A 72,089-nucleotide genomic window follows, 5' to 3' on the forward strand; every position below is an offset into this window, starting at 1 on the left:
CGAGTATTATCAGGAGGGAGGTGGCGTTCCTCCCCGCTCACACTGTACAGTGCTATAGGCGCTGCTGTAGAGAAGGACATTCCTGACAGGCTGTCAGGAACGGCCTTCTGACTGTGAAGAGCTACGGTACTGGCACCAATAGCTCTTCACCTGGTGCACAGATCGGGAAAGCCGACAGTGCACTGAATTCAGCGCACTGTCGGCTTTCCAGCGGTATATAACACCGCATGTGCCCAAATCCATGGAAGGTCCTTTTTAAATATACTGCTATACAGTGCTTAAATAACGCACGCATCCAGAGAACATCTCCAAACATAACAAAGTCTAAGTAATATTGTTATACGTTTAGATTCATGACCACAAATCTTGAGTGACAGACCATCAAAGGCGCCTTCTTGACTGAAGCACCCTGTCCAATAGCGCTGGTTACTCCTACTATTGTCCCTGTATGAACAGAAGCAAGGACTCATTCACTTTGATATACTGAAAACTCATTATACATTCTCCATTCATTGTGTGGTCATAAAATTCACAGAGCTGCAGCTGGAAAACCTTGTGGAAAAGACCGCGGCAGAAGCCCATCGCGTTTTCTGTTTGTAGCATTTCTGTAAGTATAATTGTCATGGTGCGATTTGGAAAAACACTCATGCTTTTAGAATTGTGGCATTTCCACTGCAGATTTTTTTTCTGCAATGTGTCAATGGGATTAGCCAGAATCCCATTCACTTTACAGGTATTGTAAAATGGCAGCACATCATGGGGCCCTGGCTTTAGGGCACTTTCATAGTAACTGTCTGTGTGCTATCTGTGAAAAAAATCAGAAAGTACATGGACATGGAGGCGCTGAGAAAAAAATGTCGGCATGCACTATTATTTCTCTTTTCTCTACCTATCTTGGTCATGTAGTCTTTTGGCCTGAGAAAAAAATGGACAGCACAAGGACGTCATCCATATGGTGTCAGTTTTTCACAGATACATTGCTAGATGATTGCTGAAAAATGAAGACGACATCATCCTACTATTGTGGACCCCCCAAAAAACCAGATGGGACATGGATAGCACATGGATCAGACATGGATTTCACACAGAAATACAATAGGATGCACAACATCTGTGGTTCTGTAGTCCATAAAACGGATAGCTAGTGTAAAGGCAGTCATAGAATGAGGCCACAGGTTGCAGAAAAGCAGCATTTCTGTTCATTACAGAATCGCAGTGATAAAAAAGCAGTATTTTACAGTTCCAGCAAAGTGGGTGACATTTTATTTATTCTCAATGGATCGCCAGAATGTCAGTCATGTGAAAAGTCCATAATGAATCTGTGTGACCGCCATTAAAAAATGGTCCATCACACGGCCAATATTCACTGTCATCTGAATCTAGCTTTAGGCTAAGGCCCCACGGAATGACCCGCCGCAATAAAGAGCTGCTGGAAAAACATGCTGTCTTTTTAGAAAACAAATATCTGCACACGGATAACATGTTCATGGACCCTTAGACTTCAGTGTTCAAGGCAACTAGAAAACAAAATGGTTCACGTCACGATTCGCTCAGTGTCTCTCAATCTGTAAAAAAATATATGGAATTTTTTTTCTCGTAGAAGCACTTGAACAGAAAAATCATTAGTGTGAAAGTTCCCTTTGGTTGGGGACAAATGCGACAGGTTTGCAGTGGGTCAGCCGCAGCCGAATTGTTGGCAGGTAACCTGCTGCAATGTACAGCAGCAGCATAGCAAACGTGAGTTAAACAAATGCCATTCACACACTGCAGAAAAAAAAGCTGCAGCCAAAGTGTCTTTTATTGCTGCAGGTTTTACCTCATTTTTCAACCTTTACAATAAGATTTCTGCAGTGGACAGATCCTATATGGCTAGTCTCAGACGTGACAGATTATGATTCCTGCATTGGATGTGCATAGCATGGTGGCAAAGATGTAAATGTATATGTATATAAGTTATGTATTTGTTAAAGTAAATATCTGAAGCAATGCAACATCTGGATGAAGTAGTCACTCAAGACCACTTATGTCATGTATTTGCTGCCATCATTTTCTATTTTTACCTGAAAATAGATAAAACATGTCTTTAAAAAGACTTTGTCAGTAGTGTCAGAGGTTGCAGCTGCCTCCAAGGCTGGGGCTGTTGGACAGCGATTTAAAGAAGACCTTTCACCCCATCCAACAACTCAAACTATGGAAATTAGGTCCTTGACTGTCATGTGGGCTGTCCCTGACTGTTTGCTCCAGCCGAGGACCATCCCCCTGACAGTACAGAGCCTAATTAGCATTTTGCTCAGAAATGGTTGAGGGTAGTCAAAAAATTCCAACTATGCCAGAATCAGTGGAGAGGACCCTATTAAAAGGTTGTAGAGTAAAGGAGTTGGCGTTGGTCACGTTGGAGGTGGTGAAAGGCCTCCTTAATAGCAAGCAGTGGTGGCTGGTATAAAGAGGTAGTCAAGTTTAATATTACAGTGATAATATTCTTTTTAGGGCTATATGTAGGGCTCACAATCTACATTTTCCCCATCAGTATGTCTTTGGAGTGGAGGAGGAAACCCACGCAAACTCGGGGAAAATATACAAACTCCTTGCAGATGTTGTCCTTGGCAAGGATTTGAACCCAGAACTCCAGTGCAAACCACGGAGCTACCAGTGATCTTTGCCACAGAGCAGATAACATATTATTTGTTATGTTCACTAGATCTGTTTTGTCCATTTAGTCTCAGGAGCTTGAAGTTTTGTCTCTAACTAAAGGACTGGTTGTTCCATACAATAAAATCATGTCTTTAAGAAACTAACAACTTGAGATGGCCACTGCCAATGCCTTCAAGACCTTCAGCAATCGACCCGTGCATTGACTGTCTCCAACAGCCTTGAGGCATAAAAATAATTTGTAATATTGATCAGCAAGGTTGGGAATTTTCATTTGTCATCAATACTGAGCTGTAGGAGATCAAGTAACCCTAGCTAGTCAATGGTAAACATGGCATGTCTATGAGATCCACTTGTTCTGTATTTGTGTACATTTCTAGGAATGGTTTTCAGCTGACAATGAAGGATCAGACTGAATTCATGGATTGTGTTGTGGGCATTGCTGAGATTTATACACAGTAGGACCAACTGTGCACTTCCTCCATTAGGTCAGAAGAACTATTGAGGTTATGGCCTCTTGCAGTCACTGAGTCTCTTTTGTCATTCTGCTTCCAGGTTAGGGATTGGGGGGTGAAGGCCAGCAGTCTGGGAGCAGATGGGAGAGGAATGGTCTGTCCACCCCTCCAGGCTGACGCAGGGACTCGTGAGAACATTCATTGACCAGGTGGTGGCAGTCCCCTGACCAGCTGCAACGCAGGATCAATCTGACAGGCTGAGGGAAGGAAACATTGTCACACAGCACTTTGCATCTCAATGCAGCCTGCAGCAGTGCTACAAAGGGGCGAAATGAGCATTTTATTGTCTTTGAGTTCATTATCTGAGGCCGTCATAATAGAGAGAAGAAAGGGAAACTCCCATGTGACTGGTGGAGAGGACACCCAGTGGTAAATGGCTATTTATATTCACATTAACTGGGTCTCTGCTCACATGGCTCCTACTATCTTCTCCAGGTCTGTTCATATCATGGACAGGTCAAAATAACCTGGAACATTTTATCGGGTTATATAAGGGCAGCTTTGTGACAGCCATATGGAAAGAGGGCGTGTAAAGTACCGGTATACTGCAACAGATAAAGACAAAGATTTGGGGGTTTAAAAGCAATTTTCAGTTCATAAAATAATTGACAATATTACTGATGCCCATGGCACTAAGTGCATTATATGGCTATTTCTATTAATCGCTATCATATTATTCTGATACGTGTCAGAATACCTTGGTATCTAAGTATCAGCGACTATTCTGTACCTCTATGAAAAAGGTAAAGCTCATTTTAAAGAAACACTCCAAGCAAAATAGTTCTTGGTGTTATGCCTAAAGCAAGAGATAAGGGACAGTGCAGGACACAGGGGAACGCTCTTTGACCTTGTTTGTGTCCCTCTTTTATGTGCACTAGGCATAACACACTGTATACATTTTGCCTGCAATTTAGCATTAATACCTTAGATATTTATAATATAATTTTATTGGTATTATGTACATACATTTTCATGACATTTGTAAAGTATCATAAAGAAGCCCCTATAGAAAAAAATTTCACTGACCCCAAATAGTTCACTGTCATTTTAACGAATGAGCCATTTTTTTTGCAGGACAAAAATAAAAAAAAACAGCCATGCTCTATCTGTGTCCATTTTGACACACAGGCCCAACAGAAATCAGTGGATTTGTTTTTTTAAGGGATGTAAAATGGACTGACTTCTGAGTTACATCCCATTAAAAATGGAAGCAAAATGGATGACATTTGGCCATCAAAAATGGGAAAGCAGAATGTCAAAAACTGCCATTCACTACCATTTTTCAGGGACATCTGATCAATCAGAAATGACACTGATGTCTGACTAAAACTTAGGCCTCCTGCAGCGAAAGGGAGCCTTCACACGGAGTAAACGCGCGTGTATTTTTGCAAAATACACGTGTACAAAACCACATGTAAAAATAAGACTCCCATTGACTTCAATGACATTTTACAGGCGTATTTTTACAGGCGTATTTTTACACGTGTAAAAAATATCATTGAAGTCAATGGGAATCTTATTTTTACACGTGTATTTTTACACGTGTATTTTGCAAAAATACACGCAGGTTTACTTCGTGTGAAGGCTCCCAGACACGTCACATGTCACACGTCTGTTTTTAGAACAATGGAAGGCTAGGTGATATATACACATTCATTGTTTTAGCAGATTTACTATTGCTGTGCCCATTGGCGAAACTAGGAATGGCGGGGCCCCGTGGCGAACTTTTGACAAGGCCCCCCCAACCGACGCTGAAGACCTCAACCAACTGACACCCCCCCCCCCCCCGCGCGCATTTCTGCGCACACTATAATACCCCATATTGGCCCCTGCACACAGTATTATGGCCCCAGTACACAGTATTATGTCCCCATAGTGGCCCCGGTACACAGTATTATGTCCCATTGTTGCCCCTGCACACAGTATTATGTCCCCATACTGGCCCACATGAACAATTTTTATACTCTGGGGTCTTTTCAGGCCCCACAGTATAATAATCGGAGACACAGAGGGATACAAACATAACAAACTACTGTTACTTATCTCCCAACTCCCCTGCATTCTCCATTGCTATTGGCCATCTTCCGGGACGTCATGTGACCGGGGCCCTGCGTCGCGGGTCATATGTCATCACACAAGTAGGCCGAATCCTGCCCGGAGCCTGGAGACGTAAGTAACACAGCTTTTTATGTTACCGTACCTCTCCCAGGCCTCCGATCGTTATACTCGGTGGTCCGAAAAGACCCCCGAGTATAATAGTGCTTGTGGGTCCTGCGCCGTCACTTATCGATCCTGGCAGGGGCCGGGATCGATAAGTGACGGCGCAGGACCCACAAGCACTATTATACTCGGGGGTCTTTTCGGACCACCGAGTATAACGATCGGAGGCCTGGGAGAGGTACGGTAACATAAAAAGCTGTGTAAGTATAAAAAAATATAAAAAGCCAGTAAGTATATAGGGCCCGTTTCCGGCTGGAGTAACTCCAGCCGGTAACGGCCTATTAAAAAAAACAAACCAACGCAGCGGTGCTGGCTGTCGCCGGGCCCCTAACGTTCCGGGCCCTGTGGCAGCAGCTACCACCGCTACTACGGTAGTTACGCCATTGGCTGTGCCAGAATTCTGATGTTAATTGCCATAAATCAGTTGAGACATGCTTATTACTGATTTTTCCACAAAGGACAAATCCTTGCTCATTCCTAAATGCTTTTTAGGTTGAAGTCCCACATTGCAGAAACGCAGCTTCTTTTGTTGCAGATGTGTTGCGGTTTTTTGAGCCAAAGCCAGAAGTGGATTGAGCAGAAGGGAGAAGTATAAGAACTTCCTATATATTCTCCATTCCTTCTGTAGCCATTTTTGGCTTTTTCTCAAAAAAAACACAGCAAAATCTGCAATATAAGAAGCTGCGTTTCTGCAACGTGGAGCCTCAGCCTTAAATAGATTTAGAGGATATGCCTTTGTTAAGTCATAAAATGCATTAGATTTGTTAATGGTGTGCACCAATTTTTGGGTGCAAAATATTTCTGTAAAGTATACCAACGAAAATGTGGCATAAGGAAGGAAAAAGAGTCCAAGGCTGGGGGCCCAAGTGGCACAAAAGCAGCATATCAATTATACCGATGAAAACGCTAATTGAGGCAGAAAGTCCACAGAGGAAGCTATGGCAAACTTTGTGTGAAAAGTGTGGCCGGAAAAAATGTGATGTGTTTTTCCAGCAGCGCTTTTTTGCGAAAATGGTGCTTTTTTTAGTTGCAGATTTTGCTGCAGGTTTTTTAGACAAAGCCAGGAGTGGATTTAGCAGCAGGGTGAAGTATAAGAGCTTCCTATATATTTCCCATTCCTTCTGTAATCACTTTGGCTCAAAGCACTAAAATCTACAACACAAAAGCAACTTTCCTCAACGTGGGGCCGTAGCCTAACATGCACTAAAAAGTTCCAAATCTACTAAACCATATACGTCACTGTGATAGATCTGGCACATCCTCAGACACTCTCATTGACATTTCTGCTGTCTCAATGTTAGCATTAGTAAATATGGCGCACTGTGTATGAATCCACCATATAGGCAGTGGGAATTACAGTTTTAGATCAGCGCTCCCTAGTGGTCAGAGGCTGTTGTACTCCTTATATTTTACATTTCTTAGTATAATATAAACTAACCAAAAATGAAAGACTCGGGACAATTTTTTCTTCTGCTGATTTCTTGTGTTCTTTATACGGCCTTCATCTGTAGGACGGACTCAGGAACCCAGAAAGACATTTAATTACAGAGCTAATAATTGTCATGGAACGTTGCGTATCACTTCTCTGCAGCTTGTAATTGATAAACACAGGCCCGCAGCTGACGCTCCCATATATTTTGATTAGGACAGGGTGCACACAGATCCCCTATTGTCTCCCCTTTCATCCTATTTTAGAAGAAGGCCACCTCGGATGGGAGGACTCAGCTGCACCTTGCATTTTGACAGCTAGACCCTTGCCACTCCCCAGAGGATTGCAAATGTTTCCTGTCAGATCTGTGAGGGTTAATGTCTGGTCTCCAGCTACTTAATGAGAAAACTACACACACAGCAGATGAGACACAAAGATAGTTTATTTATCACTATTTGGGGAAATTCACAGAAGTGAGGGCTGAGATGTGTAGCAGTGCAAACAACGAGGCATATCGTATTCAACCAAATATTCACCACTGTAGGCTGAGGCCACACGTTATAGAAACGCAGCTTTTTTTGTTGCAGACTTTGCTGCGTTTTTTTGACCCAAAGCCAAAAATGGCTGCAAAAGGAATAAGAAATATATAGGAAGTTTTATACTTCTTCCTTCTGCTCAATCCACTCCTGGCTTTGGCTTAAAAAAAAGCAGCAACATCTGCAACAAACAATGTTGCGTTTCCACAACGTGGTAGCCAGAATCCCATACACTTTGCAGGTACTGTAAAATATTGTGGTCTTTTGTGTGTCATTTCCACTTGCCAAATCTCAGCATTTTCGCAAAGTGGGGCCCCGAACTAAAGGGGTTTTCCAGGATGAAATAGAGTTTTCATACTTATGATCAATGCACACCCAAACCCTGCACAGATCAGCTGTTCCAGCAAACTGTAAACTGGTGTGCGGAGACTAAGGGTTGGTTCACACTAGCGCTTGTATTCCGTCCGCAAGGAGTCCGCATGGACACCTCCCAGATGGAATACAATCACAATTGCAAGCGACGTGCTTTCAAAGCACACGGACCCCATATACTATAATGGGCTCCGTGTGCTTGCCGCGCACTGACCGCACAAATCATTCGAGATTCGTGGGGGCAGTGCGCGGCAAGCACACGGACCCCATGATAGTCTATGGGGTTCATGTGCTTAACTGTCCAGCGCTTGCAATTGCGCTGGTATTCCCTTCGTGGCGGTCCTCATGCGGACTCCTTCCGGACGGATGCCAAGTTCTAATGTGAACCGAGCATAAGGGTAAGTTTAGAGGGAGTTTTTACAGTGGTAAATATTTGCTTAAATACAATTGGCACTGCAGCACATTTCAGCCTTCACTTCTGTGAATTTACCCAAATAGGGCCTTAGCCTGAAGCTGGAAAACCCCTTCAGGCTAAGGCCTCGCGTTGCAGAATTGCAGCTATTTTTGTGGCAGATTTTGTTGCGGCTTTTTGAACCAAAGCCAGGAGTGGATTGAGTAAAAGGTAGAAGAATAAGTTCTTTTTATATAGTTCCCATTCTTTTTGTAACCATTCTTGGCTTTGGCTCAAAAAATGGCAACAAAATCTGCAACAAAAAAGAACTGAATTTCAGTAACGTGGAGCTTTAGCCTCAAGAGGACCATTTTGGATATTCTCTATAAAATAATAGTCATCTCCCCGATCCTTCTCTATGGCAGTGAGGTTTGGGGCCCAGCCACCTACCCAGACCAGTCAAAGTGGGATTCCAGCTCAACAGAGAAGTTCCACCTGGAGTTCTGCAAAAACCTGCTCCATGTCCATCGCAACACCACCAACATGGCCTGCAGGGCAGAGCTAGGCAGACTCCCCCTATGGCTCACCATACAGAAGAGGGCGCTAGCTTTCCAGGCACACATCCAGGGGAGCAAGCCTGACTCCTACCACCACCAAGCATGGCTAAGCCACCTGAGCAAACCAGACACTCACCAACTAAACACCAGCCAACCACCAAACCAAAAACACCAACAGACGATAACCAAGGCCGAAATAAAGGCGACCACAGAGGCAAACAGAGAGCGGTACATTGAAGAATGGAGAAACGAAATAAATAACTCCAAGAAACTCACCGTGTACCAATCCCTACAAAGGGACTACACCATGGCCACCTACCTGGAGAGAATACGCCACCCCAAACACAGACAGACCCTGAGCCGGTACAGACTGAGCGCCCACAACCTAGAGATAGAGACAGGGCGATACAGGCAGACGTACAAGCCACGGGAGAACAGACTATGCCAGCACTGTGACCAGGGGGCCCTAGAAGACGAGACCCACTTCCTGCTACACTGCACCAAATACTCAGCTGTGAGGGCCGTCTACTACCAAAGACTCTCTGCCCACATCCCAGACTTCATATCTGCAGACGAGAAGAGGAAACTCTACATCCTACTGGGAGAAGAAGAGGCCACTGTGGAGATCGCTGCCCAATACGTGTCCAGCTGTCACCAAATAAGAGGAAGATGAGACTCCACGGACTGTTATATTTATCCCAAAACACCCGCCCCACCCCACCCCACCTCCCCATATAGCAGTCACCAACGAAGAGGAAGATGAGACTCCACGGACTGTTATACCCCAAACCAACCGCCCCACCCCACCTCCCCATATAACGGTCACCAACGAAGAGGAAGATGAGACTCCATGGACTGTTATATCCCAACCCCCCCCACCCCCACCACTCACCCACCCAAGTCCAACTCCCCCCCCCCTTCCCCACTTTACTAGCTTTGGCAATGCCAAATATCTATTCGGACGTGCCAATAAAGCTTTTTTTGATTTGATTTGATTTGGGGTACATAGTGTAAGTCCTGATTCACATCTGTGTTCGGTATTCCATTCGTGGAGTTCGCTTGGGGACCCCCCAAACAGAATACCAAGCTCATTGACAAGCGGTGAGCTTATGAAAGCACACGGATCCCATAGACTATAATGGGGTCTGTGTGTTTTCTGTGCGGTGTCCGCACGAATCATGCAGAGAGGAAAGTACTTCATGAACTACTTTCTGCTCCGCATGACTCGTGCGGACACCACGTGGAAACCACATGGACTCCGTTATAGTCAATGCGTTTGGTATTCTGTTCAGAGAGTACCCAAGCGGACTCCCTGAACGAATACCGAACGCAGAAGTGAACCATGCCTTATGCCCTGTTCACATCTGCTTTTGTATTCCGTCCGGGGAGTCCGTATGACTCGTGCGTGCAATGCGCGGCAAGCACACGGACCCCGTTATGGGCTAAAGCTAAAGCGCTGCGGGAAAAACCACGGCGGGAATACATCACGGTTCTTCCCGTAGTGCTTTGAACAGAAAGGTTGCAGAGTTTTCCTCCACAGACTTTCTCTTACAATTATATCTACGGGAAAGCTGCCAGTGTTTCCGTAGATATAATCGACATGCTGCGATTTTCAAAACTGTGCGTTTTGGAAATCACAGCGTGTCCGCGCTGCAGTTTTAAACACAAAGTGGGCATGAGATTCGCATGAACCCCATCCACTTTGCAAGTATTGTAAAACGCCGCGATTTCATGCCCGTGTGGCCCCGGCTTATAGGTATAATTGAAACAGAAAGTCTGCAGAGTAAACCTCTGTGTACTTTCTGTGAATAGCACTTCGGAAGAAACCGCAATGAATTGCCACCGTGGGTTTTTCCCGCAGTGCCTTTATGCGGCGGACTGCACTTAAATCTGTTTTCAGAATGTGAAAGTTCCATCTGGTGAGCATACAAAGATTAGTCAAAAAACGTATGTGCATGCTGCTCTGCAGGGCTGCAATGGGCTGCAATATAGCAATACTATGTACCCTGGCATCCTGCAGAAATGAGGTATATGATAATATACGTGTACTGGAAATTAGGAGGCACAGAGCATAGGATAATGAAATCAACCTTGCAGCCCATAGTTACACATATGATTTTCTGTGTAGAGGTATCTTGTTTTCAATCTGTGATCCACATTTTTGCATATAGAGGTCCATATTTAGTATTTCATCCCTTGTCTGGGGACTTAGCTAGGACAGCTCATATTGCAGAGATCAGCTGATCTAAAGAAGCTATATACATTGACCAATGGAAACATGACAAGAGCACCGATCATGGATCCCAGCTGTACTACTGCTCCACACCACACGAGGGCACTGTGACTTTGACTTCGGAGAATTACCCCAATCATGACTTTCACGTAACTGAGCGTCCCAATAAAAAGGACCCAGGACATCACCTGAAAAGACAAATTCAAAAGTCAGGACAACATACGGGTCAGTCATAAAGGAAGATCTAAATGGGTGTATATTACATATATTTAAAACCAGATAGTTCACAATACCTATATATTCCATAGTATTTGGGAATGTCCCTTTATAAATGAAGCTTGGGATAGTTTATTCTAACATATAGAGGATACATGGATACATAGAGAGTGCATATGATATCTCTATTCAGCTGTCGCATGGGCATTATTTAACACCAGGGGTAGGCAACCTTTTTTGTTCGGTGTGCCCATAAAAGTTAAAAAATCAAAGATGAGGTCCTCGGAGTGCTGCACAATAGTTGTAAGGCTGAGTACCGCTATACTAAAGTCATACACCACAAGCCATAACAAAGAAGTATTGCAACAAGACACATGCATTTCCCAGTACACAGCTGTACTTATCTATAAGGTTCCATTCACACGGAGTAAACGCGCGCTCATTTTGGCAAAATACACGTGTAAAGAATACACTTGTAAAAATAAGACTCCCATTGACTTCAATGACATTTTACACGTGTATTTTGACGTGTCATTGAAGTCATTGGGAGTCTTATTTTTACACGTGCATTTTGCCAAAATGAGCGAACGTTTACTCCGTGTGAATGGACCTTTAGAAGCAATAATAGTGCCTATGCAGCCCCCAATTAGTGGTAAATGTAGGCGTCCAGGAGCACCGTATGGCAGCAGCCTTATGGTGGTGACACACTATATCTGGAAGCAGGTATAGCTACAGCTGCATCCAGTCCTAGGCCACTGGTACTTTCACCTTAATGTGAGGGTCTGTATCTGACGTGTATTCTTTACACGTGTATTTTGCCAAAATGAGTGCGCGTTTACTCCGTGTGAATGGACCCTAAAACTATGTTCAGATGGTGCATTTCTGCTGGAAAACTGCCTGTTTTTTGTACAAAAACACAATGCTATATAGGATAATGTCCCATAGTGGTATCTTCATACCCTATCTTGTCCCATTGTTGCCCCTCCACACAGTTTAATGTCCAATAGCAGCCCCTACAAACAGGTTAATGAACCATAGTGACCCATCCACATAGTATAATGTCCCATAGCGGCCCCTACAAACAGGTTAATGTACCATAGTGACCCATCCACATAGTATAATGATCCATAGTGGACCCTCCACACAGTATAGTATCCCAACAAATTTTCCAAAGATTTCGGGTTCAGCTTGTCTGCTCCACAAGGTGTAATGTCGCATAGCGGCCCCTCCACACAATATAATATCCCATAGTGGCTGATCCACGTGGTATAATGTCCCATAGTGGCCCATCCACACAGTATAATGTCCCATAGTCAGGGCCGGTTTTAGACAAACTGGCCCTGTGAAGAATTAAATTAAGCCCCAAATGCTGATATATCAGCAACGCCATCATATTTCCAGTGGCTTTGTCACCTCCCGTACGCCTCTGATCATTATACTCTGGGGTCTGAGGAGACCCTGAAGTATAATAATAGTAGTTTAGGGTCGGACATATTTGGCACAAAATAAACCATGGTATAAACGTAGACTAGATACCCTAAAATGTACCAGATAGATCATCCAGCAATATTGTGTCCAGTAGCGTAAGTAGGAATGGCGGGGCCCTGTGGCGAACTTTTGACATGGGGTCTCCTCCAAGAGGGGTACATGGATGTGCAGGCTGTTTGTGAATAAGAGGGTGACGTGGGGTGCAGGTGTGTATAAGCAAGAGGGGAAATGGGGGTGCAAGCTGTGTGCGAGCAAGAGGGTGATTGGGAGGGGGGAACCCCCCATTCCACAACACTCTTGCTCACCCACAGCCTGCACCCCCATTCCAGCACACTCTTGCTCACCCACAGCCTGCACCCCCATTCCCCCTTCTTTCTCACACACAGCCTGCACCCCCAGGTCACCCTCTTTGCTCACACACAGCCTGCATGCCCATGTACCCCTCTTGCTCACACACAGCCTACACCACCCATTCCCTCCTCTTGCTCACATAGGGCAGAATGGGGGGTGCAGAATGCGAGTAGGAGTGTACATAGGTGTGCAGGTTGTATGTGAGAAAGTAAGGAATGGGGGTGCAGACTTTCTCACACACAGCCTGCACACCCATGTACTCCTCTTCCTCACAGCCTATAACCCATTCCCCCCATTGTACACTGACCTGTACAATCCGGGTAGCTCTGCCCACAAACGACACTGAATCTATGTTAGTAGATTAAAGGACCTCATCATAACATCATGTCTCAGGTCCTTCAATCTACTAGTATAGATGCCGGCACAGGGCCTGGGGACAGCGGGCAGGAGATAGAAGTTTCTCCTGCCCGCTGTCACTATGCAAGTGCTGGGAGGCAGCAGGGGCCCGGACAGCAGGCGGCCCCTGCTTGGGTGCAGTAGTAAAGGCAGCAATTGCTGACTTTACTACTGTTAAAAGATGGACTGTGAAGGAGGCAGCTCCTCTCCATCTTCAGGCAGCCGCCGATGCTGCAGTAAATAGGGCCCGTTATGTGATGGAGTTACTCCAGCAGGTAACGGCCTATTTAAAAAAAAAATAAAAATCTGCAGCGGTAGCAGCTGTCACCGGCTCCCCTGGTGTCCCAGGCCCTGTGGTAGCTGCCTCCGCTGCCACCACGGTAGTTACGGTATTGTGTCTAAATCTTAGACATCTCATGAAGTTCACCTAACAAATACTCTCAGGGCTTCCCGGGCTAGGGAGATCATGTATGGAGCGGCGGCTGCCAGGCGCAGCAATAGACAGGGTAGTGGTATCGGGTAAGGTAGCTTGCCGGCCAAGCAGCCCATATTCAGTATCCCATTGGTTGGCTCACTAGGAATTTTCCCAGTGGTATATATTGCCATTCTGCCCCCTATCTATTGAGCTATTTTTTTTTTTTTACTACCAGTATGTCTTTGTAGAGTGGGAGGAAATCCACACAAACATGGGGAGAACGTACAAACTCCTTGCAGATGTTGTTACTGGCAGGATTCAAACCCAGGACTCCAGTGCTGCAAGGCTGCAGTGCTAACCACTGAGCCACCGTGTTGCCCCTGAACTATATATTTATCTGTTGATTTATCTATGTCCATCTATCTTGCAGTATCCCATGTGACAAGTTCCTATATAGTTTATATATATCAATGACAGTGTTGTTCACCTATGAGAATGTTTCTGTCCTAGTAATTCATGGCCTGTAGACAGAAAAGCAGGACTGTCAATTGCTGGCTCTGTGTTATAACATTTCAAAGTCCACATTTATTGCTCTCCTAAGGTGAAAAATCTGCTGTATTTTGCTCAGGGAAACATCTACAGGGCAAGACTCACAGAACAGAAATTGGAAATCAATAAGTGGTTGGGGTCTCTGATATAAGATGCCTGGAATATTAATAGCTATGCGACAGGTGTTACTGAAATGATATTGTAAGTCTGTCCACATACGATGTACTAAATTCTGTGAAAAACAAGATCTCTGCAAGAAACTGAATAGATTTACACGCATCAACCCGATCAATGTTGTCTTGTGGCTTTTACATTACAGCTTCATTTCAGTGGCAGGACATAGGTACAGATACATATGTTTCTAGTAAGAAATAAGAGCCACAGCACCACCCTGTGACTGTAGACAGCATACTGTACATTGCCTCGGATATCTAAGGGCTCATGTATAAGATCATAAAAACCGCTCCATACAAACTTTATTCGCAGAGGGTGTGTAGCCGTTTAAGAGGTAATGCTCATATCACAGGGGTGAATGGTCAAAAAAGTTCACTATAAAACTTATTTTATTACGAATCAAAATAAAACCTCCACATTAAGTATAAGCATCTGCTATTGAAAATACTGATATGCAGACTACCCGAGAAATGTTAATGTAAATGGTACTATAATCTTTCTGACAGAGTTGTGCAGTGCCCTAGTGGCTTTGTGTACAACAGAGAGAAGGTAACCCCCATGTGTTCATCCATACCTGGCGGTCATTACTCCATGTAAAATAGCCCAAAGAACCCTCAAATAGTAGGGGCTAAATCATAAGTGGCATCTGCCCGTCAGTAATTCCCAAACTGGATCAAATATTGACTGACACAGGATGGATACGAGGGGTGACATATGATGAATAATTACCACTTCCCTGTTCCCAGATTCTTTCCCAGTCAGCCCTTATAGATCCAGATATTCCCAGAGACCCTCAAAACACCTGATCTGGATGTCTTTAACAAGACAAGCTAAAATCTAGGCAGTATACTGATAAAAAAAAACAAACAAAAAAAAAACATATATGCCCCTGGTGACCGGACACAGATCACCTCTGCTAAGAGTCTATCTTATGTCAAGGAGAAATGTGCTATATCCAAGCCAGTGCTATCGTCCCACCATTAAGATAAGATAAGATAATCCTTTAATAGTCCCACAGTGGGGAAATTTCAGTATGTTACAGCAGCATAGTAATACAGATACAGGATAATACACAGTAATATATTACGGAAGTAGACACACATATGCTGAGAAGAGAAGATATACTAAGAGTCCATAGCAGCTAAGGAACAGAAGAAGAAAGAAGGAAGACTTCATAGTCATAATCATGGAATAACTAGGGTTGGGCGTTACTGACTGAATGGCGTCCCCTTCTTCTGCTTTGAACTGTGTATTCCTTCCCATAATAGGTTAATTCATAAATGGGTTAAATTCGTGCTATTACCTGTGGGGAATGTCTCATTCCTGCAGGGGTAGCCCCTCTTCTTTCTCTACACTAAGTTTGTTTAACTTTATGGTCAGAGTTCCTCTCTTCCCCTGTCAGGTTATTGGCTACTGTCTTTTGGTTTATCCCTGCTTATAAACCTTATAGTTTCCAACTGCTCGGCCTCTTATCCTGATCCCCCTGCAGAGAAGCTTTTGTGCTGCCAGTATCGTGGTTTAACTGTGGGCCTGAGGGGAGATGGCGGATCAGAGCATCGTCCAGCTGCTGCAATCCAGGTTGGATGCGGAGGGGCCGGGTTGGTTGCAGGGGCTGGTGCCCCAGCTTACCCCGGCTCCTACCCCAACTGTGCCCGGTGAGTCTTCTCGTGCGGAGCGTCGCTCCGCTCGAGTGTCGCGTCCCCCGGTTAGATTAAGCCCTAGCAGTTCCCCCCGTCCTCCTAGCAGACTTACCAGGGCTCCTGTAGCTCTCCCGGCAGCTGCTTCTTCCAGCGGAGCGCGCTGCGTCCGCTCGGAGAGTGGCCACGCCTCCGGAGGGAGTGGCCTCGGCGTCACTTCCGGTTCGCGGGCTTCATTCAGCCGCGCGGTCAGCCAGGGCTCCCCTCTCCTCTTCAGCACCTCTCCGTCCCCGGGTGGGGATTTCAATAGCATGGGTGGGCGCCATAGTTCCTCCTCAGGAGCGGAGGATGTCATTAACTCGGCTGTGAACAGTCCTCCCCCTCCGCTTCCGGCCCCTTCTTCCACCGGCGTGGTAGTTCAGGTGGGGGATGGTAGGCCCGTGCTGCCTGTAGCTGGGCAGGGCCCCCTCCCCCTTGCCCCCTCAAGCGACGTGGTACCCCCTGTTGGCTCGGCGTCCATGGGTGCTGTGACCTATGTCCTGCAAACGGGGCCTGCTCCCTCTATGCAATCTTTCCCTGCAGCCACAGGAGTTCCCCTGGGCCCTCCTCTAACTGCCCCCTCATTTCCCGTCCTAGCTGCCAGTGGCAATGCTGCCGAATCTCGGGTGGTCGATATTTCTGAGAGGTCCCGTGGCCGCTGTCGTTCGAGATCTTCCTCGGGGGCCTCTTCCCAGGGACCACAGAGGCGTAGGAGCCGCAGGTCTGATGGGTCTCATAGCCAGTGCTCCCGCCACAGCTCTCACTGTTCCAGACGTAGCAGGAGTTCCCGGAGATCCAGGCCTTCTCGCTGGCGTTCCCCGTCTTCAAGTGAGGAATCTTGCACTTCTGGTGGCTACAGGAGATCGGCACGTCCGAGGCGTGATAGGCTGGAGCCTCCTTTGTCGGCTGCAACGCCGTCCCAAGAAGAGGTCGTCGCTCGCACGGTTCCAGATGTGTCGTCGGTGGCTCCCCCGGCGCCAGCCGTGGGGCCCACTGCTCCGCCGCCAGGTGAGTTTGAGTTTGCCGGAGCATGGGGATCAGGGCAGGATTTATCTGCTTTGCTCCCTGCGCTTAAGGCTTTTCTTGCTTCTTCCTCAGCTAGTGCTGCTAAGTCTTCTCCTCCTCCTTCCGCTAGTGTCCACAAAGAATCCTTCTTCTGCGGGGTCCCCCCCTTTGGGGGCCCACTTAGAAGATGAGGTTAAGCAGAAGATTTGGGAAAACCAATATGTTGATATATGGTCCCTGGTTTCTACGGACCAGCACACTGTGGATAGGGAGAGGAGACCTTTTTCGGATAGGCCCGTTGAGCGTAAGCCCAAGGTTGCAAAAACAATGAATAACTGGTTACAGGCTTTCTTTGTTTTGGGTCATGTTATGGGGGAGTGTCATCCGGAGCGTTGCTCGGAGTTATTTCTTTACATGGACTCCGTGTACAATGCTTTTAAGTCGCATGGCAGGAACGCATGGTGGTGGTATGATGAAGAATTCCGCCGCCGCCTTGCGCTTCAGCCATCCATTGGTTGGGGTGTTAAGGCAACGGAGCTGTGGCTCCGTTTGATGATGTCTCAGAAACAGCCCTTTCCTTCAGGGGCCGCCGGACCAGCCCCCCCACAGGGGCCGGCGGCCGCGCGCAGACCAGGGGCCTGCTGGCTCTTTAACGAGGACCACTGCCGGTTCTTCGGCCTGTGCAAATATAAGCATGAGTGCTCCTACTGCGGAGGTAATCATTCCGCAGTGCGGTGCACTCGTCCGGCGAAGCCTGTGAAGCAAGCTAGCCCCTCTGAGGGGAAAGACCCCAGTGAGCGCGGCCGTGGCTAGACCTGTATCCCAACCATGAGGCTGCTGTTACGTTATTTGAGGGTTTTACGTTTGGTTTCTTTATTCCTTTTATTTACTCGGACTTGCCATATTTTTCCGATAACTTAAAATCGGCAAGGGATCTCTCTGATGTTCTTAGGGCCAAGATAGCTAAGGAGGTGGAATTGGGTAGGATAGTTGGTCCCTTTAGCTCTCCACCTTTTCACAACCTTAGGGTGTCACCATTGGGGGTAGTTCCCAAGAAGGAGGCAGGTAAGTACAGGCTGATACATCACCTGTCCCATCCTAAAGGTTCTTCTGTCAATGACGGTATCCCCCAGTCTGATGTTTCGGTTTCTTACGTTTCCTTTGACCGGGCGGTGGCGTTGTTACGTGTGGCGGGTTCTGGAGCTCTCATGGCAAAATCGGATATTGAGTCGGCGTTTCGCCTTCTCCCAGTCCACCCGGACTGCTATCACCTCCTCGGTTGTTCTCTGGACGGCCAGTATTACTACGATTCGTGTTTGCCCATGGGTTGTTCCATATCCTGCCAATTTTTTGAACTATTTAGCTCATTTCTGGAATGGGTAGTCATTATACATTACCTGGACGATTTCCTTTTTGTTGCCCCCGCTAGTGATTCCCTCTGTCAGAGATTGTTGGATTCGTTTCGGTCCCTTATGAGCAGGTTTGGCGTTCCTTTGTCCCAGGAGAAGACGGAAGGCCCGACGACTGTTCTTTCCTTTCTAGGCATTGAATTAGATTCGGTGCACATGCTCTTCCGCCTTCCCCGGGACAAACTGGATCGCCTGTCGTCACTTCTCCGAGGTTTCCTGTCGGTTAGCAAGGTAACCCTTCGGCAAATGCAGTCCCTACTGGGCCTGCTAGTTTTCGCTTGCCGTATCATGCCAATGGGTAGGGTATTTTCCTGTAGATTATCTCTTTCTACAAGGGGCATGTCATCTCCCTCCCATAGGATACGCTTAACACGTTCTCTAAAGGCGGATATATATGTGGCTGAGCTTCCTGGAAAGGTATAATGGTCATACTTGTGTTCAGGCAGTGGAGGCTACTAATTCAGACTTATCCCTCTTTACGGATGCCGCCGGGTCCACGGGATTTGGGGCGATTTTTGGTGTTGAATGGTGCGCGGAAGCATGGCCCGATGATTGGCAGCGGGCGGGTTTCTGCTCTAATTTAACTCTTCTGGAATTATTCCCCATAGTCGTTTCCCTGGTTTTGTGGGGTGGTGGGTTGAAGGACCGCCGGGTAATTTTTTGGACGGATAATGAGAGCGTAGTTCATGCTATCAACCACTTATCTTCCTCTTCCCCTCCTGTTCTATCCCTCCTCCGGCACCTGGTTCTCAGGTGTTTGGAGTTGAACGTATGGTTCAGGGCACGTCATATCCCTGGCTGTAAGAATGATGTGGCTGATTCTCTCTCCCGATTCCAATGGCAGGTGTTCAGGAGTTTGCTTCCGTGAGCTTCGTTGGAGGGCCTTTCCTGCCCGCGGTACCTGTGGGACCTTCCTATGACCGGGTGATGCCTCTGATCCAGCAGTCGGTGGCCCCTCCCACATGGGCCGGTTATGGTAAGGCGTGGAGAGAATGGTGTGAGCTGATTGGAGATAAGGATGTTCTGAATTGTGAGAGTGACAGGTGGGATGTGGTGTTTCGTTATTTGTTTCGGTTGCGGGATCAGGGGGTTTCTGCGGCAGTGGCAGCGCGGCGTTTTTCGGGGTTAAATTTTTTCTTTCAGCTGCGGGGTTGGGGTAATCTGTTCGGCTCTTTCTTATTTCATCAGGCTCTTAAAGGATGGCGCAGGGAGGGTTCCACCCGTGATACCAGGCGCCCAGTGTCGTACGACCTTTTATGCCGCCTTGTTTCTTCCCTTCCCGCGGTTTGTTCGTCTCCTTACGAGGTTTCCCTTTTTTCGGCCGGTTTTTCTTTGGCTTTTTTCGGCGCCCTCCGAGTTGGGGAACTCGTTCCCCCTTCTAGGGCTAAGCAGGGTGGTCTGTTGGCTGAGGACGTTGTCCTTGCCAATGGGTCAGTGAGAATCCGTATTCGTCGGTCTAAGACGGATCAAGGGGGTAGGGGTTCCTGGCTTCTAAGGGCGGTTGCCGGGGAGGTATGTGTGGTCCGTACGGTGGGTTCGTTTATCCGGGTGCGCCCGTCGGCGGTTCCGTTCTTGGTCCATTCCTCTGGCGAACCTTTAACAGTTTTCCAGTTTAGGTCTATTTTTCGCCAGGCTCTCGTCGCTTTGGGGTTGGAGCCGGGGGAGTACGGCACCCACTCGTTTCGGATTGGGGCAGCGACGGAGGCATCTAGGGCGGGTTTGTCGTCTGAATCGGTCCAGCGGATAGGTAGATGGAGTTCCTCATGCTATGCACGGTATGTTCGCCCTGAATTGTTGTGATTTGTTTCTTTGTAGGTGTTCGGAGATCGTTTGTCTGTTTCCTTGGTCACAGTTATATTTTCTGGGCTGCCCAGAGGGCCCAAGATAGACCCGGGGGTAAGTCCTTGGGTTTTCGAGACATCGAGGTCGACTGGTGTGGCATCCGAGGTCTGAAATGGTGCCAGGTTCTGCTCGAAGTCATCACTGTTTGACAGTTTGCCCCCCCTCCAGTCATTTTAGTCCTTCCCGCCGGGGGGAACGACTTGTGTTTCCTGGGTGTTTCTGAATTGATTACCCTTATGAGGGCTGATATCGATCGCATGTCCAGTTATTTTTCTGAGGTTATAATCGTATGGTCCGAGATAGTCCCGAGGGTTTCATGGCAGGGCGCCAGGGACGCTGCAGCTGTGGAGAAGGCCAGCAGGACTATTAATGCGCGTCTTGCACGTTTTGTTAGGTCTAAGGGGGGTGTAGTAGTTCGCCATAGGCAACTGGAGGGTGATAACCGTCATTTAATGCGCCCTGACGGTGTTCACCTCAATGAAATAGGCCTAGATATATTCCTTTCTGGCTTACAGGACGGGGTTGAGCAAACCCTCTTTCTATTGGGGGGGGGTCGGAGCCCAGTCTGAGTCTGGCCTCCTCCGTGGCGGTTTAGAGTACAGAAAATGGGAGTGGAGGTGACATGCCCGCGGGGAGTCCCGCGGCCGGCATACCACGCCACACCTACCCGTGTTGGCAAGTTGAAGTTAAAGTTGAGCCTTGCGGTTAAAGAGTTAACGTTCCTTGGGTTATCAATAAAGCTGTGGCCAACCCCGTCCACAAAATTGAGTGTTAAAACAGTGTCCTGTCTTTATTTGGGTTATGGGAAGTTAAAAAGGTGTTAAAGGTTTAGTGGTTTGCTGAGTCCAGTCAGTCTGGAATAACGCCCGCCCGCCTAGGGTTGGGCGTTACTGACTGAATGGCGTCCCCTTCTTCTGCTTTGAACTGTGTATTCCTTCCCATAATAGGTTAATTCATAAATGGGTTAAATTCGTGCTATTATCTGTGGGGAATGTCTCATTCCTGCAGGGGTAGCCCCTCTTCTTTCTCTACACTAAGTTTGTTTAACTGTATGGTCAGAGTTCCTCTCTTCCCCTGTCAGGTTATTGGCTACTGTCTTTTGGTTTATCCCTGCTTATAAACCTCATAGTTTCCAACTGCTCGGCCTCTTATCCTGATCCCCCTGCAGAGAAGCTTTCCCGCCCTCCCTCCCCTTTTTGTATCTTTTCTGTATGTGATGGTGGTTGTTACTGATGCCTGTCTCCTTTTTAGACTCTGCGGATTCGAAGTCACAGCTGGCGGTTTAGAGTACAGAAAATGGGAGTGGAGGTGACATGCCCGCGGGGAGTCCCGCGGCCGGCATACCACACCACGCCTACCCGTGTTGGCAAGTTGAAGTTAAAGTTGAGCCTTGCGGTTAAAGAGTTAACGTTCCTTGGGTTATCAATAAAGCTGTGGCCAACCCCGTCCACAAAATTGAGTGTTAAAACAGTGTCCTGTCTTTATTTGGGTTATGGGAAGTTAAAAAGGTGTTAAAGGTTTAGTGGTTTGCTGAGTCCAGTCAGTCTTAGTTCTCTGTGCGGAGTGAGGGATTTATATGAAGACTCCGATAGACTGAACACTCAACGGCTTTCACCCACTTGATATAGTTAGGAGTGGAATCAAGAAAATAAAATGACCACTGCCACCTGTATTGTGCAGTAAAAACACAGAAGAGACACATTTTTGAGTCACTGTGGCATTCTGGCATCACCTGTCATCAGCTGACAGCCTCTCAGCCAATCCTCAGTGCTACATACTGATGACATTGACAGTTTAGAAGGAGCTTTGGGTTGGAATACAAGGCATTTCAGTCATGGTAGAAGTAAGGGATGGATATGTTATTCATCACTGCATGATACAGAGCACTGAGTGCAGCAAAGCTTGCAATATAGCTAAAGGATCTAGGAGTAGGAGAATTAGAAAACAATTTAGTCAGCTTTAATCAATTCAGGAAGATTGGTGATAGAAATCATAGATAGGAATGAGGGAGAATATCTGTGCTGTGTGAGCCAGGCTGCAACAGTAATACTAATAAACAGACTCGCAGCCTGAACTAAATTTTTTATTTTATTTGCTCACTCAATAAAAAGTGGGATCTACAAAATAAAAAAAAGTTGACTGACGTAGTTCTAGTCTAATACTCACTGACCAAGTCACTTTTTTAGCGCTTTTCTATTTTTCTTTGGAATAGTTTTTGAATAAAAATCAATAAAAAAAACAGAGTCTGAATAATTATTACTGTATTATAAGCAGTATGGAGTAAAAAAAAAAAAACAGGGCAGGGGACAGGCAAAAGGAGGTACAGGAGGGAACACTTGTGCAACTACTAACAATAAGAATGTGGGTGACAACAGCAACACTTCTTCTGGTCTTGTAGCAACACCAATAGCTGCAGGATTGTTGTACTTCCTGAGAATGAAGATTAAGTTTTTGATTGCCTAGATTGGTCAATTACATGAGGATATTGCATCCAATAGTCACGTGATCTTAAGTTAGGCTTCTGTGTGTTCTTCCTCCTCGAATGTTGTAAAACAATTTACCTCATAACCTTTCTGGACTGTCAACCATGTCCCCTTCACTGACACAGAACCATGGTAGTCATGTGGCATATGCTGAGAAAGCTATTTCTCCTAATCAGAGTAGACTTCTTCTTGTTTGCAAGTAGAGGCAAGGTTTGGTACTATTATTGGTAGTCGTTCTGATAAGAGAACTAGTGGAAAATCTGGGGTAGAAAAGCAGGGAAGATGATAACATTGTGAATGATGATTCTTTTGAGGGTAGGACCTGTCAACTGGGTCAGGATAAGAAGATGACATCAGAAGAAGATGGTGGTAGCTGTAATAGAAACAATTCCAGCCAATGCACAGCCACAACATCTGAAAAGCCTGGCTGGAGCAGACCTGGGAAGGTGTGGTGGCACTTGTGGTTGTAGTGGCATATATGTTTACACTTCTGCTGGTGTTGGTGGCAGCAACAACACGCAGTCATCTCCCATGTGGGAATTTTTTTCTACATTTCCAAATGATAAATCCATTGCAATGTGTAAGATCTCCAAGCAAAAACTTAGCCATGGCCATGCAAGACCAAATGTAGGAACAACATCTCTAAGTACTCACATGAAAAGGCATCACATTCTTATTTCGCAAAACAGACTTGGCAGTAACACTAGCAGGGGAAGTGACCAAGATCATCCAACTCCTTCTCCCCATGATCTTTCTTGTAGGCAGGTCACATGTACACTTAGCACATGGTATGGACTTTCTCATCATCATCATCACCAAATGTTTCTGCTCTTCCTCGTCAATGTTAGTCATCCATAAGGGAATGCGTGTCAAGGAAACAGAAATATGTGCCCCAACACCCAGCGGTACTGCAACTTAATTCGCACATGACCAAACTACTGCCAGTGAAGTGCCTTTTAGTGGATTTCACTACCTTTCACCAACTCATGGCATGCGCTCAACCTCAATGGAGGATAGCTACTTGCCATTATTTCTCTAAGAAAGCTGTCCCTGCCTTATTTTGGCATCTGTTAGAGAATTTGGGCCTTTCCCTGGATAATACAAGACTTTCACGGCCCACTGGGTCAATGTTTTGAGCAGCAGCAGCCACAGTCCACAAATGCAACAAGGCTTGGTGTTAGTTGCACCCCGTTTGTGCAGGTCCAGTTCCGGCACTATGAAGGTCTCATCCGCCCTATCGAAGATTTATCTTCATAAAAGTAAGGCATTGTTTCCACTCCTCTTCCCTCATTTCAAAGGTATAAAATGAATGTTGCTATACAGCTTTACAATTGAGGAACCTGGATCAGAGGAGCCACATAGCGAAGGAACTACTTCGCTATATTCTCCAGTAAGTATCTTCCTTCATAGCTCTTTGCAAACTACAATTGTGCAGTGTTGTCGGCGACAGTGGCACAAATATTGTTGCTGTGCTGTCATTGGGTTGAATATTGTCTGCTTTATTAACATTTTTAGTGGCTTAAAAAAGTTGCTCCCTACATTTTATATGTTACAGAATACACACTCATGCAAAAGGGACAGAAGAAGAAGAACAACTTCCAACTCTTAGTCAATGTCATTGCCCTGGGGTGACACAAAGGGAACTAGAGAAAGATGAAGATCTAGGTCAGGATAATTATGGTGATGGAACTCCTAGACTGGAAGAGGAGGAGGAAGACTCTCCTTTGGATGAAGAGGCAGCCCTTGATATGTCACAGGCACAGCCAGAGGAGGAGGCTGACCCTTGTTTCTTTCAAGATGACAACAACCATACTAGCCAAGAACACCAACCTTGTTAGGCCCCTTTTTACACAGTGATAAGTGCATTATTAGCATCAAGCAGAGGGTTGAGTACTGGTTGGCAGTGCTCTTAGACTCTCACTTTATATCAAGATAATTGTAGAAAAATGCGCGGCACTCCTATCAGTTCCAAGGTGCTCTGATAGGGTTTCACTTCGAAACCACTTAGGAAAGTATTTCAGGTACTCAAGTATTCTTGTTAAATTCGTTATTTATTGAAGGTCATATTATTAAATAAGCAATCCACATACAGTGTGGAACAGTTTTTGGCTCACTGTGGATCCTTCGTCAGACCCGGATTGCCTTTAGGTAGAAAGAAGCCAAAAATGAAGGCAGAGCTGCAGGAGTAAGAAGTGATAGCATCACTAGGAGAAAGCATGCATCACCTCTAATAATTTCACAGGAATACTTGAGTGCCTGAAATACTTTCCTAAGTTTATATAAAGATGGAGTGTAAAATATCTCTCCATCTTCCTGGTTTTTTTTTTTAATTAAAAGTTTTTATTGAAGAAATTTTACAAAGGAAAACAGACAATAACAGGTGGCAGGGCCTATAAATAAAATAAATAAATAAAAAAATAAACCTCTAAAGGAACAACACATAAGAGACATCACAGGACCAACGGGGAACCCCGGAAGGGCCAGTAATAGAAAGGTAAAGGAATAAGGAGAGAGGAGAAGAAGGGGAAGGAGGAAGGCGAAGAAGAGAGAGAGAGGAAAAGCAGAAAAAAAATAGGGGGGGGGGGAGAAGAGGGGTTGTACGAGCAGAGAAAAATAGGCTAATTCGCCCATTTCCGCCGAATTGATCATCCCATTAACCAGAAGGGTAACTTGAGAGAAACAAGTGTCTCTGACAAACATAAAGAGTGTCAGTCATGTCTGAGAGGGAGGATCAGAACCCAGAAGCGTTTGGTACTAGACTGCTGAAACTTGAACCAGTAGAACCAGGTTCTGGTAAACGCCTCAGTTGTACCATGCAGGAAAAAAGTAAGATTCTCCATGAACATAATCTCATTGACCTTTGAAATCCAGAGGGAGAGAGGGGGAGGTTCAACTCGCTTCCAAAAGTGCGGGACACATGCCCGGGAACGAGGACCAGAAATCTGAGCAGAGAGCGCTTAAACACTTTCACAGAAGACTCGCAGTGATTGAGGAGAAACAAGGCAGGGCCTAAGTGGATAGTGATCTAAGTGAGCTGGAGGGTGATACGCTTAACCCCATCCCAAAAGGGCAACAGGGCAGGACAGGACCAGAACACATGGAGCATGTCGCCCTCCTCTTGGCCACAGCGCCAGCACAGCGGGGAGACCTGAGGAAACATTGTTTGTAATCTCGTGGGGACCCTATACCAACGGGTCAGAATTTTGTAGCTAGCTTCCTGGTAATGAGAGCTGATGGAGGTAGCATGAGAGAGACAAAAGGTACGTCTTCTCTGGTCCTGGGAAAGGGACAAATCAGATTCCCATTTGAGCATGAATGGTGGTACAAAGTCCTCTGGAGGCTCAATCAGAAGCCGGTAAGTAAGTGAGAGGGAATGGCGAAGAGGGCCATCCCCAGCACAGATTTTCTCCAGGGGAGAAGGCTCAGAGCGGAATTCCATGGGGGCAGGAAGAGAACTCAGAAAGTGGCGAAGCTGCATCTCCCACCAAGCATCCAAAGGAGGCAAGTCAGGAGGAGCTTGGGGGCCCGGTAGTGTACGCCATCCCATATAATCTCTGAGGTGACACACACAGAAGATTGCATTACGCCGTCAGTTGCGGAAAACCCGGTCAAACAATCCCGGGGAGAATTCTGGATTACCCAGTACAGGATGGAAGGAGGAGTCCCTAGGAAGGAAGGTGGAGCGGATAAGACCTCTAGAGCAAATCCAGAGCATAGGACCGATGGTAAGGTGTGAGTAGAGAGATCACAGAAAGGTAGGAGCCAACCATGGAGCAACCTGCAGCGGGATCGAGGAGAACGCCTGCTCAATGCACACGCAAGGCTTAGATGTAGCGTGCCTACACCAATAAACAACTTGAGACAGGTGGGTAGCCAAGTAGTACGACTTCAAGTCTGGGAGAGACATCTTCCTGTTTTTGAAGTGTAGGTACACCCCGAAAATACTAGGACATCTCCCACCCTGCGTAGTTGGGTTAATGCCCGAGTCAGGGATGGGGGCAACAAATCAATTCTCCTAAGTCCTAATCACAACTTTATTTCACCTCTAGGAATCATCGCACATACATCTTCCAGGAAGTAACAGAACTGATCTGTCACGTTTGTCTCTATGCCCAAGCCACTGAAGACGGAATGCAGTATGCACCTCTAAGGGAATAGGGGTAGGAAACTCTCCCTGGCACTATGGCGGCAGACTAGGCCCTGCCTGAGGGTGATGGTCGGCTGTTCCCAAGCTAGTCCTGGCCCCCACAACTTCTGGCTCTCTAAACAAGAAGACCTAACGGATAGGTAGGGAGAGGGCTGCAAGAGGCTAGGGACTGGGAGTACTAAAGGTGGTCACCCCTAACGAAAAACAGGTGCAGCTGCAAACTGTAACAAACAGGATGGGACGTGCTGGAACACAAACACGCAGCACAACATATACACACAACAGGAGAATGAGGAGAGGAACAGTGGAATAGTGAGGAAAGGGTTACAAGGACAGAGGCAAAGTAAACCTGAAACCCTAAACAAAACCTCACTAAGAGAGCGTTCACACTACCGTCATTGTCCAACAGGTAGTGTCCGCTCCTAGTGTCCGTTCAAAACCTCGCACGGACATTAGGAGCGGACACTAGCTATGTCCGTGACACTTGTCATTCATTTAAATGGCGATCGGGTGCGTTCTTTTGCACTCCGTGCCCTTCCTTCACTGTCCACATGTAACGATGTCCGACTTTTCAAGCAGACAGAAAAAACCTACATGACGGGATTTGCTGTCTGCTTGAAAAGTCGGACTTTACAAACGGACAGCTAAGGACAGGCACGGAGTGCAAAAGAACGCACCCGATCGCCATTTAAATGAATGACAAGTGTCACGGACATAGCTAGTGTCCGCTCCTAATGTCTGTGCAAGATTTTGAACGGACCCTAGGAGTGGACACTACCTGTCAGACAATGACAGTAGTGTGAACGCTCCCTAGCGCCAAGAAAGTGACAAGCAACCAGAAAGTGTAGGACAGGGGTTGAGTAACAATGTAGAGGGAAAACAGACTCTCAAAAGATAAACTCACAACACTTCCAAATAACTCCTCCTAGCTGAGCCAAAAATTCTGGTTTGAAACAACAACAAAAATCGGCAAAGAGAGAAGCCAGCCCTCTGCCATATACAGGAAATATCTGATAGGGTGATTAAAATGTTGAAAACCTGAGGCTCACGTCAAGAGACCTCAAGTGAACACCAAAGGCAGATAGCCAGCACCCAAGTAAATAGCACAGTAGCAAGAAACCGACCAAAGGACCTCCGGACACCGGCTAGAATCCCCAACCAAGTACCACAAGAAAACACACAAATACCACAAAGGACCAAGGTCCTGACACGATCGCATGATGACCCGCATTAGTTAAAGGCTACTCGAGTCTTCGTGAAAAGTTGGAATATGTGTAAGATCTGTTCTATGACTGCATAAGCCTTCATATATGATGCCCTATTAGTTTTTCTGCAGCACTCTTTGCTTATATTATATTATATCATGTGACGGGCATTACATTGTATAGGAACGCTGAGGGGGTATTATATTGTGACAGTGGACAACAAATTAGGGGGGAAGGGAGACACCAAGTGGCCAGCACTCTGAAGCAATTTTTCAGTAAAATGATCTGCTGTTTTGTTGATGATCACAATGGCTAGTATTATTATAAATATATATAGATATATAATGAGCACGTTTCATAAAACAATAGTGATAATTTAAACACGGCACAGATGACACATGGATTAATATTTGTGATCTTCACTGACCTATATATTGAAATTAATTGGCCAAACCACAAATAGGGATAGGTATAGGACTTGCTCGATATTTTGCAGCTCTACTCTATGGCTTTACTGGCCAACATAGAGTGACTTTAGGCCGCCACCTAGTGGATTACTAGGTAACAGCAGGTAATGGCTGAAATTCACTTACCCTTGCCTTCTCCTGCCTAGGGCCCCCTTTGCTATGGCTCTAGCCTCTTGCTGCATATACAGTCCTATGAAAAAGTTTGGGCACCTCTATTAATCTTAATCATTTTTTGTTCTAAATATTTTGGTGTTTGCAACAGCCATTTCAGTTTGATATATCTAATAACTGATGGACACAGTAATATTTCAGGATTGAAATGAGGTTTATTGTACTAACAGAAAATGTGCAATATGCATTAAACCAAAATTTGACCGGTGCAAAGTATGGGCACCCTTATCATTTTATTGATTTGAATTCCCCTAACTACTTTTTACTGACTTACTGAAGCACAAAATTGGTTTTGTAACCTCAGTGAGCTTTGAACTTCATAGCCAGATGTATCCAATCATAAGAAAAGGTATTTAAGGTGGCCAATTGCAAGTTGATCTCCTATTTGAATCTCCTCTGAAGAGTGGCATCATGGGCTACTCAAAACAACTCTCAAATGATCTGAAAACAAAGATTGTTCAACATAGTTGTTCAGGGGAAGGATACAAAAAGTTGTCTCAGAGATTTAACCTGTCAGTTTCCACTGTGAGGAACATAGTAAGGAAATGGAAGACCACAGGGACAGTTCTTGTTAAGCCCAGAAGTGGCAGGCCAAGAAAAATATCAGAAAGGCAGAGAAGAAGAATGGTGAGAACAGTCAAGGACAATCCACAGACCACCTCCAAAGAGCTGCAGCATCATCTTGCTGCAGATGGTGTCACTGTGGATCGGTCAACTATACAGCGCACTTTGCACAAATAGAAGCTGTATGGGAGAGTGATGAGAAAGAAGCCGTTTCTGCACGTACGCCACAAATAGAGTTGCCTGAGGTATGAAAAAGCACATTTGGACAAGGCAGCTTCATTTTGGAAACAAAAATTGAGTTGTTTGGTTATAAAAAAAGGCGTTATGCATGGCGTCCAAAAAGAAACAGCATTCCAAGAAAAACACATGCTACCCACTGTAAAATTTGGTGGAGGTTCCATCATGCTTTGGGGCTGTGTGGCCAATGCCGGCATCGGGAATCTTGTTAAAGTTGAGAGTCGCATGGATTCCACTCAGTATCAGCAGATTCTTGAGAATAATGTTCAAGAATCAGTGACAAAGTTGAAGTTACGCCGAGGATGGATATTTCAGCAAGACAATGATCCAAAACACCGCTCCAAATCCTCAGGCATTCATGCAGAGGAACAATTACAATGTTCTGGAATGGCCATCCCAGTCCCCAGACCTGAATATCATTGAACATCTGTGGGATGATTTGAAGCGGGCTGTCCATGCTCGGCGACCATCAAACTTAACTGAACTTGAATTGTTTGTCCAAAATACCTTTATCCAGGATCCAGGAACTGATTAAAAGCTACAGGAAGCGACTAGAGGCTGTTATCTTTGCAAAAGGAGGATCTACTAAATATTAATGTCACTTTTCTGTTGAGGTGCCCATACTTTTGCACCGGTCAAATTTTGGTTTAATGCATATTGCACATTTTCTGTTAGTACAATAAACCTCATTTCAATCCTGAAATATTACCGTGTCCTTCAGTTATTAGCTATATCAAACTGAAATGGCTGTTATAAACACCAAAATATTTAGAACTAAAAATGATTAAGATTAATAGGGGTGCCCAAACTTTTTCATAGGACTGTAGCTATAGCCTCTTGCTGTACAGCATCAGGATGCATTGTCCGGGCACTGATAAGCATCAGGACCTCCATGATGGAGACCACAATGCTAGTGTGAACCTCCTGCTTGATCTGGTATAGAGCATGGTGAGATTTTTGCACGCAGTGGGCGCTAAAGTTGTCAAGGTAACATGCATATGGTGGACAATTCCTGAATAGAATTTGTTAAAAAACAAAAAACAAACCCAATATATAATTTTGCACAAACACAATTTTTCTCTAACACTAGGTTCACACTAGCATTTGGGTTTACATCCTTCGGATCTGCATGAATCCGTAACACAGTAACCCTGTCTGCTTAAAAAGCGCTTACACACAGAAACCCGTGTTCCCCGTAGACTATAATGGGGTCCCCCAAGTTACTACCTGGTTTACTTCGGGTTTATAGCAAAGTCGGCAGAGAGGAAAGTCCTCCGTGCAGAACTTTTCTCTCCTCCAATTTCAAGCAGAATCTGAGATGGTGTGGTTGAACGCTAGTATGAACGCTAGAGTAATTGCACCCCATGCTGAAGTTTCTTCCAGATCCGAGTACATTGTCTGGAATATCAAATAGTACCATTACAAAGCACAATTCATCCTGCAACACAAAAACCCCTTATGATTCTGTGAATGGAAAAGTAAAATAGTTATGGCTTTTAGAAGGTAAGGAGTAAAAAAATAAAAAAAATGGCTACAATAGGAAGAGGTTAATTGATATATTAGATTATTACTTGTTAATAAACAACCCATATCAGAACTGTTTTAAAGGGGTTTTTTTTTAGTATTTAGTATGACCTATCATTAAGGTAGGCCATAAATTTCTGATCAGTGCAGTGCCGAGAATTGGCCCCGACAAGGAACAGCTGTTCAGGGGTCATTCCAGTTCCTGTACTATACAGTGCACAGAGCCAAAAGCACTTCTGTGTCCTGTATAGTGACCAAGTGCTGGTACTACAGCTCAACTCTATTGACTTCAGTAGGAGCTACGCTACTGTACCAGTGCCCAGCCACTATACAGGACACAGAGTCAACTGCTTCTGGCTCCATGCACTGTATAGTACAGGGACTAGATATACCTCTGAAAGAGCTGATGAGAGTGGGGCCAACTGTCTGCCCACACCGAACAGATATTTATGGTCTAGCATAAGAACAGACTAGGAATAAATAAAATTCTGGACAACAAGTTTAATTATTATACTATTAAAGGATGTAAAGTCATACTTACAATAAGGGCTATTCCCCAGTTACTGTTCTGCAAAATAGGACATGGGCTCATTACCGCTGTCATCATGTTATAAGCTCCAAATCCTGTCCCCAGTACTGACAGAAGTACTAGGACCACAAGGGACCTGGGAGGTACGATATACAAGTATTAGTATTAAATATTGTTGCATCTGTAATGTCATTTATGTATTTCATTATTATGATTTATTACCAACTAATGATCAAACCAGTTTGTTTCCTCACCCTTTACTACCCTGCCAAACATTTTTCAAGGTTCTGGAACGCTGTGACATACATTTAGGCTTACGGGTTCAAAATCATAAATTGGCGGCTTTAAATTTAGGGTTCCCAGCTAGCATGGCTAAATTATTGCACGTAAACTTTGATTTCCAATGGGCATCCCATTGCCTCACATATTTGGGAATCAAGCTTACTCCTACATTTCATTCTTTATATAAAGCAAACTTTCTAACGTTATACAGTCCTATGAAAAAGTTTGGGCACCCCTATTAATCTTAATCATTTTTAGTTCTAAATATTTTGGTGTTTATAACAGCCATTTCAGTTTGATATATCTAATAACTGATGGACACAGTAATATTTCAGGATTGAAATGAGGTTTATTGTACTAACAGAAAATGTGCAATATGCATTAAACCAAAATTTGACCGGTGCAAAAGTATGGGCACCTCAACAGAAAAGTGACATTAATATTTAGTACATCCTCCTTTGCAAAGATAACAGCCTCTAGTCGCTTCCTGTAGCTTTTAATCAGTTCCTGGATCCTGGATAAAGGTATTTTGGACAAACAATTCAAGTTCAGTTAAGTTAGATGGTCGCCGAGCATGGACAGCCCGCTTCAAATCATCCCACAGATGTTCAATGATATTCAGGTCTGGGGACTGGGATGGCCATTCCAGAACATTGTAATTGTTCCTCTGCATGAATGCCTGAGGATTTGGAGCGGTGTTTTGGATCATTGTCTTGCTGAAATATCCATCCCCGGCGTAACTTCAACTTCGTCACTGATTCTTGAACATTATTCTCAAGAATCTGCTGATACTGAGTGGAATCCATGCGACTCTCAACTTTAACAAGATTCCCGATGCCGGCATTGGCCACACAGCCCCAAAGCATGATGGAACCTCCACCAAATTTTACAGTGGGTAGCATGTGTTTTTCTTGGAATGCTGTTTCTTTTTGGACGCCATGCATAACGCCTTTTTTTTATAACCAAACAACTCAATTTTTGTTTCCAAAATGAAGCTGCCTTGTCCAAATGTGCTTTTTCATACCTCAGGCAACTCTATTTGTGGCGTACGTGCAGAAACGGCTTCTTTCTCATCACTCTCCCATACAGCTTCTATTTGTGCAAAGTGCGCTGTATTGTTACCGATGCACAGTGACACCATCTGCAGCAAGATGATGCTGCAGCTCTTTGGAGGTGGTCTGTGGATTGTCCTTGACTGTTCTCACCATTCTTCTTCTCTGCCTTTCTGATATTTTTCTTGGCCTGCCACTTCTGGGCTTAACAAGAACTGTCCCTGTGGTCTTCCATTTCCTTACTATGTTCCTCACAGTGGAAACTGACAGGTTAAATCTCTGAGACAACTTTTTGTATCCTTCCCCTGAACAACTATGTTGAACAATCTTTGTTTTCAGATCATTTGAGAGTTGTTTTGAGTAGCCCATGATGCCACTCTTCAGAGGAGATTCAAATAGGAGATCAACTTGCAATTGGCCACCTTAAATACCTTTTCTTATGATTGGATACATCTGGCTATGAAGTTCAAAGCTCACTGAGGTTACAAAACCAATTTTGTGCTTCAGTAAGTCAGTAAAAAGTAGTTAGGGGAATTCAAATCAATAAAATGATAAGGGTGCCCATACTTTGCACCGGTCAAATTTTGGTTTAATGCATATTGCACATTTTCTGTTAGTACAATAAACCTCATTTCAATCCTGAAATATTACTGTGTCCATCAGTTATTAGATATATCAAACTGAAATGGCTGTTGCAAACACCAAAATATTTAGAACAAAAAATGATTAAGATTAATAGAGGTGCCCAAACTTTTTCATAGAACTGTATATCAACTAGAATGTGATAATCACTCTTGGTCCCTGGGCAGGTTGTTGTGGAATGGTTGTATAGCAGCCATGAAGATAACGCTTTTCCCTATGATTCTTTATATATTCTGAGCACTGCCCATTTGGGATGGATTATGGAACCGCAGAACAGGCAAAGATTATGATTTTTCATCTGGGGCTCTAGGTGTCCACACATAATCAGGAAAACTCTATACACCCCTGAAATAGCTGAAGCCTTGGATATTCCACTCTTCAACTTCACTATTACAACTCATGCCTGGCTCAGATGACCTACATATACTCCTGACCTTATTTCCCGCAATGAGTACAGTTGAAATTCCTTACGTGCCATCCAACTCCTATCAAGATGGTACTTTGGTTGTATCCACGACATAGACTGATGATATTCTCACCCATCCTGTCACAAATTGTTTTTCCATATAAGATGGCAATGTCATGTTGTAGTGCGGTTCTGGAGGGAGCTACCCTGTTTCCCCGAAAATAAGACACCCCCCCCCCTTCACCTTCTGGATCACATACAACCGGCAGTCATGCCGGCACTCCGCTAATTGTTCCCCGCTTTGTTTGCCGATTGTTCCCCGCTGCAGCCGCTGCATAAAACATCCCCCGAAAATAAGAAAGGTCATATATTTCGTTAGATAATTAATTAGAAGAACATGTCTTATTTTCGTGGAAACAGGGTATATACTTTCATTCAGTCCCTGGAGTGTCCATTCAGTTAGACTTTGTTGGGCTTTAATGGTCCAATCTATCTCATAACACACTCTTACATGTGTTTTACTAGGAGCCAAGCTAGCGATTTCTAGATCCTGGATATCTCCTATGATCCCTATGACTTTCCTGAAGAGCAAATCAATGTGGATTATGATCAAAGACCGTTCAACGCTAGGTTCCCATTAGCATTCAGGTTTCCATTCGCATTGGGATCCAAAAAATGGAAAACCTATCCGCTTAAAAAGCGGTTACAAACAGAAACCTGCGGACACCATAAACTATAATGTGGTCTCCCCGGTTTCCGCTGATTTCAGTCCTCCTTGCAGGACTTTTCTCTCCGCCAATTTAAATATAATCTGGGACACAGACAAGCGAACACTAGTGTGAAACTAGCGTAACCTCTCTACTGTTAAACACTCTGGCACTTGAGAAAACTCTTTGCTTGATACCTTGACTATTGATACTAACACGTCTCACGTCATAATATGGTTAAACACATTCCCATGTATGTGATTTTACTTCAAAAAGTTAACATATTATTTAAAATGCACAGAGAACATTGTGGAAAAAACAATTGCTATTTATAAGTGCTATTTTTGTATGTTGTTAAACTTATACTGTATATAGTTGGTATCGCCATAATTGTACATACACATCAAATAAAAATAAAATATTATTTATGCTGCATGGTGAATAGCGTAAGTCTAACATGCAAAAAAAGTGGTGCAATTGCTGCTTTTCATTCCATTTCTCCTGAGTTATGAACAATCATGAATATGCTATATGCTGCCATTGAAAAACACAATTCATCCCAAAAACAAACCCTCATACAGCTACACTGGCAAATAGCTTTAATGGCAACAAAACATAATGGCAACAATAAAATAATCTTTGGGCCGGGGCCCCGTGTGGCAGAGACTGTGCAGTTTGCCTGCAGTGGAAACGCAGCAGAAAAAAAATGCAGAGTTTTACAGTCACAGCAAAGTAAATGGGATTATAGCGAATCACATCCCCACTTTGCATAAAAGATGCGCAGTGAACATGCTGCGATTTCCAAAACCATTGCGGTTTTGGAAATCACAGTATGTCAATTATACCTTCAGTTACACTATGTGGGGCATTAACTTTAAAGAAGAGAATGCACTCTAATCTGTAGAAATCATGTTATAGAGCATGAGTATCTGAACAGAGTCAGGGGATAATTATACACATTAGGACAGCGCTGTTTTGGTCTTTTGGACCTCGTCAGCATAGCGCAGGGATACTAGTTTGGCAGAGTGAGAGACTATAGACAAGGGTCAGGGGATAATCATACACATTAGGGAGAGTGTGTGCCTACATAGGCGTACGGAGACTTACAAGTCATTCCTGCTCCGCTAGAGATTCTGTGCTGACGAGGTCCAAAAGACCTAAACAGCGCTGTCCATAGCTGGGAATCTGTTCCTTTTGGAATAGAAATACTAGTTTGGCAATAAACCCCGCAACATGTCAGTGGGCTTATTAACTGAGTCATGCTTGATGTTAAGGGGGCTGCCCCTAGAGGGCAGCATACAGAGGCACTGTTCTCCTAATTACATCCTGGAGAATAGATTTGCATATTTTTTAACAAAACAGAGTGATATATAGTTTTGTGGGGAAAGATTGAGTATGATTTATATTCATTGTAAACTCTGCTCTGTCTTAGCTAGTCAGGGAATCGCTCAGTGATTGACAGCTATGCACAGTCATGGGCCACAGTCACCACTGCCTTGATATTATAGCATAGAAAGAGCAGAGATTGCAACAATTCAATGAGAGCTTATACTGAATGTTTTCCCACAAAATTTTATATCAGTCTGCTCAGCTTCTTCTGCAGTATAATAGGAAAAAGTTAAAAACCTGGAAAGTGAAGGTTTTGGTTTCCAAGCTCTAACAGTCCAACAACAACTGGCCTGACGAATACACCGGACCGGTGTCAAAACGCGTAGCCCTCTACTGTCATTGGAACCTAATAAAACAGCTTCTCTTTAAGCATACCCTGTAATTCCATTATTGCTCAGTAGTGCTCTTCACTGTCTCAGTTTTTAAGTTTTTTCCTATTGTACAGTTTTCCACCACCTTGCCAGGTTGGTGCCCGGGTAAAGAGCTGCAACTGTTCACCACTGGGTCCCTCCTAGAGGACCACAATATGGGCGCAAGGTACTCTTATTCCACACGCAGTGGCGTAACTACCGTGGTAGCAGCTGCCACAGGGCCCGGGACATTAGGGGCCTGGCGACAGCCACTATCCCTGCAGGGTTTTTTTCTCCTTAATAGGCTCCTTAGTATCCCCACACCCTTAAGGGCCCCATACCTTCCCTATCATAAGTAGAATATCGGCAGTAGATGCAGGGCTGCAGATGCTTCTTGTAAAAGCTTTCGCACACAGCAGCTTCCTGTTCCGCCCCTCCCCCTCCTCAGTATCGGAGTGTGAAGGGAGACATCCTGTGTGATGTATCTACTTTCTTCACTGCTAGACAGAGCTGCACAGCCACATGTAAGTATATTTTTGGATAAAATATGTATAGATGTGTATATGTGTTTACATTATGTGTCTTATATACTGTGTGAGTCCTGTATGTGTGTAGATAGGTGTGTATATGTTGTATATGAATGTATGTGTGTGAGTAGATGTGTATATGTGTAAGTATATACAGCATATCAATGTCTGTCTATCTATCTATCTATCTATCTATCTATCTGTCTATCTATTTATCTGTATCTGCTTCTATACAGGTCTACCATTATATATACTAGAATTGTATTTTATAATGGGATGTTTAGGCCTGCTTCATATCTGCGTTCAGGTTTCTGTTCGTGGAGTCTGCTTGGGACCCCCCAAACAGAAACCTATATGCATTAAAAAGCGGTTACTTTCAGGGTCTCCAATTATTATACTCTGGGGTCTGAAAAGACCCCAGAGTATAATAATTGTTCATTGGTGTTCATTATGGGGCATAATGGTGTGTGTAGGGGCCACTATGGGGCATAATAGAGCACGCAGGAATGCGGCGGAGGTCGGTCGGTCGGTCGAGGTCTTTAGTGTCAGTCAGGAAGGGGGGGGCCCATGTCAAAAGTTCGCCATGGGGCCCCGCCATTCCTAGTTACGCCACTGTCCACACGGTTACTTTAGCATTATAGATATATATAGTAGTGCATTTTCTACATGACAGTTTCCCTTTAATGCCAAAATAGGCTTGGACCTGGGCTAGGTTCACATCTGTGTCAGTGTCTCAGAGAAAAGTGCTGCATGGGGAACTTTTCCCTCTGCCAGTTTCAGTAAAAAAAACGTCAGAAGCCTGACTGACACTCATTATAGTCTATGGGGTCCACGCTTATCCCCTGTTTTAGTGGACAGGCTTTCTATAGACCCGAATGACCAAAAGCCCAGCACAGGTGTGAACGTAGCCTTACTTAAGCAGTCAAAAAGCATATAGGGTTATTCTTTGTACATAACACATTTTCTCTTGTGAAATTTATTTTAATCCATTAAGTTAGACATTGAGGCCGACTTACTTGCTAGGTAGGAACATGGCAATTAGACAAGCCAGAGGATTAGCCATGGAGCCGAGAGCAGAAGATAGATGATAAGCCAGGTTACCATATGGCATGCAAGAGTATGTCTGTATCGATGGGAGGACACCATTTGTGAGAGCATTCACCCATCCAGTAAGGAAGTAAATAAGAGCATAATGACCAAAAGAATAGTTGACTTTATTATTATCCGAGCCTGAAGAAGTCTGGCTGCTAGGAATAATATCTTCCGTGCTCGTACTTTTATCAGAAAGCTCCATGTTACTTGATAGCTTCTCATCAGTTGTTGAGTAAGAATTGAGGGTGACTGTACTTTGAAGTAAGGAAGTATTGGAGCTGTCTTCATGGGACAGTCTTGTTAAGAAGAAAAACGCCACTAGGCAGAAGACCATCATTATGGACACAAGAAAGAAGAAGACTTGGACTGAGAAGTTTGCTGGAAGGTAGTGAGTTTCTAGGCTGTAATCACTATCTGTAGCATTCAACCAAATCTGAGTTGCATTCTCATTCTGAGTAACATTGACACATTTCATCATCCCAACACCTTGTATCAAAGATAATAATCCTGGGATGAGCCCACTGAGCCCTTCGCCAATGAAGTACGTAGTTATGTATTTGGGTTGCAACTGCATCATGAATGGCAGGAAGGTCACTGATGATGTGCAGTCCACCAATGACAGGAAAAAGGTTAAGATCAGGAATCCTGTACTGTGCATCTGCCCTGCAACCCATGTGGTTGCTTTCCAGAAAAAGGCCAAGAGGAACAAGGCCACAATTCCTAAGAAAATAATGGTGTATATAACAGCAACCTCCTTCAGCCAACCAGGTTTTACCTTGTGCATTATAGTAACAAATAAAGGCCCAATGTTGGCCATTTGGATGAGTATAGTAAGGTATGATGGTAAGTACCACCCTTCAGGAACATCATTCACAATGAGTGGAAGTTCTACCCATAGACCATTGATGGCAACCCAAGCACCAGTTCCAAAGATACATGCCAAGAGGTGAGTAACAAAAGCCATGGTTGCCTTGTCTGTTCTCCAAGATATAAAGATTGTCCACTTAGGAAGTCAAGAGATTATCAATGATCAGGGGTGGATACTTGTTTTATGGCGGTATCTTCTAGATGAGTAGATATCAGCTAACTGATCTCTGTTCAGATCCTAGAAAGAGAAGAAAATAATCACATTAGCAAAAGTTTTTATATCTAACAATCTTTAAAACGTTCTGTCAATTCTCCATAATATCCCATTTGTAGCGTATGGTCCTGTCTCCTCAATGCCTGCATTCTCACATATCGCTGTAAAAGGAAAGCTATGGAAATATTACCCATTCTATGTCAGGGCAGAGAATTCATTGTTCATATAAGCAGGTCAGGGCTGATATGGAGCAGACTAGGGGAAGTGAGGACATCTACTGAGTCAGTGTCTTTTCTGTGAATCACAAGACTAAGAAAAAAAAGCAGAAAGTAGAATAATGTTCCTTATAGAAAGTACAGCATGTATTCTGTCCTATTATGTAAGACAGTATCAACCAGTGCTGCTTCTCTCTACAATATATTGTACATCTTATCTTGTCCTTTGCAACCAAAGTCCATTCTGCAAAGCTAAGCTACTGAACTTCAGGTATAATAGCTTAATACCTTAGATGTATATCATTCCAGAAATATTTGTCAGCCATGACATTCTCACATCTAACTGGCAATGTATATTTTACCGCTTGCTCTAACCCGGTATATTGTTGAAGTTTTGAAACTATTTTATGCTGCAGCTTGTGTAGGTAACCTTCATTCCTTTAGCTGTTTCCCTCCAGCAGTTCGTACAGTTCATGTAATACTCCTCGCTCCAGTTTAGGGGACCTATAGCCATCGTGTCATGCAGGAGCAGAAATGCTGGTGGTGCTGATGGCTCTGCGGTATAGAAACTACCCTGTTTCCCTGAAAATAACACAACCCCCCCTTCACTTCCTGGACCACCTACAATTGGCAGTCATGCCGGCGCTCCGCTAAGGAAGCGCCGCCATGACTGTCGATTGTCCCCCGCTCCAGCCGCTGCATAAGACATCCCCCGAAAATAAGACAGGTCATATATTTTGGAAGAAAATTTAATATAAGACACTGTCTTATTTTCGGGGAAACAGGGTAAACACATTAAAGACACTCAATTGCGGATCCATTGTGTTCTCCATTGGTGGATGACAATTGCAATGAGACACTCTTGTTAAGTCCAGCATTGTGTGTTGTAAATGCAGAATACTTTATATTTATAGTTACTAGTGCTCAATGTTTCTTTCATATAGTTTCATATCCTCCATACAGTGGGATTAGTTTACTAGAGGTACCTTACTGTATACTGTTCACAGCCAGGGCTATACACACGCATTGCATAGCTCAGGTTGGATAGATAGGTTCCCAGGAGCTCTAAGAGTGTTTTACACTGTGTTTTAAGCCAATTTAAGGTGTGGTTTATACTGAACTTGTTCCATTGAATATGAGTCAGAGACCTGAGTCACTGAACCGAACTTAAAACAAATGTTGAGAGGTTCGCCCATCTCTAGTCCCAGCCAAAATTATTATGTTATTGTGTTGTTTGTATAAATAGTATATACCCTCTTCTACACTGAAATTGCAAAACTAAGACAAAAAAGTCTTATGGAAATCACAGGGCCAATTATAAAAAAAAAATGGAAATAAGATATTAAAATCTCTTAATTTATTCAGTATTAAGTATAAGCACCACAAGCAGAAACACACAAACTTACATGTCTTGGCATGCTATCTATGAGGTTGTCAGAGGAAAGTTGTGCCATACAGAATGCACTTGGGCACACATCATCAGGATTGGCTGCTGGCAGCCCCTATGCAATTGCTGACCTATAACATCCTAGATATGTTTGATGGGAGATAAGTTCAGAGATGCTGCAAGCAATTTTAGCACATTTAACCCACAAAAGTTGCTAATAGTATCACAAGCAGCTTGCGGCCTTTCCTTTACTATTGAAAGACAGCTCCTGGAATACTTTGGAGAAATGGCAGACCAAATCAATGTAACGCCGAGCTGTTACTGTACATAGAATGAAGACTAGAAGGGGTATGCCTAACATGTATTATAGTCCATAGAAAAAACACACTCAGCGGCACCACTTTCAACAGGACATATTCATTGAGAGTATGCGGCAAATCTCAGCGGTAAGTCTGCGCTCGTTTCAACCCACACATATTATGGGGCATAACACTGGATATAAAAGACGTCTTCCAGTGAATACGTGGCTGGGTGCTCTCTGTGTGATGATAGAAAAAAGTCCACTGATATACAGCACCATAGAAAAAAAGCAGGGCACTAGCCAGCCAGTAATTAAAACTTGACAAAATTTTAATTCATTCCGTTAAAAAAACACACATTGTGTCACTCACATACGGGATTGGATACAGATGAAACAAGGTATGACAGAAGCGACGATCGTTTCGTGCATGTTGCACTTCATCAGGCTCCTCGAGGAGGAGCCTGATGAAGGAGCCTGATGAAGTGCAACATGCACGAAACGATCGTCGCTTCTGTCATACCTTGTTTCATCTGTATCCAATCCCGTATGTGAGTGACACAATGTGTGTTTTTTTAACGGAATGAATTAAAATTTTGTCAAGTTTTAATTACTGGCTGGCTAGTGCCCTGCTTTTTTCTATGGTGCTAACATGTATTATATTACCCCACTCCATAATGTCAGTAGTAGGACCAATGTGGCATTTCTTTATGAAGGCGTTGTAGTCTCCAGACCAGTCTCTCCAGGCCATCATTGTGTCCAAAACAAAAGTAAGGCTCATTGCTGAAGAAAATAGACCTCCATTACAGGCTCCATTGCTGTCTTGATGTACACAATGATAGCCTTTAAGGGCAGTGTTGTGACGTCAATTGGACACCTGTAGCTGGACATCTGTCATGTGGCCAAGAGTGGTGCAAATGCCTTCTAATGTTTTGTGTCAACATTGTTTACCACCCTAGGCTCAGGAGGTGACAACCAATATTCACTTGCCGTATACAGTGAATAACTATGTGCCATTCTTCCAATCAGATGACCCGTCCATGCGGATTATCACCTCTTGCTGTCATTCCGGTTTATGGTTGTTCACCCAACCACTGAGATGTGCAATACTGAACAGGGCTGAGTAATAAAACAAGGTCTCTCAGTTCAAGAACTCTGTACCTCTCAGTTTCCAACAAATGGCAGCAATTGGCAAGTCCATAAACAGCAATCATCATACAATCCACCCACACCACTTAATTAGATTTTTGAGGTTTCATGTGGCCAAAAAACTTTGCTCTCAATCTGGGTTTTATGCCCCTGCCACATGTTGAAAATGTGTTCTTACATAGGTCTTACCAACTTTCTTTATATAACCTCACCTTGTCCATTGATGGGACAATTTCAGTGTTGAGGAGTGTAGTTAGCTAGTCCTAATGGCAGGCATGGGAAGCCAGAATTTTATTTTAACTATGTCTATGCAATTGAATTATTGGATCTATTTTGAATTGAAAACAACTTAGTTGGATATTCATATATATATAGTGGACAAATATATATGTCGATTTCTAAATAAACAGTATTGCCAGAAATGATGCCTTTATGACCTAAAGCGATGTGAAAATAATGCAAGATCCTGCAGCCTGCCAGCAGAAACAGGGTACCTTAGGAAGAATACAGTCTTAGGAAGAATACAGCCTTAGGAAGAATACAGTCTTAGGAATAATACAGTCTGCATTAAATCCACTAAAGGAGTCACAGGGCAATGGCGGGAAACTTGTGCTATAGCAATTCAGCATGGAAGAGGTTTATTCACTTACCATTGAAATGTAGGTTCTCCAAAAGCAAAACTACAATTTGACCCCTGTCTATGATCCCTTGTTTAAAAAGAGCAATTGCTTTTGGGATATCTACCCCCTTCCCCCTGGACCCTGTCCTGTGCAACCCACCTTTTCTCTTGGAATCCGTCTCAGCATAAGTCAGAATTGGAGTGACAATGTAAGGCCGATTGTTCCCTCATGTTTGCTGTAAATAAAGATGTGGTGTGTACAGGAACAGAGAGTGGAATGAAACATTCATGAAGGTTCATACTCACTTTGGGGAGTGTGCTTTAAAAGTCTGTTGTAAGTGTGCGCGGTAATAGTGAAGGAATTCATAATCCTTATACATGTATCAGTCAAGATATCCTGACAAAAGAACAGCATGGGATAAGATGTGACACTGTAATATCAAGCTCCAACTCCACCTACCGGTACTCTGCCCCGTTCTGTTAATTCTGTACTGGTCTGTTGAAAGATTAACAGGTTTGCTCCTTATTTTATGACACCTCTTTCTGCCCTACAGCCATTGTGTAAGAGCAACCTGAATGCGAACCATTCTGACCTAATTAGCCTGTTTCTATTTTGTTTGTACACAAGATGCCAAAGTGCACAATGAGCAGTGCAACTTACTACACAATGCTTCCTGCTGTTGCGTTTCACCACAGCTGTAGTTTCGTATTAACTTCTCCTCCCTTGGATATAGAAAGGTTCTGTTATTAGAACTTTATACTACATCTCCTTCATACCCTTACACAATGTGCTTCTCAAGTGCAAATACTTGTAAAAACATAGGCAAAGGGCATGTCTTTAGTCAGACATCATTGGCTAAGACGCTAACGTATGTGTAACCTTCGAATAATCCATATTTCTTTACATGAATTTTTTAAAATGTGTAATTGCTGTGTTTTTAATCATACCTGAATAAAGCATTGGCCCAGATTTACTAGTAGTTAGGCAGTGCACACAGAGACAGGCAACCTAAAAATATGCCAGATTTATCACAGTGTTTGTTGCTGGATGATAATTTTGTCTAGACTGTCCAGTCTACATTTAGGCTAAGGCTCCGTGTTGTGGAAAATTTTCTTTTGGACCGGTCCTCATGTGGTTTAAACGCATCGGTTTGGCTGTGGCAAAAACAATATAAAAAGCTACGCAGCATTTTACAGTCACTGCAAAGTAGCATTGCAGCACGTCAATTATATCGAATGGAAACGCCGTAGACAGTCCGCAGAGGAAATCTCTGTGAACTTTCTGTGAAAAGCCCCGTGGGGAAAACGGTGCGGTTTTTCCCACAGCGCTTTTTTGCTGTGATCCACTACATGTGGCCATACCCTTTTTGTTGAACAATATGATGTGTTTTTAAGCCACTTCTGGATTTGGCTCAAAGTGAGTCCTTAGCCTTATTGCACTTTCTAATTGGCTTCTTTGAGCCAGATTTCTTTGACACTCTTTTGGCAAATTTTTATTACATAGTGGTGCATTTATGCCTCCCCCCCTTTTCTGAGAATACACACCCACATGTATGTATAAAATTTTTAGCCAAAACTATATGCGCCAAACGGCACCAATGATGCACCAAAAATGCACCATGTTTACACCAGTGTCTAATCATAGTCACAATATTAAATCTGGGCTATTGTGTAAGAGCAACCTGATTGTGAACCATTCTGACTAGAGATGAGCAAACAGTGAAATATTCGAGATTCGATATTAGTTTTGAGTAGAGCCTCAATATTCAACTACTCGATCGAATATCTAATCCCATTATAGTCTATGGGAAAAAAGGAGAGTCACCAAGTACACGAATAGCAGGAGGAGAGTGTTTAGGAGGAGCGCTGTACAGTTAAAGCGCACAGACCCCATTATAGTCTATCGGGTCCCTGCGCTTTATTCTGCACAGCGCTTGCAGTTGCGCTGATAAAAAAGTAAGCTCCCTCGTGACATTACGCTGCCAGCTCTCCTGACTAGCAAGGACGAACCTGCTGCAGAATCAGCGTTGATTTGTCGAATGATATATACTGTATAGCATTCGGCCAATCAACACTGGCTCTGAATCGAATATTTACTGTGAATAGCTAGTAGTATTCAATCGAGTACGAATATTTAAAATACCGTAGTATTCGATCGAATACCTACTCGATCGAATACTACTCGCTCATCTCTAATTCTGACCTAATATTGTTTCACAGCTGAGGGTTCGCAATTGTCTAGACAAAGCTCTATAACCACTAAAACCTTGTACCAAGCCTTCTGGACAGTATACAGATTTGTGTGATGATGTGTTTAGTATATGGTTGCTGACGCTGGGTTCACACCAGCATTCGGTCTCCGTACTCAGGAAACCTGTCAGACTGTGTCCAGCCATTAGCGCCGTTTTATGTTCTCCACGGCGAAACCGTTTTTTTTTTTAAACCGGACACAAAGTCGGACATACAGGACTTTGTGTCCGGTTTAAAAAAAACTGTTTCGCCGCGGAGACCACAAAACGCTCACCGGCACTCATGGCTGGATACTTTTCAAACCCATTGAAATGAATGGTTTTGAAAAATGCCTGCAGGTTTCTGTTTCCTGCCCAGTTTTGGGCAGGAAGCGGAAACCTGACAACGGAGACTCCGGGCACAGATGTGAACGAGCCCTTAGCCTGAATATATATGACAGGCACTCAATTCAGGTACTACCGGTAGTTCTACTCAGGTAACCGCTGATCTTAAAAATGGTGAAGAATTGAAACAAAGTATATTATAATTTTGCAGAACCTTTCCTTATAATATGATTAATACTTCCTGCACATACAGTAGCCGAATACGGTCCAAATATTGGCCGCATGTTCCAACCTGCAATTGTAAATACCATTCAAGACAGTTATCCTGTGGGGAGGCAGGGACTCCAAACATCTTACATCCCTATGATGCTTGGAGCCTAGGACACTGGTTTGGGCCAGTAAATGCAAACAATATACAGACCTGATCTTCTGGACCGTATTCAGCCATGCGCCGCAGGCCTAAGGCTGGGGCCCTAGGTTGCAAAAACACAGCATTCTGGCCATGGCAGAAATGCTGCAGCAACTGCGTTTTACATCCCTTGAAAAGTGTATGGAATTCTGGCTAATCCCTGCAGAAAAAATCCGCAGAGGATGCAGTGATGCAGTGATTTAAAAAACGCTTACATTTTTATAAATCACAACATATTAATTGTAGCTACGCAAACAGTGGAATTTTCCTTATAGATATAATAGAAGCTGAAACTCTGCAGAGGAAAACTCTGCAGACTTGAAACTCAAAGGCAAGTGTATGCAACATCTACAAGACCTGATGGATTGTCTTGTAATGCTTCCAATGGGAGGGCGGAGGGGGTATAGAAAAAGGCTCTGGTCTAATAGAAAGGGCTTGTGTAAACCAGACAGCACCTCTATGTAATATGACAGGGCTAGAATTGTCCAGTATTAATCATATTTTATAAAAGCCATACAGTACAAACACGTGTAAAATACTGCATACATAACAGCATAGTACAATGTATATATTCACAAAGAATGTCTGCAGTTTGCTCAGCTTAACAGAGGAGTTTGAGAATAAAGCAAACAATCCTGAGTGCAGACCCGGACATCCATCTCTTGTGTATTCAGTTAACAGACAGCTGTTATTCTTGGTGAGCGGATCTGTCATAGCTTGTAATCAGAGATTTCATCACCCCTAGAATCATGTGACATAACATCATCTTTGCTATGTGTAGTCACATGTCACCTTGGAGTTTGTCCAGCCTTGTATTGTTATCTTTCCATGAGATAATGTCCAGTAGGAGGCGATACTTCTTCTTCCAACCTCTCCTGCTGTTGGAAAATTTCAACTTCCAGCAAGTCCCAGAGTCTTCGACTACATGCTCACCAATGTTGTACAAAACAGCAATTAAAAACATACAGATTTTTCACCCATGTACTTCATCCATTTCCTGGTCGTCTGATAGTTTTTAGCATGGCAGTACCCTTGACATCCACCTTAATTCTACATTTACATTGCATCCTATATCTTTTGTTCAGTGACTTATATAGTATATATGTATTTCCTTTATTTTACAGGATATCCTGTAATAGGCAGAAAGTGGGCTTAGTGGGAAATATCTTCCCCCTCAAACCCTTCACTCTCATACATATGTAGACAACTGTGGGCATACATTGAGGGGCAGAGCATGACCCCAATCCTCTCTTTGCTGTTCTTTGAATTCTGGTGTCTCTTGAATGTTTCTTTAATGGCCCTTTTGTAACATGCAATAACTAACAAACAATTATTATCTCAGACATGGAAGCCATGATTTGTCATGTAAAATCAAATATAAAAAACTTACTATTTTCAAGTCACTTATTTAGCCTACTCCTCCAGTAAAGTGATGATTACTTTATCATGGACTCCCTGCCACAGCATTTCTCCTTCAAAATCCAGACGTCCATGCTTCCGAGCCCTCAAGAGGATCCCGACCACCTTGTCTGAGATTCGCACATATCTATCAAACAACCTACCAAATGTGACTCTGATCCGGCCGTCTCTGCCTCTTACCCCCATGTCCCTTATGACGAGGCACATTTCATTGATCTCCTTATGGATGTGCTGAACAGCCCTTTTGCCCCTTTGCTCTGTCTTGCTACCTTCTTCCGGTCTTCCATAGCCATTATCGCCTTTGCGGAGACGGATGTCCATGGCATGCTGATAGTCAAAGTCATCGCTGAATGGATTAAGCCTCTGTCTCTCTGCATGCTCCTCAGAACGCAGCTGCCATTCCTTCTTTAGGTCAGATATGGTTAGAATTTTTATCTGTATAGAAAGAAGATTTACATCTTATTTGATAAAGAAACAGCAATATCCTAGTGTGCAGATAATAGTGCTATCATATTTAGCCAGCGCTGTAGCTCCTTCATTTTCAGAATTAGCGGTCACAGAAGAGAGACAGATACTTGTCGCTCAGGGAGGGTTCACACCTGCTCCTGGTCTCCGCTTTCGAGTTTTCATCTTCTGTCGAGAGAAACTGGACAGGAGACGGAAGCCCCGGCAGTCAGTTTTCAAATCCATTCACTTTGGCCTCTCCGCACTAAAACAGTTTTTTTTTAACTGGACACAAAATCAGATATCCAATCTCATTCACTTTGCTGAAACTGTAAAATGCTGTGTTTTTTTTTTCTGTTTCCGCAACATGTGGCTTACACTTTTTTTTTTTAGCTATGCATTGTAGTCATTGAAGTAGATTCAAAATAAGCTATTGCTGATGCTGTCACCCATGTCTAGTACCTGTACCCATGTACTAGAGTGATGACTCTAATGTAAAAAAACAAGACGGACGCTTTCTTCCATCATATTTGTTTACTTTTGAAAAGAACTTTTTCTTCCATCAGAAAAGTAAAAAACTAATGGAAAAAAATCTTCCAATGTGGCTTTTACATGAAGGTGAATTCATATGGACACCAGACAGAAGGAGCTTAATCTGCATCAGTCTTTAATGTCTGTTGCTCTCATCCTATAACAGATGACAACGGACATTAAATAATGGTAAACCTGTACAAATTTAGCTTTGGGTCAGACAAATATCAGTGACCCATCCCCCCTACCCCTAACCCATATGTGTAATACGCAATGAAAATAAGAACTTCTTACCTTGGACAGAAGAGCCTTTCTCCGTACCTCAGCTTCCGAAATGTGCTCCTTATTATCTTCTTTAATGTCAGACATTTTAGTGTCTTTATCTTTGGACAGAGAGTCCTCCAAAATCTTCAGTTTAAGTGTCCGACTTAACTCATCTCCAGGGAATAGAAAACTCAAATGGGCAGGTCAGTCATGGAAGTATCTCATACATATGTTTAACAAATTAAAGTAGTCCTACTTTCTGTGTCTTCTGTGGGGCTGGAGAATGACCTCTTATGTCCAGCATATAGGTTACTTCTAGAGAGGGTGACGCCATAGCTGCAGCTCTTTATAGAGGGATAGTGATCTTTGTGGAATGAGAAGCATCCTACGTGCTGTCATTCTAAACTTCTCAGTAGCAGATGGGAAATGAGGAGATCCTTTACTTAACAGAGGTGTTAAAGCCTTACATCTTCCTGATCATGTGTTCTCTGTATAATTAATAAGGAATGCACAAGCGGTAATGGAGATCCACCACTGAGATGTCCTTCACTCTATAGCTGGGGTCACACAGTGCAGTTCTGTTGCGTTTTTGTTGCTTTTTTCTATCAAGAGCAATATACTGCTTTTATTTGCATTAATGCCTATTATTATTATTGTTGGATTAATCACGGCACTCCAGAGGATAGATATGGAAATGGTGCTCACTCCAGATCCAGGTCAATATTCAATTCAGGCACTCGATAGTGTAGCTTTAAGTGATTACTTTATTGTCACACTTCAGTGCTATATACAGTATATCAAAGAAATGCAATCCAATAAAATGAAAACGTCCGCATGGAGACCCTCCGGAAAGAACACATTGACAAGCCATGAGCAATGAAAGCACACGGACACCATAGACTATAATAGGATGCTTGTGTTTTCCGCGCACTATCCACACAGAACATGTGGAGAGGAAAGTACTTCATGAACTACTTTCCTCTCCACTTGACTAATGTGGACAATGTGCGGAAAGCACACAGACCCCATTATAGTCTATGGCGCCTGTGTGCTTTCATTGCTCACGACTTCTCAATGTGTTCAGTATTCTGTTCGGGGGGTCCCCATGCAGACTCCCCGAACAGAATACCTAACGCAGATGTGAACCAGGCCTAAGGCTGAGGCCCCATGTTGCAGAAACACAGCATTTTTGTAGCAGTTTTTCAGCCAAAGCCAGCAGTGGATTAAGCAAAAGGTAGAAATGTAGGAGCTTCCTTTATATTTCCCATTGATTTACTAGCCATTCTTGGCTTTGGTTGAAAAAAACTGCAGCAAAATCTGCAACAAAAAAAGCTGCATTTCCGCAACTTGTGGCCACAGCCTTAGACCGGGGCGTAAATACTGCGATTTGCCTGCAGCAGAAATGTTGCTGGTAAAATTGCGGCGTTTAAGGGTGCATTCACACTGAGTAAACGCTAGCTTATTCTGAACGTAAAACACGTTCAGAATAAGCGGCGTCTAAAGCAGCTCCATTCATTTCTATGGGAGCGGGGATACGAGCGCTCCCCATAGAAATGAATGGGCTGCTTCTTTCACTCCGTGCAGTCCCATTGAAGTGAATGGGGAGTGCCGGCGTATACGGCAAGCTCTGCTCATGCCGGAGCGTACACGCCGGCACTCCCCATTCACTTCAATGGGACTGCACGGAGTGAAAGAAGCAGCCCATTCATTTCTATGGGGAGCGCTCGTATCCCCGCTCCCATAGAAATGAATGGAGCTGCTTTAGACGCCGCTTATTCTGAACGTGTTTTACGTTCAGAATAAGCTAGCGTTTACTCAGTGTGAATTCACCCTTACAGTGCAAGCAAACGCAGAAATGCAGCTTTTTTTGTTGCAGATTTTGCTGCAGCTTTTTGAGTCAAAGACAGGAGTGGCTTGAGCAGAAGGGAGAAGTATAAGAGCTTTCTATATATTTCCCATTTCTTTTGTAGCCATTCCTGGCTTTGACTTAAAAAAACGCTACAAAATCTACAACAAAAAAAGCTGCATTTCCGCAATGTGGGGCTTTAGCCTAAGGTTGTTTCTTTTCAGGTGGTGACACACTGTGTACCCAGATTCGGCTACAGCTAAATCCAGTCCCCTTTCACCAGTGCTGTCACTTTGAGGTAAGTGTGACACTCATTAATTCCTGACTGTGATTTTGCTGTTGCTGCACAGTCAGGAATTAAAAGTGGCTGAAATTAATCCGTTTTTCACTTACAAAATACTGAAAGTACCGGTGGCCGGGGACTGGATGCAGCATCCAGGTACATCGTTGTCATAATCCTACTCACTCTGCCCCCAGTCACATTCATTTACCTCTAGTTGTAGGTTACAGATGTACTGACATTGCTTTTAATGGAAAAGTACAGTACACATGTATCCAGGCAAATAGCAGTAAACGTATGTGTCCTGGAGCACAGTATGACAACAACCCTATGTTACAGTTTGTGGTATGACTTTAGTGTAGGTGTCAACAATATTAAAACTAGATTGCCTACTCTTGATGTAACAAAAACCCCTTTAAGACCCCATTCACATTTGCATTCGGATTTCCATTCACGAAGTCTGCTCAGGGACACCCCTAACGGAAACCTACTCTGGATTAAAAAGCAATTACCAGGGAAACCCGCGGACCTCATAGACTATAATGGGGTCCGTGTGGTCTCCACTTGGTTTCCTGCAGCTCCGCTTTTCTCTCCGAATTATTCATGTAGAAACCGAGCGGAAACCACACGTATCCCATTATAGCCATGGGGTCCATGGGGTTTCCTTCGGTAACTGCTTTTTAATGCGTATAGGTTTCTGTTCATGGGGTGCCCAAGCGGACTCCCTGAATGGAAACCCGAACGCAGATGTGAACTGGGCCTAAGGCTGGAGCCCAACATGGCGTAGACACTGCGTGTTTTTTAATGCATCTATGTGAATCCATCCAGTAGGATGGAGAATTTAAAGTTCTATTAAATAATGTTTGGTTTATATTACACTAGCATATTCCCGCGACTTCATCTGCGGGTTGGTGTTGGCGCTGAGCCGCTTATATTTAGCCAATTGCTATTGTGGATGATCCGCCTGCTCCCGCATCTCAGCTCTGCTACATCGCAGCATATGCGCAGGATACTCCGTTGTATGTACATCTCTGCATATGGAGAGCGTACTCAGCTGTGCTACAGCGCTGCCTAAGCTCTACTACATCTGGTAATTTGGATTATAGGGGTGTTCTTATGTCAGTGTGTGAGCAGCTTCTGTGTTACAAAGGGCTAAATGGATGTTGCTGAAATGTGCCAAAGTTCGATCAGCCTGCTCCCGCGTCTTGACTCTGCTACATCGCTGCATATGCATAGGATACCCAGCTGTATGTACATGTTTGCATATGGAGAACCTACAGAGGTGTTGTGATTACAGGGGATTTGTTATGTGACTCTCTGAGCAGGTTCTGTGTTACAAAGGGCTGAACGGATGTTGCTGAAATGTGTCAAAGTTCTCCCCCCCTCCCCCATCAGAGGCAGAACAACACATTCTCCGTCGTCCTCACTGAAACTTTACACCCGATATACTCCTCTTGCCCACACACATCCTGCATGTTCTGTAGTCTCTAAATCTTCCATGAGACTCCATTTTTTTCAGCTTTCACACTGTCCAGCTTCATCCTATATGGCTCCGCTCACAAAATAGTGTGTAGCTCCGCCCACTGCCTAGCATGATCCTATCCTAGAATGGCTCAAGGACCTGTGATGATGTCATCGCAGGTCCTTTAGTGTAGTCCGAACCTAAACTCCTTCACCGCGGTCGTGTAGTGACTAGGGTTGAGCGATCGTGTTCGGAAAAGATCGGATTCCGATCGGCGATCGAGAAAATTTCACGATCGCCATCAGAATTCCGAACACGATCTTTTGATGTGGGATCGAGATCGGTGATTTTTCCCACAATGCATTGCTTAGCCTTCACACTGAGTATACAATGTATATTCAGTGTGATGGCTCCGCTGCAGTTCCATAGGAATGAATGGAAGCAGCCGACACACAGCCTTAACCCCCTGCACGCCAGCTGCCTTCATTCATTCGAATGGAAGGCTAAACTAAATCTCTAGCAGCTACTTACCTCTAGAGATGGCTGCTCCAGTGCCCTCCTTCTTCTTGCCTCGCTGCCCCGCCTCCCAGGTTAGTGTTTAAAGCGCTAGGTAGGCGGGGCTTGTGGCTTAGTGTGGGTGGGTACAGGGTGGGGAGACGTGACGTCTCCCCTCCCAGTACCCGCCCACACTCTCCTAACCCCTCCACAATCTCCTAACCTAGCAGGGAGGGGGCAGCAAAGAGAGAAGAGCAGCGTGGAGCAGCAGTGAGGCGAAGAATGAAGGCACGGGGCACAGGACCAGCCATCTCTGGAGGTAAATGGACACCAGGGGGTAGGATTGCTTTTAAACCCGATCTCCGATTAAAAAACAAATCCCATTGACTTGCATTGGGATCGGAATTGGGATCGAGATCGGGTTTGAATGAAAAATGATCGGAAATCGGATTTTAAAATCGATCCTGAAAAGTCAAGATCGGCTCAACCCTAGTAGTGACGTCATTTACCGGGATAAAAAGTAGCCTATGTTTTAATCGGGGTTCCTATCTATGTATGTGGCAAATTTCATGAAAATCCATTCAGCCGTTTTTGCGTGATTGAGGAACAAACATCCAAACCCTATAATAGTAGGATAGGATTTAATTTCTTTAATATAATTAAAATATATTTTAAAGTGATTATATGTGTATACAGTTACCGAATTGTGACGTTGGTAGGGTATCTTAGAATTTAGGGCCCCACTCGAAAACTCGCCCAGGGCCCCATTTTGCCTAAAACCGGCCTTACTTGGCAGTAGAGGCCAACCGGGCGGCAGTCCCTTCTCTGTATAAGTGAACACAGAATAGGACAAGGCAAAACAACACAGAAGCAGAGTCAGGAAGCTGAAGTCAAACCAAAGAGAAGTCAAAAGCCAAAAACCAGAGGTTAGTAATACAAAGCAACAGTAAGGACAAACACTTAGCATGGTCACAGACACAATAGTCAGCAAACATATGTGGGCTGATGAACTGTTTATAGGAAGTCCAGAACCTGCCCCAGGCTTGATTGGTAGATAGGCTGGCAATGTCAAATCACAATGTCAAACATTAAAAACACTGTTACTTACCTCTCTCTGGCTCCGGCGCACTCCATGGTGATGTCGGTCATCTTCAATGATGGAAGAGACGTCACTTGAGTCGGGGCTTGCGTTGTGACACATAAGGATGCAGGCCCCTGCCCATGTGATGTCTGTGCTGTCACCAAGAAGGCCCGAAAGCCTGCCTGAACCAGGAGAGGTAAGTAACAGTGTTTTTATGTTCCCTTACCTCTCCTAGCCCTCCGAAAAGACTCCCAAGTATAATGATAATGTTTGTGGGATTTGCGAGCCTGTAGCAGGCAGCAGCCCCTATTGTCTTAACAGTGTTGTTCTGCTGCCACCTTCTGGTGTGAAGAATTATAGCCTGGGACTGTACTAATCTGAGAGACAATAATCTCCCTGGTTCTGCCTGCTTAATGGTGCAGTCCAAAGGAAGTGACATGGAGCAGGAAGCTCAGAGCAGCCAGTTTGGGACCAGATTCTGTGCTGTGAGGACCTGTTAGATGCAATTGCTGACTAAGAGCACAGTAGAAGGCCTTCATTTCTTTGATACATAACACTGAAATGCACCTTTTTTTTCTTGCAGATTTTGCTGTGTTTTTTTGAGCCAAAGACAGAAGTCGATTGAGCACAAGGTAGAAATATAAGTACTTCCTACATATTTCCCATTCCTTTTGTAGCCACAAACACTTGTGAAAGAATGGCTGTTCCAAAAAGTTCAGTGCATTCCAGCATGGTGCTCTAATAAGGTATCACTGCTGCAACAAACTGGTTTCTGAAACGTCTTTCCTTCTACATATATCCATATATATCTGTGAGTGGTCTTATTGAAAAGTAGAAGACAGACCACAACATATTACAGAGGTGGGTCACTGAGTGCTGAGTACAGTGAGGGCTAACATTAGGGGAGGGCAAACTGGACAATTGCCCAGGGCCCCCGTTCCCAAAGGGGCTCCCAGGATTCAGAGTATCAGGCTTTTAAACTGATGGCTTGAATCGCAGGAGATACAATTTAATCCTTTGACAGAGCAGGGAGCTGAAAAGTCCTTGCTCTGCCATAGAGGACCACCGATAATGCATGGAACATTGCAACGAAGGTAGTGTGATGACATCACTGCTTTGCGCCACCTGTGCCATTACCTACTACAGGAGAGACTTCGGCTACTCCGCACATTGTGAGAGCGATAAAAAGTTGAGTGAAAGATTTATTGTTTTCTGGTATGGGAAAGGGATTACCTGCTAAGAGGGGGAAACTATTATTTATAGGAGAGAGCTATTAAATACAAGGGGAGCTATTGTAAAGGTGAAGTATTATTTATAAGGGGAAACTGTTATATATAAGGGAGTTATAATAAGAGATGACATATATATAGAGGGGGCTATTGTATATAATTGCTCCCCCCCTTATATTAGTCCACTTATATATTATAGTTCCTCCCTTATAACAGCACCTTTCTAAATAATAGTTCCTCCTTATAATAGCCCCCATTATAAGTAATAGTATAATAGTACCCCCCTATAATAGCCCCCCTTAAAAGGTGCGAACTACTAAAATTAAGTGGCCATATTATAAGGTTGAAACTATTATAAAGAAGAGGGTTATTAAAAGAAAGGAGCTCTTAGAAAAGAGGGATATATATATAGAGAGAGAGAGAGAGGGCTATTATAAAGGAACATATAAGGGGGAGACTGTTATATGAGGGGGCTATTATAAGGGGAGCCTTTTATATACAGTCCTATGAAAAAGTTTGGGCACCCCTATTAATCTTAATCATTTTTAGTTCTAAATATTTTGGTGTTTGCAGCAGCCATTTCAGTTTGATATATCTAATAACTGATGGACACAGTAATATTTCAGGATTGAAATGAGGTTTATTGCACTAACAGAAAATGTGCAATATGCATTAAACCAAAATTTGACCGGTGCAAAAGTATGGGCACCTCAACAGAAAAGTGACATTAATATTTAGTAGATCCTCCTTTTGCAAAGATAACAGCCTCTAGTCGCTTCCTGTAGCTTTTAATCAGTTCCTGGATCCTGGATAAAGGTATTTTGGACAAACAATTCAAGTTCAGTTAAGTTTGATGGTCGCCGAGCATGGACAGCCCGCTTCAAATCATCCCACAGATGTTCAATGATATTCAGGTCTGGGGACTGGGATGGCCATTCCAGAACATTGTAATTGTTCCTCTGCATGAATGCCTGAGTTGATTTGGAGCAGTGTTTTTGATCATTGTCTTGCTGAAATATCCATCCCCGGCGTAACTTCAACTTCGTCACTGATTCTTGAACATTATTCTCAAGAATCAGCTGATACTGAGTGGAATCCATGCGACCCTCAACTTTAACAAGATTCCCGGTGCCGACATTGGCCACACAGCCCCAAAGCATGATGGAACCTCCACCAAATTTTACAGTGGGTAGCAAGTGTTTTTCTTGGAATGCTGTTTCTTTTTGGACGCCATGCATAACGCCTTTTTTTTATAACCAAACAACTCAATCTTTGTTTCCAAAATGAAGTTGGCTTGTCCAAATGTGCTTTTGCATACCTCAGGCAACTCTATTTGTGGCGTACGTGCAGAAACGGCTTCTTTCTCATCACTCTCCCATACAGCTTCTCCTTGTGCAAAGTGCGCTGTATTGCTGACTGATGCACAGTGACACCATCTGCAGCAAGATGATGCTTCAGCTCTTTGGAGGTGGTCTGTGGATTGTCCTTGACTGTTCTCACCATTCTTCTTCTCTGCCTTTCTGATATTTTTCTTGGCTTGCCACTTCTGGGCTTAACAAGAACTGTCCCTGTGGTCTTCCATTTCCTTACTATGTTCCTCACAGTGGAAACTGACAGGTTAAATCTCTGAGACAACGTTTTGTATCCTTCCCCTGAACAACTCTGTTGAACAATCTTAGTTTTCAGATCATTTGAGAGCGGGCTGTCCATGCTCGGCAATCATCAAACGTAACTAAACTTGAATTGTTTTGTAAAGAGGAATGGTCCAAAATCCCTTCATCCAGGATCCAGGAACTGATTAAAAGCTACAGGAAGCGACTAGAGGCTGTTATCTTTGCAAAAGGAGGATCTACTAAATATTAATGTCACTTTTCTGTTGAGGTGCCCATACTTTTGCACCGGTCAAATTTTGGTTTAATGCATATTGCGCATTTTCTGTTAGTACAATAAACCTCATTTCAATCCTGAAATATTACTGTGTCCATCAGTTATTAGATAGATCAAACTGAAATGGCTGTTGCAAACACCAAAATATTTAGAACTAAAAATGATTAAGATTAATAGGGGTGCCCAAACTTTTTCATAGGACTGTATAAGGGTGCCATCTCAAGACCGATATTTGAAGAGATTGTATCTTCGTAATCATCATGCTAGTGCTTTGGACCTAAAAGTTGAGTTTCAGAATGTGTCTGCTGTTGAAATAAGTGCACAAACTATCCGAAGACGTATAACAGAATGTGGTCTTCATGCCTATCTAGCCAAAAGAAAGAACTGTTGACCAAAGAAATGAGGAAAAAGCGACATGCTTGGATTAAGAGACATATTTCTTGGACAAAAGAACAGTGGGACAATGTCATCTTTTCTGATTAATCAAAATTCAATCTCCATGGATCAGATGGGAAACAGTATGTGAGAAGGCGAAAATTGGAGCATACCAACCAGAATGTATTTTATCAACTGTAAAGATTCCAGTAGGCTAAATGATCTGAGGATACATAACAAGCAAAGGAGTAGGTCGAATGACATTTATCACACCAAAACACTACTTTGACATCTTAGAGACATCTCTGAAACCGACTATCACCAATCACAACTCAAACAACCAAAACTGCATATTTCAACATGACTCCGCACCTTGCTACACAGCAAAGTCAGTGAGTAGTTCTCATGAGATTTATTCATATGATTATTTCCTAATGTTATTACAACATTTTATTAACATTTTCTTTCTCCATTCGCTTCAGGTTCAGAAATTCCTCAAAACGAGCAACATCCACGTGTTGAAATGGCCTAGCAACAGTCCTGATATCAATCCTATTGAACATTGCTGGCATATCATGCGTTGTAAAATTATTGTGAAGGTGCCAAAGAGTAAAACTGAACTCCAAGAAGTCATTAATAGACTGTGGCATCATGAAATTGACCAGCAATATATTCAGAACATGATTTATTCCATGCCAGACAGATGAAAAGCAGTTATTGCTGCTAAAGGAGGATCAACAAAATATTAAGCACCAAAATATGTTTATATATACCGTATTTTTCGGACTATAAGACGCACTTTTTTTTCCACCAAATTTGGGGGAAAAAGAAGGGTGCGTCTTATAGTCCGAATGTGGCGCCTGGCATCCGCTGTACTAGAGAGACGGATGCCGGCAAGGGATAGATGCAGGTGCCGGGGCCTGAGACATCGCTGCGCTCCTCTGTCCTGCATGAAGCCAGCAGCGGGAGGAGTGATGCTATTCCGCTCCTCCGTCCCCCCGCCGCTGGCTTCATGCAGGGCAGAGGAACGCAGCGATGTCTCAGGCCCCGGCACCTGTGATGGCATCTATCCCTCGCCGGCATCCGACTCTCTAGTACTGCGGATGCCGGGTCTGTAGTCTGTATCGGCGGCCCCTTCTCCCCCGGGGCCGGTCCCCACCGGCCCCGTACCTGTGAAGTTGCAGGCCGGCTCCTGTGCGGCGATATCGCAAGAGCCGACCTGTTCGGGTGAGAGCCAGGAGCCTAATGAAGGCTCCCGGGCCTGTCACTGCTATATTAGTATTGCAGCTGGTCTATGACCAGCCGTAATACTAATATACAGAATGTCCCATAGACGGCAATACAGTTGTATTGCCGTCTATGGGACTTGCAATCAAGTGACCGCAGGTTCAAGCCCCCTGGGGGGAATAAAATAACAAAAAAAAAAAAAAAGCTTTAAAAATATATAATAAAAATATGAAATAAAAGTTCTAAATCACCTCCTTTCCCTAGAATATATATAACAGTAGAAAATCATATATCATAAACCGCCGGGGTTTTTTTCAATACAAGGTGATCTAAGCAGGGGTGAACCTAACTTTTTCGCCGCCCGAAGCGAACGACAGAAAGCCCCCGCCCCCCGGAGGAGGGGGCGTGGCGGAGAGGCGTTAGCAGGCGGAGAGAGGACCTGCTCTCTGCCTGAGTGTGAGGGGAGGCCGCTGGAGCAGCGCTGCGTCCACAGGGCCTCCCCAATCCACCGCTCGGTGACGGTGACGTTAAGCCAGTCCAGGACAGCTTGTCCTGGACTGGCTTAGGTAAGCAAAATGCCGCCCTCCCCGGGGCCCTGGCATAGTGCCGCCTGAAGCGGCCGCTTCAGGTCGCCTCATGGGAGGTGCGGCGCTGGATCTAAGCAATAGATATTCCCCAAAATGGTAGAACTAAAAAGTACATCTGGCCCCGCAAAAAAAAAACCACTCTATGCGTCCCCGTACAGATGCAGGGTCACCTGTCAATGTGGCCTTGCAGCTGTTGCAAAACTACAACTCCCATATATTAAATATTTTACCATTTTTTGCTTCAATTTTTTTTTTCCCTATTTTCCTCCTCTAAAACCTAGGTGCGTCTTATAGTCCAGTGCGTCTTATAAAAATACGGTAATCTCATACTGTTGTATAATGGCTCCATTGGTGTTTGTGACAGAAAAAAACAATAAAAGTTACTTAGGTTGTAAGGAATGATACAACAATGATTTCTTGTCTTTTTCAATTTCTATCCTCTTCTCTCCTGGTTGATGAATATTTGGCAATTTTGTACATGTCACTAGAGATGAGCGAACAGCAAAATATTCGATATTCGTTATGAATAGCCGCTCAATATTCGACTATTGACGTTTTCACAAAGTTCCACTTGACCACCGACAGGTGGACAAGTGCATGTGGCCAGGGACGCTACATCTCAATCACGGCACACTGGCTGAATGTAGTTGAGGCTGGGACCGGGTCGCAAACTGTGGCGGTGTCACAACCTGAGTTCTTGTGATTGAGTTGTGTGTTTTTCTGGTGGGGATTTGATCCGGTGTTCCGTGGTCTTTTAGTGGTTTCCTTGCCATCTTACCATCTTTTTGTACATTTGGTATCAGCCTTTGGAGTATACCTGAAGTTCTTTAGATTGAGCCTCAGGTGTTGGTCGTTACCATTGTCCTATCGGATGCTTCTGGGGCCTGTATAAGGAGGAGCTCCTGGCTTCACTTGTTGCCAGTTTTCATTGCATCCAACATAGAATTCGTGGCTCAGGGAGGAGGAGTGTTTTTGGAACTATAGCTGACTTGGAAGTGGTGTGAATGTTGCCTTGTGTGTGAGTCTGGTTTTCCCCTCCACACTTCCACTCTGCCCTGTCCTTCAGTTCTGATTGCCTGCCACTGTCTTGGTGTTTGTGAGGAAGTTTGGGTTCCAGTTTGTTTTGCCCCAGTCCTGTGTTAACCCTTTCCTCACCTCTCCACTGTCCCTCTCCTCATTCTCTTGTGTCCAGCACATCCCATCCTGTTTGTTTTGTCTGCAGCTGCACCTTGGTTTCTGTTGGGGGTGACCACCTTAGTATCCCCAGTCCCTAACTCTCTTGTAGCTCTCGCCCTATCTGTCGGCTAGGCCTTCGGGTTAGAGAGCCAGGAGTTGTCAGGGCGAAGGCTAGCTTGGGAACAGCTGACCACTACCCGCAGGCAGGGCCTAGCTAGCTGCCGTAGCGTCAGGGAAAGTCTCCTCCCCCTGTTCTCTTAGCGGTGCAGTCTGCAGTCCGGATTCTGGGTCTGGGCATAGACACGAACGTGAAAGGCGGTCTGCCCTGTCTCCCCACCCAATATTCCTGGCAGGAGTACTGAAACATCACCCTCCTCTTCCTCCGCCGTTAAATTGACCCCAGCTATGAGCCGGAAACGCTGCAACACTGGCATGGGGAGACGTCAACAGGCCGTGCTGAAGCTCATCAGCTTGGGGGACAGACAGCACACTGCCTCTGAGGTGAGGGATGCCATCCTGGATGATATGGCTATGTGGTTTTCCCCGCTACACCTGGGGCCAGGCATTTTTGTTGTGTGTGATAATGGACCAAACCTGGTAGCGGCTCTCGAGCTTGCCAGCCTCCAACATGGTCCATGCCTGGCCCACATTTTCAACTTATTGGTGCAACGGTTTTTAAAAACATACCTCAATATACACGAGCTACTGGTTAAAGTGCAGCGCTTGTGCATCCACTTTGGCAAGTCTACAGTAGCTGGTGCTAGCCTCAATACACTCCAGCAACACCTACATCTGCCTGATCCACCGGCTGTTGTGCGAGGTCACCACATGCTGAAACCATAGATACCATATGTTGAGCAGGGTGTGTGAGCAGCAGAGACCTTTGATGGAGCTCCATCTCCAAAACCCAAGGGTTCATTAACATTAGTATGCGTTCATCGCAATTCCTGATATGACAGCTGCATTAAGCAGGGTACAATGCAGACCAGGCCTGAACACCAGGAACAGGTGTTACAATGGCTAGCGGATAATGCTTCCAGCTGCTTTTCCACCAGCCAGTCAGCCACTACCTGCAGTCGTGTTCATACCCAAGAGTCTGCCCCTACTTCCTCCCAACATGCCCAATCTTCCCAACAGAGTCATCTCACCCTTGCCCCCTCCAAGCATCTCTTTTCGGGTCCTTTTACTGTTTCTCCCTCTGTTGAACCACTTCCTGAATCGCAGGAGCTACCAGACAACTTTGTGTGTCCTGATGCCCAAATACTGGTGCATCCGCCATTTCCTACCAATTTTGTGGTTGTGGACCTGCAACCGGCGTTTCTGGGCCTCAGTGATGATGACGAGACACAGTTGCCATCAGGGCAAGCTGTGGATATGTGCGGTTTGCAGTAAGGGAATAGTGAGCAATTGGAAGAGGAGTTGGTGGACAACGAGGCCACCGACCCGACATGGACAGGGGTGATGTCTAGCAGGGAAAGCAGTGTAGATGTGGAGGCAAGCTAAGTAGGAAAAAAGGTGGCTAGAGGCATGGACAGGGGTGATGTCTAGGGGGAAAGCAGTGTAGATGTGGATGCAAGCGCAGCAGCAAAAAAGGTGGCTAGAGGCAAAGGCATGTCCAGAGGCAGCATGGCCAAAGATTTTCCGTGTACTAGCCACTCGCGTAAAACTCGTCCATGTTGGCAGACTTATGCAAGATCTCTCCGTGTCTTTGAGGAGTCCACAAAGAGGGTCAGCTGTGACGATGCACTTGTGAGTGTAACAATCCCGCTCCTGTGTGTGATGCAAGAATCCCTCCTCACCATCAGGGATAATGCATTTTACACTGAGGAGTCGGGCATAGGAGCAGAACCATCCCAGCAGGATAGTCAGTGCACACTCCTGTCCGCTTCACAGTGTATATTGATGGAGGAAGAGGAGGATGACGAAGTGGCAGATGATCTCATTATCACACAGGAGGCTAACGGCACCCCCTGGCCAAACTACCACCACTGAGGGGCCTAGTGTCACCAGGAGGAACAAGTATAGGCGCATCTTGAGGGAGTACCTGGCCAACCCCAACCCTGTCCTCTCCGATCCCTATGCGCTCTACACTTATTGGGTCTCCAAGTTGGATTTGTGGCTGGAACTTGCGCTATACGAATTGGAGGTCTTTTCCTGCCCTGACACCAGCGTGCTATCGAAAAGTGTCTTCAGCGCAGCCGGTGACATCATCACGGATAAGCACAGCTGGCTGACAGTGCTGACTGGTTGACTTTCATCAAAATTAACAGCCAATGGATAGACCCCTCATTTTCGTGCCCAGCAGTGTCAAGCACCCCAACATGAATTGTCATGTCTGCGCTCAACCTCTACAATTCCTCCTCATATTCCTCCACCATCTGTGTTGCACAATTCTGATCCTTCTAGGCTTAATCCACCCTGATTTCCCCAAACTCTGCTGGTTAAAGGCTCAATCCACCCTGATTTCCCCAAACTCTGCTGGTTTGAGGCCCTACAACAAAAAAAAGTGCAAAAGTTTAAGCTAGCCCAAGGCTCAACTCCATTGAAGGTGCAACGTTTAGATTGGTTCTTTCCAAACCAAGGGTGATACCTTTCGGAAAGATCTGATGCATCCCAAAACTAAGTGGGATACACTCAAATTGTCAGCCTATATAACCTATATACGCTTAATTCAGGTTTCACCGGTGTGTACCCACCCACTAAGTGTGAGACACATTATTTGGCAGCCTATTGGCAGGCTTAATCCAGTTACATGACAAATTTAGTGCGGTTTGCACACTTTGCAAGTCTAAACTGAGTAGGGGCTCTGAAAAGAGCAACCTTACCAACCTCTTGCGTGCGCTGTCATTTGGCAGGCAAGCCCTGGGCTCAGTGGGAGAGAGCAAATGCAGGACAATCGTCGCTTGGTGTTGCCGACACTGCCTCTTCCACTGGCAGAAGTACAACGCAAGCGACCCACATGCCCAAGGCTTCAACGGCCTCATCTAAAAACTGCTGGCCCTGGAGATGTTGGCATTTATGTTTCTGGATACCCAGGCCTTCCGTCACCAGATGGCAGCTGGGGCACCTCCCTATGCTGGGCCTAGCCGTTACTACTTCTCTTGGTGTGCTGTCCCCGCCTTGCGCCTGCACATGTCCCATAACATCAGTCGGGCCCAGAGTTCCGCGCTTTGCTGCAAGGTCCACTTGACCACTGACGCATCGACAAGTGCCTGCAGTCAGGGATGCTGCTTCTCTTTATTGACAGGCCGGGTGAATGTAGTGGAGTCTGGGCCCGGGGTGCAAACTGGGGTGGCCTATCTCCTCTCCCAGCCCAAAATTCATGGCAGGGGTTCTCTGAAAGCCTACTCCTGCGCTGTAGCCTCGACCCCAGCTACGAGCTGGAAATGCTGTAACACTGGCGTGGGGAGATGTCAGCAGGCCGTGCTGAAGCTCATCAGCTTGGGGGACAGACAGCACACTGCCTCTGAGGTGAGGGATGCCATCCTGGATGATATGGCAATATGGTTTTCCCCGCTGCACCTGGGCCCAGGCATGTTTGCGTATGTGATAGTGGCCGGAACCTGGTAGCAGATCTGGAGCTTGCCAGATGCAAACACGGTCCACACATGGCCCACGTTTTCAACCTTTGTTGGTGCAAAGGTTCTTTGAAACCTACACCATTGTGCCTGATATACTGGTCAAAGTACGGCCATTTTTGTAAGTGAAAAGTAGCCTCTGCTAGGCTGAAAACATTCAAAGCACACTCCTGTCATCTTCGCACCGTTGGCTGGTGGAGGAAGATGAGGGGGATGAAGTGGCATTTTATGTAACTGTCCCACACGAGGCTAGTGGGAGAAGTTCAGTGCATCCCATTGCTTCAGCACGGATGGTGTGAAGGGGAGTGTAAAATGGAGGAAACGGAGAGTGACTCTTACAGTTGGGGGCAGTGAAGTCATGCCAAGTAACACACTGGCACACATGGCTGACTTCATGTTGGGTTGCTTTTCAAGAGACAAAGGCATAGTTCACATCATAGAGAGCAAGCAATACTGGATTGAACAAAAAATTGGATTGAGTTTATATAGCTTGAATGAATTGCTTTGTATCCCGGGTAGGTTTTGGGGGGTACAGCATTAAAAAATTGGATTGAGCTTATATAGTGTGACTGAATTGCTGTGTATCACACTTAGCTTTTGGGGGGTAGACCCTTAAAAATTGGATTGAGCTGATATAGCCTGACTGAATTGCTGTGCCTCCCACTTAGCATTGGGGGTTACAGTGGAGGAAAGCTGGATGTTGCGTATATGGACTAAATGAATTGCTGTGTATACCACTTAGTGTCCTGGACTGGCTTAGGTTGGCAAAAATGCCGCCCTCCCTGAGGCCCTGGCACAGTGCCGCCTGAAGCGCTCGCTTCAGGTCGCCTCATGGGAGGTGCGGCACTGTGTGCACATGACCTAAAAAGGCGCATCTACACTAACTAACGTGCACAACATTTAACAAAGAGGTTCGCCGACATCATAAATAAACACAAAAGTAGTCTAAAAAAGGCACACCTGAGAAACGTACGGCCAAAAAGGGGTGCTAAGTAACCTCCAATGAATGTAGTATGACATGACCTCTGGGAAACATACTTGTTCATCTGCGGCCCAATCTGACCCTGTAGCAGTATTACGGTAGTTATAATCTGGCACATAGAGGGCAATATTACTGTAGCTATTACTGCCTGTTTATGCATCTTTGTTCTCATATAGAATATCCTTATGTCTTTTCTTTTGCAGTTCCCTTCAGTAACATGTTGCACTTGAGGGGTTGATAAGTGATTGCTAATTTGTATGCTTCCTGTTCTTCTGCAGAAGGTGTTTGCTCTTGTTTTTGAACCCCCCTTCTCAGCAGCTGACACATCAGGTGCTGACCACTCATACATAGAACCCTATCTGTAACCAGACAGGAAAATGCCCTTCATCTGATGTCTGCATATTCCTCAAGATACCATTCCGGCAGCGCTGCACCTGCTCAGTCTGTGCACCCCCATCACTGTCTGACACATTTACTGCTCCAGTTATATATTTAGAGGGAACGTTGGCTCTCATGTACCTCTTTAATTTATTTTAAAGCAGGTCCGGCTACTAGAACAATTTTCTTAAAGTAGATGTGCATGCAAGAAGAACTTCATGTTCTACTACTGGGTTGTCTTGAGGTCAGCTAGTTATACTCCTGACCTCTTCTTCACCTTTTAACTAGGTAAAATTAGCAGCGAAGTGACTTAACCCCTTCCTGCCACAGGCATTTTTTGATTTTCGTTTTTGACTTCCCTCCTTTCCAAACTCCATAACTTTTTTTTATTTCTCCACTCTCAGAGCCATATGAGGTCTTAATGTTTGCGGGACAAATTTTTCTTCATTATGCAGCCATTAATTATTCTGTACAATTTTATATTTTTTAGGCATTTATTAGACCCCCAAGGGGTCTTGAACCCCATGGGGTCTGAACTCTAATGCAATGCATTACAGTAAAACAGTCGTTCTATTGCAGGCTACATAGAGTACATAGAGTAGTCTGCAATAGAATCTATTGAACGACAGCCTGGGAGCCTTAACAAGGCTCCCGGATGGCAGGTGTGAGAAGGTGACAGGCAGAGTGCTGGAATCCCGGCATATCTCCCCCAGATTCCTGACATGTGTGTGGTTCTGGGCGGGTCTCGAATAAAATTCAGCCCAGGTGTGGGTCCTGGGCTCGTTACTGGGCCATAAAGCGTTGCAGATCCTGCACTTCAGGGCGAGTCCTAGGAGGAAAGGAAGTGGCTGGGTCTGCCCTGGCACGGAGAGCCTTGTGATACGGTACAGTGCTGTTTTTGGTTGATTCGTGTGGCTGGTAGTAAGCCACATGTACAGTTAGTATTTTCTGTTTGGTTAGTGCTCAGACGAGCAGGTTTTTGTTTTGCTTTTTGTCTGAAGTTATGGCTGTATTTTATTTTGCTTTTCCTGTGCCTGACATAAAGGTTTGTTTATTTTCCGTTTTTTCTTAAATAAACCAGTTTTTTGCAAGGTTTGTGTCCCTGTCTCTGACTGGTTGGGTCTGCACTACTGAATCTACTGGGCCACTTTCCCACACATATGCGGGCATCAATCACAGGCATTAGCGCTGGGTGTCTGCTATGGCGGCCGCTCAGATCCCTTCCATTGCATTGCTTTGGCTGTCTTCCATTGCTCCTTTCCATTCCATTGCTTTGACTGTCTTCCATTGCTCCTTTCCATTCCATTGCTTCGGCTGTCTTCCATTGCAGTGAATGGGAGCGCTGTCCACCATCAGTTATACGTGGATGTCAGGATGATCAGCAGTACTGATAAGGGGGTCTATAACTGATAAGGGGGAACTATTCTTTTTTTCCCCACAGCGCTTTTATCATCTCTTTTTCACCATTTCCGTAGGTATAATTGATATGCTGTGATTTACAAAAACGCAACAGTTTGAGAAATTGCAGTGTCCACTCTGGATATTTTTCTGCAATATGTAGATGGGATTAGCCAGAATCCCATTAAGTTTGCAGGTACTATGAAACTCCGCTGCATTTATGCTAAGTGGAGGCCCGGCCTTAAGCTTTGTGATGTCAGAAGGGCACAGTCAGGCAGGAGGTGTGATTCAAAGCTGCAATCAGAGACAGCCAGTGTCAGAGCTCAGAATCACACCCCTTGCCTGCTCCTGCCTGACACCGCCCTCCTGACAGTGCAGAGCCTAAATGGAATAGCAGGCACCAAAACGAACAGCATTGATTTCTCAGGAATGATGGAGGCTAGAGAAAGAAAATCAGTGGAGCAGCAGCTAATAAATAATGTAAAGGATTGGACTTTATTGGGTTGGTGAAAGACCCTCTTTAAGTTTCCTCTTCCTAACTTCATCCAGCTCAGACCTTCATGATGACTTCTCCTGCCCATGACTTATCTCTGCAGAATTTGACAGATGTCTTTGGTTCTGCAATTTTGTAGCACACTTTTCACCTATTCCCACTGTCTACACAAATCTCCGATCCCAAGTTGGTAAGAATGCTGCAGGAGAGCCACACACAGTGAATATACCCCATTTTATGTCCCCTATGAACCCTGCACAATAAGTTCAATTTTTAGCTTCTACACAAAGTACAGATTACCCTTTGGGACTGATGCAGACAGCCGAGTACACTGCTCAGCTGTTTTTGTCATGTTCATAGACCAGGGATCAGCAACCTCCTGTCCTCTAGCTGTTGTGAAACTACAACTCCCAGAATGCTCCAGTCACTGCTCTGGGAGTTTTGAAAACAGTTAGTGGCCAGTGGTAGATTCAGTCATGAGACAATTGAGAAGTGTCAGTCATGAGAAATCCTCTGTAACCCCTTCCTGCCTCAGGCATTTTACAATTTTTATTTTTGACTCCCCAAGTACCAAACCCTATAACTTTTGAATTTTACCATTCACAGAGCTATATGAAGGCTTAGGCTGTATTCACACAGAGTAACGCCAGGCGTTTTTTGTGTGTTTTTTGCACATAACGCGGCGTATACGTGGCGTTAACGCCGCGCTATTTTGCGGTGGCGTTGCCCGGCGTTAACGCGGTGCTATGTGCAAAAAACACACAAAAAACGCCTGGCGTTACTCTGTGTGCATACAGCCTTAATGTTTACAGGACAAATTGTATTTCTTACTTGGTACCATTGAATATTCTGTACGATGTACTAATAAGCTGGAAAAAAATTCAGAATTGGGTGTAATTGGAGAAAAACTTTATTTCTGGTTTTGTTTTTACGGCATTCACTATGCAGCGAAAATGCCATGTCTCCTGTATTCGATGGGTCGGTACGATTCCAGAGATACCCAATTGGGTTTTTTTTTTTTTCTGGAGGGGGCAGATATACATTTTAGTTATACCATTTTGGGCAATGTCTATTGATCGATTTTATCCACAAAAATATTGTGGTGTTCAATGGATAGAAGCGATAAAATAATACTACTAGTTTATGAGTCTGGTGTACATGTACTGCATACATAAGATATAAATGAGGAAAACACTCCCTTCTCTCCTTCCCTGCCCCTCTTATCGGTGATGGGGGTAATATCTACATACAGAACATCCGGTCCATCACTTAGAAGAGGATCGGGAGGAGCGTGCCCCTCATGAATACGCCAGACTCATGAGGCCCCTCCACACAATACTATGCCCCGCACTGGCCCCTCCACACAGTATTATGTCCCACATTGGCCCCACCACACACTACTATGCCCCGCACTGGCCCCTCCACACAGTATAATGTCCCATAGTGGCCCCTCCACACAGTATTATGTTTCATAATGGCCCCTGCACACAGTATTATGTCACATAGTGACCCCTCCATACAGTATTTTCAGACCCCAGAGTATAATGATCGGACTTTGACATCACTAAAGAGATCCAAAGAAGGAAGACATGCTGGAGAGGTGAGTAACACAGTTTTGTTTGTGTTCGCTCACCTCCTCTGGGCCTCCAAACATTATACTATGGGGTCTGAAGAGACCCCAATGTTAAATGATAGTAGTATTTGTTGGGGTTTACCCAACAAATACTCTTGCTGCGCCCTCATATACTGATTCTGCTCCTGCGCACCACCACCTCTGCTATCCCTTCTGCCCTCCAGGGGGCCCCAGAGACATGATATGTGACACTGAAGGGTAAGCGGAGGCGGCCGTCAGTAGGAGCAGGGCCCGTAAATAGGGCCCGTTATCTGCTGGGGTTACTCCACTAGGTAACAGCCTATTTTAAAAATAGAAAGCATCAGGGGCCCGCAGGGCCCCCTAAAGTCCCGGGTCCACAATGGCTGTTACAGTGCCCTATACTATGCTATGAAAATGAGGGGTATAACCCACATGTGAAAATCTTAATGTTAAAGTGTTATTACTGGAGAAAGGAAGGAGTTATTATTATAACACCTAGTTATAATAATAAGTAATCATTTATTTCTAACAATTACCATTATTACTATCACTACTCCCATCACAGGGGAAATAACTCTAAACTAGATCCCTATTCCTAAAGCTGTTGATCCAGAAGAAGGCGAAAACCCCTGGACACATTCAGCCAATTGGTGTCACAGGGGAAAAATTCCTTCTTGACCCTGGGAAAAGGTGATCAGTCCGGGGACCCCAGATCAATCCTGCTAAATCTTATAAATAATATACTAAATATCATATCTATTAACCTAATTATTAATATTTTCTTCTTAGTAACTGTTACTCTTTTATTATTCTTAATATTACCATAGCTATCTTTTATATTATTTATTATCAGTATTACTAATAGTATAAATAAATCTTATAAATAATATACTAAATATCATCTTTGCGTCTTCACTCGGCGTTGTCTTGTAATAGACTGAGGGCAACTGCCAGTTTCCGTTGGCTGCTGACCAGTCATGTGACGTTAACCCTTTAATGGCCAAACACTTTTCTGCACATGGCAGTTTATTGGCCCGTTCTTATTGCTTAGGCTACCAGAATAAGACTTGCATCACTTTTTACATGACAAATACCTTATTAAGGGCTCGTTCACATCTGCGTTGTGAACTCCGTACTTGAGGTTTCCGTTTCCTGCCTAAAACAGATGCAGGAGACAGAAACCTGCAGGAGTCTTTCTCGCCCATTCACTTGAATGGGTGAGAGAGATGTCCGGCTGTGAGCGGCGGTGAGCGTTTTAGGCTCTCCGCCGCGAAACCGGGTTTTATAATCCGGACCCGGTCTAAGCTTTCCGACTTCTGGCATGCAGAAGACAGAAAGCTCAGAACGGACAGGTGAACGCAGGTGTGAACCTAGCGTAAGATGATTATTTCTCTTTTGTTGTATTTGGAGTTAACTGTAAAAAAGTTAGAAAGTATCTTCTATGTCATTTTATTGAACTTTATTGTTTTAAATTTAGCAATTTGCAAATTGTCACCAAAGTAAAGTATTCAGTTTCCTATTGTATAATGGTGGTTTTTATATACAGGTATGATATGTATAGTCCTAGTTAAACAAGGGGCTATACAGATGGTTTACATTGACTTCATGTAGTTGGTGCTTTATTCCCTTTATTTCTCATATAGTTTATTGTATAATATTTCCCATGAGGTTATATGGGGCTTTATGTGGGACATTTACCTGTTATCCTTCTTCTCCTGCTGTAATTGTGATATTAGTAGTGTCTGCAGTTACAGGTGATAACTGCCCCTGTACTGGTATGGGGCGCACCTCTAATGAGGCGAAGTGAGGCAGCCGCCTCAGGTGGCGCTGTGTCAGATGGGGGTGGCATTTTGACTTACCTAAACCAGCGCAAGCAGGGCCGGCTCCAGGTTTTTGTGGGCCTTTGGGCAACAGAGCCCCAGTGGGGCCATTTGGAGTAACTCATGCACAATGCACTAAAACAATTGAAATTGGGTGGTTTTTTGCTGAGGGAGATGTATGGAATGGGCGGTATTACAGTCCACTCCAGTAGAAGTAGATGTAACCTGTTTGGACATCGGAAAGTAAAAAGGAATTTGAGGCGGACATCTGCCTTGGATTCTTGTTTATTTTCTGCACCGACTCCCATCATCATTCTGTTGCGGTTTTCCACCAATGATTAGGCTCTAATGAATGAGTGTAACCAGTGGGGAGTCTCAGCTTCCTTTCCAATTAGTTTCAAGAGGAGGCAGAATGAGGGAGGAATCTGCTGCTAATTTATGTGTGAAATCCACTGTAAAGTGCCAGATTCCACCGTGGGAACAGGGCCTTATACCAGTGGCATAACTAGGAATGGCGGGGCCCTGTGGCAAACTTTTGACATGGGGGCCCCCCCCGACCGACACCTGCCAAAGACCCCGACCGCCCCCCCCCACACACACACACAAATTCCCGCGCTCTCTATTATTCCCCTTAGTGGCCCCTGTACACACTATTATGCCCCACAGTGGCCCCTGTACACAGTATTATAATCCATAGTGGCCCTCCAGACAGTATTATAACCCATAGTGGCCCCTGCACACAGTTGTATACCCCATAGTGGTTCCTGCACACAGTATTACAACCCATAGTGGCCCCTGCACACAGTATTACAACCCATAGTGGCCCCTGCACACACTATTATGCCCCACTGCGGACACCCACGAACAATTATTATACTCTGAGGTCTTTTCAGACCCCAGAGTATAATAATCGGAGACCAAGAGGGGATACAAACATAAAAAAACAATGTTATTTACCTATCTCCTGCTCCGCTGCAGTCCTCGGTGGTGTCGGCCTTCTGCAATATCGTCTGGGACGTCACATGACCGGGACCTGCGTCTCGGGTCATGTGACGTCAGGGAGCGTCCAGAAGTAGGCCCGAAACTGCCCGGCGCGAGGAAAGGTAAGTAACATAGTTTTTTATGTTCTCTTACCTCTCCAAGGCCTCCGATCATTATACTCGGGGGTCTGAAAAGACCCCTGAGTATAATAATGATGTTGGTGGGACCCATGGCGTTACTTACCGATCCCGGCCACTGCCAGGATCGGTAAGTATATAGGGCCCATTACCGGCTGGAGTAACTCCAGCCCGGTAACGGCCTATTAAGAAAAAAAAAACGCAGGGGTAGCGGCTGTCGCCGGGCCCCTAATGTCCCGGGCCCTGTGGCAGCCGCTACCCCGGTAGTTAGGCCACTGCCTGATACTGTTAACAGTGCCACTCCTCAGTAGCCCTCACACAGCATTATATGCTCCGCAGTGGCCCACACACAGCATTATTTGCTACACAGTGGCCCCCAAACAATATTATATGCCCACAGTTTCCCCCCCGCATAGTATTATATGCTCCACAATTTCCCCCACACAGTATTATAAGCGCCGCAGTGGCCCACACACAGTATTATATGCTCTGCAGTG

The 72,089-nt window shown here is 44.6% G+C and overlaps 2 protein-coding genes across 2 annotated transcripts; both read right to left on the bottom strand.

Annotated features, from left to right (window-relative positions):
• Nucleotides 1-10,877: 10,877 nt before the first annotated feature.
• Nucleotides 10,878-43,314, bottom strand: SLC52A3 (solute carrier family 52 member 3). The gene is made up of 4 exons (XM_075276935.1): nt 43,253-43,314; nt 38,122-39,302; nt 31,763-31,886; nt 10,878-11,090 (listed from the first exon to the last, which is right to left on the bottom strand). Exons 2-4 carry the CDS (start codon nt 39,159-39,161, stop codon nt 10,878-10,880), a joined length of 1,377 nt encoding a protein of 458 aa, XP_075133036.1. The 5' UTR covers nt 39,162-39,302; nt 43,253-43,314.
• Nucleotides 43,315-46,409: 3,095 nt separating this feature from the next.
• On the bottom strand, nt 46,410-48,993 carry LOC142209609 (actin-binding Rho-activating protein-like). Its single transcript, XM_075278623.1, has 2 exons — nt 48,617-48,993; nt 46,410-47,782 (listed from the first exon to the last, which is right to left on the bottom strand). Exons 1-2 carry the CDS (start codon nt 48,689-48,691, stop codon nt 47,342-47,344), a joined length of 516 nt encoding a protein of 171 aa, XP_075134724.1. The 5' UTR covers nt 48,692-48,993; the 3' UTR covers nt 46,410-47,341.
• Between the last annotated feature and the right edge of the window lie 23,096 nt (nt 48,994-72,089).

The sequence above is a fragment of the Leptodactylus fuscus genome, chromosome 6 (genome assembly GCF_031893055.1).
Source record: "Leptodactylus fuscus isolate aLepFus1 chromosome 6, aLepFus1.hap2, whole genome shotgun sequence".
NCBI lineage: Eukaryota > Metazoa > Chordata > Amphibia > Anura > Leptodactylidae > Leptodactylus > Leptodactylus fuscus.

Excerpts from the sequence above, each read along its gene's own strand:
- SLC52A3 (XM_075276935.1), bottom strand. The coding sequence starts at position 39,161 with ATGGCTTTTGTTACTCACCTCTTGGCATGTATCTTTGGAACTGGTGCT. Across the intron at positions 31,887-38,121 it reads GCCATGTTCCTACCTAGCAA|GTCCCTTGTGGTCCTAGTAC; the intron begins GTAAGTCGGCCT and ends CGTACCTCCCAG. Across the intron at positions 11,091-31,762 it reads ACTGGGGAATAGCCCTTATT|GTGATGTCCTGGGTCCTTTT; the intron begins GTAAGTATGACT and ends TTGTCTTTTCAG.
- LOC142209609 (XM_075278623.1), bottom strand. The coding sequence starts at position 48,691 with ATGTCTGACATTAAAGAAGATAATAAGGAGCACATTTCGGAAGCTGAG. Across the intron at positions 47,783-48,616 it reads GAAAGGCTCTTCTGTCCAAG|ATAAAAATTCTAACCATATC; the intron begins GTAAGAAGTTCT and ends CTTTCTATACAG.